General features: G+C 36.3%; 1 protein-coding gene and 1 non-coding gene across 5 annotated transcripts; both read left to right on the top strand.

Annotated features, from left to right (window-relative positions):
- Nucleotides 1-43,291: 43,291 nt before the first annotated feature.
- LOC141669400 (small nucleolar RNA R71) lies at nucleotides 43,292-43,398 on the top strand. The gene has a single exon (XR_012553686.1). It is a non-coding gene; the product is annotated as a small nucleolar RNA R71 (small nucleolar RNA).
- A 4,338-nt stretch (nucleotides 43,399-47,736) lies between these two features.
- On the top strand, nucleotides 47,737-56,431 carry LOC141667271 (nuclear matrix constituent protein 1-like). 4 transcript variants are annotated; one of them, XM_074473692.1, is made up of 9 exons: nucleotides 47,737-48,249; nucleotides 48,367-48,576; nucleotides 49,108-49,361; nucleotides 49,442-49,712; nucleotides 49,808-49,891; nucleotides 50,585-52,647; nucleotides 54,107-54,323; nucleotides 54,450-54,651; nucleotides 55,207-56,431. In XM_074473692.1, exons 1-9 carry the CDS (start codon nucleotides 47,956-47,958, stop codon nucleotides 55,239-55,241), a joined length of 3,630 nt encoding a protein of 1,209 aa, XP_074329793.1. In that variant the 5' UTR covers nucleotides 47,737-47,955; the 3' UTR covers nucleotides 55,242-56,431. The 4 variants fall into 4 exon arrangements, with proteins under 4 accessions (XP_074329793.1, XP_074329791.1, XP_074329792.1 ...); XM_074473690.1 differs by lacking the exon at nucleotides 55,207-56,431 and adding an exon at nucleotides 54,861-55,203; XM_074473691.1 differs by lacking the exon at nucleotides 55,207-56,431 and having other exon boundaries at nucleotides 54,450-55,203.
- The last annotated feature ends 15,658 nt before the right edge of the window (nucleotides 56,432-72,089 follow it).

The raw sequence follows: 72,089 nt of genomic DNA, 5'->3' as shown, positions 1-72,089 counted from the left end.
TTAAGTAGTGCAAAATGAAAAACAATTATTTTAGTCTAAATGAACGAAAGAATGAGTTTTAATGTTTTATTGTTTGACTATAATTGCTTTTCATTTTGTCATTGTGTTGTCCATATGTCATCGTGTGTTACTGTGTTACTGTATGTCAGACACCGTTTTTTCTTGTATAGAGACTAATGTATTGTTATATTAATTGTTGTCGAGCTATGTTTGTGAATGATTTCTACTGTTTTCATATATTAATTCATTAATATTTATTTATAAAAACAACAAATAAAATATTAGTTTTTGTTAAGTATGTTATGTTTTTAACATTATATGTAATTATTTTCAAAAATCTATATTTATATATAATTTTAAAAATTCATGTTTTTCTAGTTTTTATTGCATCCAGCATTGTTTGTATGTTTTTGAAATTTTGTACATAACATTATGAATTAATTTATATTTTTATAGTAATTTACTACCGTTGCATACCGATTTGTAAACTAAATTATCTTCAGTTTGATTAAAATAGAAAAAATAAATGTTTTATTCAATCTCTCATGTTTATGTTATTAATTATTTATTTATTTATATATGTTGAGATAAATCATATCAAATTACGATACTCATAAATTTATAAGATTAGTTACAAGAATACACAACAAAAGTTTGGATAAACTAAATATTAGTTAATAAGTTATTTTATTATTAAAGTCAGTACTAATTTATAATTAAAATTTTAATATTGAACATAAATGTAATAACCCGAATTTTTGGGACTTTGTAAAATAATCGATGAATAGTAACCCTGACGATCGGGGAAAAACTTTTTAGCCCATACTATGTTATGAACGGTAAATTAAATTTCCGAGTCGATATTGTGATTATACATACCAAATGAGTGTATGTAAAATTCGTTACTTTTCGAAGAAAATCAAATTTGTAAAACGACTTTATCTTACGAACTACCAAGGAATATGAGAATCACGTTACGATCATGAATTTAGAATCCTACAAATAAAACTCAAGTACAAGATTACGAAGTATAAAGGATTTATAAGAAAAAGATTACCCCGCGAATCGCTTACGAAGATTTATCACAATAATGAACGAACGATCAAGTAAATAGATAAGCGAATAAATAAACGTACAAAGCCCATGCAAGCCATGCAAATTAATTAACCTATGAATCAATTAGAGAATGATAATCAAATGGTAATGAAAATAGTAATGTGATGTAGTGAATAGTGAGAAGCATGGAAGTAGTACTTGATCAGGCTAGTAGGTTTTGACAAAGGTCATGCTTGCTTTATTTGTTACAAGATATACATATCAATTATTCACAAAAATAAACCAACACACTTCATCACCCAAGCAAGCAAGACAAAATCTCTTCCCCTACAAGAACAATGTCATTCGACCCTTTAAAAAAAAGATATCAAATTCAAATCATCAACTCCAAACCATGGATAATTGCTCAAATTAATTCCCAAGCTTCCTCATCATCAAACTAAGGTAAGATAAATCTTTTATAACATTTCCTTGAGGTTTACTTGGTTAAATAAAATGGTGAAAGGGGTGATGAATAGTGACAAATAATAACTTTTAATTGTTTTCTTAAAATTCTTGGAAAGATTTAGGCTTCTTAAGCTCACCAAGCATCATCCATCAAGAAGAGAACCTCCTAAGCTACCAAGAAAGGTATAAAATTTCATCCAAACTTTGTTTAAGCTTTAACTTTCAAGAAACTCATAGATCTTTAATATAAGGATAGTTTTAGTGGTTGTTTTGATGATTTAAGAAATGTTAGTATATTGGATGTTAGAGATGTAAAGCATAATACAACATGATATGTAATCGAAGAATTATAACTCAGCTTGAAACAGAAACAGATTAATAATATTTAACTGTGAAGCACAAGAACCTTGAAGATGAAGACTAGATAAATTCTAATAATCAAAAGATGGAATTAATGCTCTAAGTCCATAACCAGGTCATGGGAAGAAGTTCATTAATATGTTCAAGCCTCCATGAAGTATAAGATGTCAAAGGACTTTCAGTGTCAGTGAAATGATTTGATTTGAAGTATTAGAGATCAGGGGTTCAGTGATTGAAGCAATGAATAATCAACAAAGATGTATTAGTTCAGAATTGTCAAAGAAATTGAATTAAATCAGTTCATGTTAGTTGTTTGTGAACCAGACCAGTGCACCAAACATCAGCATATCAGAAAGGGTTTAATTCAGTTATACAGGAGAATCATTGTTGATGCAGTTATTGGAGACAGGAATTTTTCTAAGTCAAAATTTCTTACTATGATTACTGGGTCGCAAGTAACTTGCAAGATGAAAATGTCTAAGGAAAGTCTCCTTAGCTTCTCCTGGCCACAAATAACATTCCAGAAGGAGACATGGTCGGAAGTAATATGCACAAGGAGAGATGGTCGCAAGTAACTTGTAGGAATGAAATTGACTGAGGAAAAATCTACTTTGCTTCACATGGTCGCAAGTAACTTGTTAGGGTGAAATTGGCTAAGATAAAATCGCCTTTGCTTTTCTGGTCGCAAGTAAGTGATTAGAAGAAGGAAAATGTTCTAAGTACCTTGTTTCTACTTATGGTAGCAAGTAAAGTAGATAGCTATCGAATTCCCTATGGTCGCCAGTATATACTTGGTTATTTGTTGTTAATTACTAATGCAACAATTAAAAGAAATAATGTGGATGAAAATGGGCCACCTGTCCAAGATGAATTGAAGACTACAAAAGCAACAAATGAAGTATTTTTTAGTTGGTTATCTTCCTCAGCTACAACAGAAGTGTTTCTACGAGAGCTCCATTAAAGACTCCATTTATTAAGCTTGTAAACACAAAGTTGTGTTGTCGAATTTATTGTAGCTAATCATTTGTTTGATTAGATTGTAGCAACCTCAAGGTTTATATTAATAAAATAATATATTCCTCGAATTGTTTTGTGTCTATTTTGATTCGTATATATAATGAAGAACTTGAAACGAATCGAAAAAGATTGTAGGTATCGTATTCACCCCCCCCCCTTCTATGATACTTTGGGACTAACAATTGGTATCAGAGCTTGTTAATTGACATACAAATCAAGATCCGGAGAAAGAAACAAGTTCTTGAAAATTTTCTTGATTTTTTTTAAATTTTCAAAAATTCTTATTTCTTGAAATTTTTGAATTTTAAATAATTTTAATTCCGCCAAGATGATGAACAACCAAAGAATTGGAAGTATCAAGGTTCCCCCATTCGATAGAGATAATTACAACCGATGGAAGAAAAAGATGATGTTGTTTATGAAAGCTTCGAATCCATTATATGTTGAGATATTACTGAATGACCCTTATGTCCCGATGGAAGTAGTTGTTGAATCCACTACTGCAACTGGTGTAAGAATTCATTCCTCATCCACTCCCAGGGTTTCGTCTAAATTTACGGAGACTAAAAAGGAGTTGATAAATCTGGACACAAGCCTTTAACTCATAATAGTGGAATCGAATGATAAAGATATGACTCATCAACTTCTGGGAAGTAATAGTGCAAAAGATATGTGGGAAACCATTGAGCTGTTGATGGAAGGTACAGAAGAAGTCAAAGAAAATGGGATGGATTTTCTGACGACTCAGTATGAAGCGTTTAAACTTCAACCCGGAGAAACACTGTCTTCACTCTTTGAGAGATATACAAGAATATTAGGCGAACTAAAGCTACAAGGGAAAGCTTATCCGATACGAGAGTCTAACAGAAAGTTTATGCTGACTCTGCAAGTTCACTTGGAACAAAAGAACACATCAATCAGGGAAATAGCTGATTTTATTACCATGTCCTTGGATGTGATTTATGGAAAGCTAAGAACCCATGAATTGGAACAAGAGCAGAGAGCTATTATCTATGGCCCTGGTTCTATTGACAGTAAGAGTACGACACTTGCAAAAACCACTGCACTTGTAGTTCGTGAACCTGAAACTCAAGAAGTCAAGGTTGCACCCTCCTCGATAATCAAGAAAATTGTTGTAGCTGAAATTGCTCATGGTGAGCCAGCGAATGAAAGTGAGTTTTACAATCAATAACTTGAGCAGTTGGAGGATAAATCTGTGGCATACATGGATGCAAGATTTAGTCATGTTAGATTCAGAAGAAAACAAAACTACAAATCAAGGGGTTCATCTGAGAGATTTCAGAAGGGAAGCTACTCATCAGGGTCAAGCTCCAGAGGAGGCTACAAGTCAAACTGGGTAGACAAGAGCGAAACAAGATGTTATAACTGCAATGAGTTGGGGCACTTTGCATATGATTGCAGAAAGCCCAAGAAAACAAAAGGAAAAGATTCCTATGAAAAGAAGGAAACTTATGAAGATCTGAAGAGGCAGAATTAGAAGCTGAAACAGAAGCTGAATGCTTATGTGGTTAAGGAAAAGGGAAGAACGTACATTTATGAAGGAAAAAACTGGGATGATACTGATTCAGATGAATAGGAAGAGTATGTGAATCTAGCTCTTATGGCAGACTCTGCAGAGGAATCACCACAATCATCTCAGGTTCCTGAACTTACCACTATTGATATGTCTGTATCTGAATACAACTGTGCATGAACTTACTTTAGAATTGTATAATGTTCATACAAGCATGCTTGCATATAAACTTGAAAATGATAAGTTAGTTCTTAAAAAGGAGAGTTTGACCTCTAGAAATGAAGAACTAAATTTGCTTGTAGTTGGCTTAAAAGACCTTAAGAAAAAGAATGAATACTTAGAGATTAAGGTTAAGTGCAACGCAGACATAGAAGCCATTCTTAGAACCCAAATTGCTGATTTAGAAAAGAAGTTACAGGAGTTTAAGAATACAGCTTTGACTCAGAATGAGATAATAGATAGTCAAAGATTTAAATTTCAGATTTCAATAGGACTTGACTATTCTAAGCTGACCAGTAAGAAACATAGTGGTGCATCAGAGATAAACATGTTTGTCTCATAATAGGTACTATATGTTATTAATGATGATGTATCTCCGTTGTTCACTGAGTTTATTTCAGAACCTTTGGATGAAGTAATTTTGCTAATCAATGAGGAATTGATTGTTGAGGAGAGAGAGAGAGAGAGGGGGTAGAGGAATCCCCTAAGAGTCCTAAGGCTCCAGCTAGTAAAGCTAAACCCAAAGTTGGCCTAGGTAATATGGTGGATAAGAAAGAACCTGACACACTTAAGAAACCAGACACCATAGATGAACCTAAGACTGGTGAGAGTGTTGAGGTTAAGGCTAAGAAGAACAAGAATGGTAAGGTAGATGTAAATAAGAAATCTGATTTTGCATCTTCCTCATCCGCATCTAGAAAGTTATGTAATAATTGCAATTCTGCTGCACACCTTACATATGCATGCACAAAAGCTAAAGTTGAATCTGTTACAACTTCTAGTGTGCCTGCCATGCCTAACATGCCTAATTTTCATGAGACTTATGGCGTAGTTGGTTGTATGCCATGTGCATTTATTACCATGTCTGAATATTTTAAAGCTTTTTATGCAACTGCTAGCACTTGCACTGACACTAAGACAAGCATGAGTAATGAGCCCATACAAGAAAAAACTGTAGTACCTCATGTCTCTAAGTCTGACAACTATGTTGAGACTAGCACTGAGAAGGAGTCAGTCAAGGTGAAAGCTAAGCATGTTAAGGTTTCATTTGTTGATCCTGTTTCTACCCCTAAACCTTCAGGACCCAAGAAAACTTGGGTACCAAACTCTTCTTAATCAATTTGTGTTTGCAGGATAAGGTTCGAAAGGAAAAGATCATGTGGATTCTGGACATTGGGTGTTCTAGGCACATGACAGGAGAAAGGTCCCTGCTCAAAGGCGTGGTTGAGAAAGCTGGCCCTATAGTTACCTTTGGAGATGACAGCAAAGGATTTACTAAGGGATATGACAATTTGGAAATTGGGAATGTCATCATTGAAAACATCTCTCTTGTGGAAGGATTAAAGCATAATCTTCTGAGCGTCAGTCAGTTTTGTGACAAAGGATACAATATTGACTTTAGACCAGAAAGGTGTTTGATCACTCACTAGAAAGATGAGAAGCTTGCTTTACAGGGAGTTAGAAAAGGTAATCTATTTGTAGCTGACTTGAAGTCTACATGTGATGAAGTAATGAGGTGTTTCTACAGCAAAGCCTCATCAGAACAAAGTTGGCTATGGCACAAGAAGCTCTCGCACTTGAACTTCAAGACAATAAACTTCTTGGTTAAGAGGGAATTGGCGAGAGGACTACCACAGATGGAATTTTTTCAAGAAGGACTCTGTGAAGCATGTGAAAAAGGGAAGTCAAAGAAAGCATCACACAGAAGCAAGGAAATGACAAGCATAACTGAACCTCTTCAGTTAATTCACATGGATTTATTTGGTCCAGTGAATGTGTTGTCACTATCAAGGAAAATATATGCTTTAGTGATAGTCGATGATTACTCCAAGTACACATGGGTGTTGTTCTTACAATCAAAGGATGAAGCACCACAGATGATAGTTGATCATATAAAGAAGATTGAGATAGAGAGAAACTACCTGTCTGAAAGATCAGATCAGAAAATGGAACAGAGTTCAAGAATGCATTTCTAAATAAATTCTGTACAGAAAAAGGTATTTCGAGACAGTACTCAGCCCCAAGAACTCCATAACAAAATGAAGTAGTAGAAAGGAAGAATCGAACCTTGGTTGAAGCAGCAAGGACTATGCTAAGTGAATCAAGACTTCCTACCTACTTCTGGGCTGAAGCTGTCAACACAGCGTGTTACACTCAAAATTGTACCCTGATTAATAAAGATCATGACAAGACTCCTTATGAGATTATGGCTGACAAGAAACCAACACTGAAATACTTTCATGTGTTTGGGGCTAAATACTTTGTGCTGAAGGAAGGAAATGAGCATCTGGGAAAGTCTAATGTTAAGGCAGAAGAAGGCATATTTCTTGGCTACTCTCTAAAATCTAAAGCTTACAGGGTTTATATGATTGCTGATCAGAAGGTGATTGAAAGCCTTAATGTAACGTTCGACGACACCAAGTTAGCAAGCCTGCAAAGAGAAAAGGATTCGGAATCTTTGGAATTTGAAAATATTTCAGATGATCCTTTGTATGAAGAAGAACTGAGATTGCTCGTGCTATACCTACAGTACATGGCAATGCTAATCCTGAATCAAGCGGTGGTAATGGTGGAAATGGTTATTATGATAATCATACAGGAACCCCTTCAAGAACTACTACTCAAAGATCATAATCATTAAGTCATGGTGGCAGCAACTCAGGGAAACAGGAAGAGGATCTACAGTTCACACTCAACATCATGTTGTACAAGAGGAAATATCAAGATATTATCTGCCTCGACAAAGAGTTTGGAACAGAGACCATCCCTTTGAACTGATCATTGGTGATCCTGACACAGGAGTGAGAACTAGACATGCCACATAGAATGAATGTCACTTTTCAGGGTTTCTCTTAGAAATGGAACATAAGAAAGTGGATGAGCCACTTGAAGATCCATATCAGGTTTTTGCTATGCAAGAAGAACTCAATCAGTTTGAGAGGCAGAAGGTGTGGACGCTGATACCCTGACCAAAAGACAAGTCAGTAATTGGCACCAAGTTGGTATTCATAAAGAAGTTAGATGAAGATGGCATTGTAACGAGAAACAAGGCCAGACTGGTAGCTAAAGGTTACTCTCAAGAAGTTGGTATAGATTATGATGTAACGTACACACCAGTAGCCAGGCTTGAGGCAATTAGGATGTTTCTGGCATTTGCAGCACATTCAGAATTCAAAGTTTATCAACTGGATGTGAAGAGTACATTCCTGAATGGGGAGTTAGAAGAAGAAGTGTATAGGGAACAACCTCCAGGTTTTGAAGATCCAAATCTGGCAGACTTTGTATACTTTCTATTCAAAGCCCTCTATGGACTCAATCAAGCTCCAAGGATATGGTATGACACTCGCTCAGAATTTCTACTTGAAGATGTTTTTACTAGAGGTGTTGTAGATAAAACTCTGTTTCATAAAATACATAAACCTGATATGATATTAGTTCAAGTATATGTTGACGACATTATATTTGGCTCTACTAATGATGATCTTTGCAAGAGATATCCCGAGCTAATGCAGAGTAAGTATGAAATGAGCATGATGAGAGAGCTAAACTACTTTCTTGGATTATAAGTGAGTCAAAGGAAAGATGGAATATTTTAATTTGTCAATCTAAGTACATCAGAGAACTTTTCAAAAAGTACAATCTGGAAGATTCAACTCCGACAAAAACTCCAATGCCAACATCCTCTAAGCTTGATCAGGACAAAACTGGTAAGAAAATTGACATCACAAGCTACAGAGGTATGATAGGCTCATTACTATATCTTACAGCAAGTAGGCCAGATATCATGTTTGCAACATGCTTATGTGTTAGATTTAAAACTGACCCTAAAGAGTCTCATCTTATAGTTGTTCAAAGGATTTTTAGGTATCTTAAGGGGACTCCAAATCTTGATATTTGGTATCCAAAAGGTACAGGTTTTAACCTAGTTGGCTATACAGATTCAGATTTTGCAGGTTGTAAGATTGATCGGAAAAATACTTCAGAAAGCTGTCAGTTTCTTGGAAGAAGGTTGGTATCCTGGCATAGCAAGAAGCAGCACTCAGTATCAATATCAATTATTGAGGCTGAATACATAGCTACGGGAAGCTGTTGTGCTCAAATCTTGTGGATGATGAACCAACTCCGGGATTATGGTATGTTGATGTCAAAGATTCTAATATTCTGCAACAATACTAATGCCATAGCAATCTCCAACAACCCAGTTTAGCAATAAAGAATAAAGCATATTAATATCAGGTATCACTTTATCAGAGAACATGTCACCAATGACACTGTGGAATTACACTTTGTACCCACAAAACATCAAATTGCAGACATCTTCACAAAACCACTTGATGAAAACACTTTCTCTAAGTTGGTCAGTGAACTTGGGATCTTAAATCTTTCTAATTAATAAATTAGAAGTCAGTAACTGTAATTTGCCTCGAATAAATTCACTTGTTATTTAATTTCAATATTTTAAGCAAATGTGATTTATTTGCTATTATTTATTTCTCATATTTCAAATATTTGTGTGCTTGCATCTAGTTGATAAATATTTTAGCACACTTATATTGATAAATTGTTTGAAAATAATTTAATCACAAATGTTTAAGTTATGAGTAAAATAAAGAAGCATAATTTTGATTCAGTAGATTGAGTATCTATCAATTCAATGATGAAAATTTCAATTTTAATAATCAAAGTTGTGATTTATTAATTGTAGTGGACTTTAAATTATTTAATATTTAAAGGGGTTCATTAAATTTAATGTGTAGATTGCAGCATAATTCTATTTCATGAAAAATATGATATTATCAAATTGATGATAATAATTATATAATTATGAATACAATTGTGAATTACCAATTTAATAGATTTTAAATAAATCAATATTTAAAGAATTCATTCAATTGATATTTTTGTAGCACATTATTTATTTTAGATTTATTTTGTGAAACAATTCAAATTTTTACAAGTACCAGAGTTACTTGCGGCCTAGACTTTACTGTGGTCGCAAGTAAGTACTTGTATTTTTTTTTGTTCAACAAGGGAATACTGGTCGCAGTTAAGTACTTGGATTTATTTTATATCTTAAGTTACGTGCGACCTACAAAGCCCTGTAGTTGCAAGTAAGTACATGGAAAATTTTCTATCTTAGTTACTTGCGACCTGGCTTACCCTGTAGAAGCTAGTTAGGACTTGGATTTATTTTCTATTTGAGTTACTTGTGACCTAGTCTTCACTGTGCTCGCAAGTAAGTACTTAACATCTTATTCAAGTCAGTAATTAGCTTACTTACGACTTGTTACTCCTAGTAGTCGCAAGTAAAAGGAGTTATAATTTTTTTATTATGTGTGTATATATATAGTCACAACTAAGATTCATTTTCACATATATATACAATACACAGCATCGAATAAAAGAGAGACCCCAATTTTTTAATCAATTAAATCAGTACCAAAATTCTCTCAAATTTACTAAAAATTACAGATCTGTGAAGCCCAGGACCTTTTCTTTCATTTGACTGTAAAATCCTGTAATTTCACCGATTAATTTTGGAGATCTCAATCTGTGTTTTTCTTGGACTTAAGGCACTGTTTGGCTAAGGTTTAATTGGTTATTTTGCTTATTTGCTCTTTAGGGTTTTTTTAGTTGCAAATTTGTTCCGCTTAAATTTGTGTGTATCGCATTTAGTTTTGAGTTGCAATTTAAGTGCACGATTAATTTGTTTTACGATCAAAATTTTATTCTCATTTTTTAATTAAAATGGAGGATAATATTAAGATACTAAAAACAAATAATGTCTCGGTTATAAATCGTAATCCAACTCAAATAGGTTATTTTGAAAAATGGATTCGTTTTTTAAACGAGCACTCGATTGTGCACTATGCTTTAGTTACTAATGTCCAATTTAATGTTGAGCTCCTCAGATAAATACACAGTACAATTGAAGACACGTCAGATGACGAGCAGCTAGGTTTCTCTTTCTTCATTGGTGATGAAATAACTCAAATCACTTAGGATGATTTCAGTTAATATCTTCATTTTCCTCGGGATAATTTTGATAAATTACCAAAGAAATGGGAACTGTATAGCTTCTTCAAAGCCATCAATTATACCATGCCCAATGACACGATTCTAAAGCACTTCAACAAAAGTCATATACCCAAACCTTGGAACTTGTTCTTTAACATTCTATCATATTGTCTGGCTCCCAAGGCCGGTGGATTTCATAGACTAACACAGTTCAATCAAGAAGTTGGAGTGACTATTGCTAATAATCTTCGTATCAACTTTGGACGTCTGTTCATGGCAGAGATCTTTGAGAACCAAGCTCAGAAATAAGATTACATCTTGTATGTCAGGTTTCTCTAGATTGTTCTTAATGGTAAGCTCACAGAAGATTGGAAAGCCCTGGTTCATAGTGAAAATTTGGAAAATTCACAATTTTTATCCTAAAAAATAGTGGGTAAACTGTTCAGACAGACTCCTTATGCCAACAACAACCCCATTCATGTGACGGACTTCATGCAAGAGTACTTTGATTCCATTGTTCCAGAACCTGTCTTTGAGTCTGAAGATGATCAAGAACATGATGCTGGAAATAAAAATACTACAGAAGATGAAGCTGAACATGAAGTTGATCCACAGCCTAACCCTGAGGCTCAACCTATGGATTTTGACCAAGAACCTGTTATTGTTGAACTGCCAGAAGAGGTTCCTCAACCTGAAGCTGTTGAACATCAAGAAGAAGCTGAGCCCACACAATCAGAGACAAATATTTATATACCAAACTTCACATGTATGAATGAATCTTCTATGAGTACTACTTATGAAGATTTAGTTGATATTGATTCATTTCACCTTGGTGACTTTCACATACAACTTGCCCAAGAGCAAATAGTTAAAGGAGGCAGTGAGTTTGTTTTCCCGCAAATTCATAACCACCCTTTAGAGCCAATTAACTCAACTCAAACTCTCTTAGCCCAATCCCTGGAGTATAAGGATCCTATGAGTATAGAGGGAGAAATTGCACTCGATGCAGCAAATAAGGAAGATACTTTGAGTGAACCCACAGCTCTGTCTCCAACGAAGAAAAGCAGTACCTCCACTGAGACAACTGTAACCTCTCATGTATCTTCCCAAAAGGATACAGTGGCTGAAAAGGCACATAAACAGTTACTGGATCCATCTTCTCAACAAGGTAGGTCTATTGAAATTCGTCCGTCGGCCACGGCATCCTGTATTGAGTCAAACACACTCTCCAATATTCAAGCTCTTGAAGCTTCAAATGAGTCGATTAGAAGAGAGTTATTTGGTGAGGATGAATTGACGGTAACAGGGCATTCAACCATATCACGGCTAGAATATCTTGTTCAAGGTCCTTCAATGGATCAACTGCCTTCACAGGTTTTAAGAGAGAGTGTTGTAATTGCTGCCACATCTAGCACAACACTTACCTCCCCATGACTAATAAACCTGGATGCATCTGCAGATAGGGATCGGGAATCACGAACTCCCACTGCACAACTGCTGACCTCCTTAAGGATGGCTCCAGTGTTTCTTGCAGGTACATCTTCTGGATCTCGAAATTATGAGCGGAGTGTATCCGTGAGGATGAGTGAAACACCAATCCCTAAACTGAATGACAGAGTGTTGAGTGAAACACTGCGAGAAGCCCGTGAGACACCTACCTCCCAAACATTACATGTAGACATGTCATAGTACGTAACAAAATCTTATCTTGAAGAGCATTTGGAATTCAAAGACAGTTATCTCAAAGAACAACTGGCTCTAAATGATCAATATATTAAGAATAAATTATCTATCAGGGATCAGCAAAATGTACGTCTTTCCGAGCAGCTTGAACTTCAACGAGCATCATTTGCAAGCTTGCGGGAATTCGTGGAGCAATCTCTCTCACAACCAGGGAAGGGAAAGGCAATTGCCAGTATTGAGCCAAAGATCTCAGTTAGCAAACAAGCGCCAATCCCTGTCTCCTCTGTAATAGCTCTTGCCAGTACTGGGCCAAAGACCTCAGTTAGTAAGCAAGTGTCTGTTTCAAAACCATATATTCTAGAGATCCCTGCCTTGATCTTGCCTGCTCAATCAACCCCATCTATGAAGGATAATGCAACTGATGGGGAGAAAAGGGTGGAGCAAGAAAAAGTAGTTGTTGTTGTGGATTTAATTCAAGATGCTTTTCAAGCAGCTGGCTCTGGATATGATGAGTTTGGAGATGAGCTACAAGAAAAAAAGGAAGAAGTGGAGAGGATTGATGAAAGGGTGTTACTTAGATGAAGAACTGCTGAGAAGAGTTCTACTAGTCAGGGGGAGCAATTAACATCGAAACAAGATCATATGAGCCAAGTCATTAAAGCTCAGAGAAATCTTCTATCGGAGATATATGCTCCAAAGCCCCTATTCTCAGAGTATGAGCTGGAGGAAGGAGAGATAGATGAGATCGAGATTCCTGAGGGATGTGAACCTAGATTTGTAAAAGTGGTGACGAAAGAGAGAAAGATTATCTCTGAGAATGAGGAATATGAAGATGAAGATGCCTTCTTGGATGACTATTTATTTTATGAATTGCTGGAGAAATTCAACCGATCTTATGAAGAAATTCAAGAAGAGATAGAAAGATCAAGATCAAGAGTACAAAGAGCTATTCGGAGAAGGGAAGCCAGAGAAGCAAGAGAATCATATCTTCGGGAAAATAAGAAAGGAAGTGAATGGGATGAGATAAAAAGGAAAATGGACAAACCTGAAGACTATCATAAGTTAGACCCTGGCAACATGAATCTTCTAAATACAGTGGAGAAGTACATAAAGGATTATTTCAATATTCATGAGTTCTATGATCAGTTCAATATAATAATCACTGGCACCACTCTGAATATTCTAAAAAATGGATGGAAAATCACTGTTAATCACACTGATGGACTATAAATGAAGATCTCCAGAAATATCCTGAAGAAGCTAAACATTGTTGGACTATTTGTCCTAGCATCAAAGATTCCATGGTTGAAATAGAATGAGAATGAATACTTTAGAGATAAGCTTCGGAAGATAATGATGGATGTATCTCCTCAAGCATTCATTTATCCATTAGTGATCAAAGTATTTGCAGATGGCAGGATGCAGAACATCACCATGTGTGATCAACACATAAGATCCATTCGTTTTCTACAACTCACTTTTCTAGAAAGTCAACTCAGGAGCAAAAGAGCAAAACTGGAGGCACCAGAAGTCAAGAGATTAGAAGCAGACTTTAAAGCTGCCGAAGTTCTATATGCTTACAGGCTCAATGACAAGATGATCAAGGAATCAGATAGGGGCATGAAGAAGGTTAACAGAGCTTATCATGAGATGGTTTTCATATATAGAGAGGTAGAAATTAATCTTCTAAAAGATAGTGAACCTATCATCAATACTGAAAATGAAGGGGATCTAGTATTTTAGATTAAAAAAATAAAGATTAAGATCAAAGATTTCAGAACAAGCAAATCAGAAGCAATATAACAAGCCTTGATGGATGTCAACTTTCCACATGTTAAGCAGACAATGTTGCTTTGATTCCTATCATACAGATACTTGATGAGGTAGTGGAAGAAGAATCGATCAACATCACTAAGAGAGTACGAGGACATCCTAAAAGGATAAAAGTCTTTATAATGGCAAAAAGATCTACTATGTTGTTTGAACTTATTCCTAAGTGCTTCAAAATCAGATATCTCCAGCTAATGCTTAATGAACTGAATAATCCACCTCCCATTAATGCACTTGAAATAGAAGGCCGTGATTTGGTCCAAGCTAGACTGAATGACCTTCTGAATAGAAGCAAAAGATCATCTCTTCCAGAATCAACAGATCCCAGAAAGAAAGCTATCAAGAGAAAGTCTGTTCAGACTCAATCCACTCAAGAAGGAGAATGTAGTCAAGGCAAGAAACTGAAGAAGACAAAAATAAAGAAGACATAGATTATCTGTTCAGGCTAGAGGAACACTTCTTTGTAATTTATAATTTAAGAAATCTGGAATTATATTATATAATCCAGAATGCATTTAATATCATTATTTGTTTTGAGGTTGTACTTTTTCTTATTGTTAGTTGAGTTATCCTTAGGTATTTGTTTGTCAAACTCTAACAATCAAATATGGGAGATTGTAAAGTATAATGTAACGAGATATGTAATCGAGGAATTATAACTCAACATGAAATAAAAACAGATAAATAATATTAAATTGTGAAGCACAGGAACCCTGAAGATGAAGACTGGATAAATTCTAAGAATCAAAAGATGGAATTAATGTTCTAAGTCCATAACCAGATCATGGGAAGAAGTTCATTAATATCTTCAAGCCTCCATGAAGTATAAGATGTCAAAGGACTTCCAGTGTCAGTGAAATGATTTGATTTGAAGTATTAGAGATCAGGGGTTTAGTGATTGAAGCAATGAATAATCAACAAAGAAGTATCAGTTCGAAATTGTCAAAGAACTTGAATTAAATCAGTTCATGTTAGTTGTTTGTGAACCAGACCAGTGCATCAAGCATCAACATATCAGAAAGGGTTTAATTCAGTTATACAGGAGAATCATTGTTGATACAATTATTGGAGACATGAATTTTTCTAAGTCAAGATTTCTTACTATGACTACTGGGTCGCAAGTAACTTGCAAGATGAAAATGTCTAAGACAAGTCTCATTAGCTTCTCTTGGTCGCAGGTAACATGCCACAAGGAGACATGGTAGCAAGTAACATGCACAAAGAGAGATGGCCGCAAGTAACTTGTAGGAATGAAATTGACTAAGGAAAAATCTACTTTGCTTCACCTGGTCGCAAGTAACTTGCTAGGGTGAAATTGGCCAAGACAAAATCACCTTTGCTTTTCTGGTCGCAAGTAAGTGATTAGAAGAAGGAAAATGTTCTAAGTACCTTATTTCTACTTGTGGTCGCAAGTAAAGTAGAAAGCTATAGAATTCCCTGTGGTCGCCAGTATCTACTTGGTTATTTGTTGTTAATTACTAATGCAACAATTCAAAGGAATAATGTGGATGAAAATGTGCCACCTGTCCAAGATGAATTGAAGACTACAAAAGTAGCAAATGAATTATTTTTCATTTGGTTATCTTCCTCAACTACAATAGAAGTGTTTCTACGACAGCTCCATTAAACACTCCATTTATTAAGCTTGTAAACACAAAGTTGTGTTGTCGAATTTATTGTAGCTAATCATTTGTTTGATTAGATTGTAGTAACCTCAAGGTTTATATTAATAAAATAATATATTCCTCGAATTATTTTGTGTCTATTTTGATTTCGTATATATAACGAAGAACTTGAAACGAATCGAAAAAGATTGTAGATATCGTATTCAAGCTCCCTTCTACGATACTTTGGGACTAACAAGAGATGATGTTGTGGCCTCAAGAACTTGATGTTATTGAGTTTATTAAGTAGTTAAGATGTTGTATTAATGATTGTTGATTGATGATTAGTAATTTAGAGTTGAAACGAAACAGGGATAATTAACGTAATGTTGTTATAACGCCCTAACTGCGTCACAAAGTTTTCTACAAAGTTACAAAATGTATAAACTGTGTTTTATAATAAGACTTTATAATGATAGAGTTTGTTGTAAGGATTAAGGGAGAGCATGGGTCGGTTCGGATCGGTTTCCGGATAAAACCAGAAACACAACCATATATCTTTGGTTTTTAAATTTTAAAACCGCAACCGCCGGTTCAGATTCAGTTTCAGTTTCGGTTGAAAAATCCCAGGTTCGGTTATAATCGGTTCAGTTTCGGTTACAAAACCGGATGAAATTAAAATATAAAATGAAAATATAATTATAAATAAAAAATATACCTAATTCAAAATTTATTTCAACATTTTAAGTTTTACACAATGTACCAAATTTACACATACTCGGTTGAGAGATGAGAAACATGAACTCGGAATATATTAGCAACTGTAGTATTAATAATAACACTCCAGCACAATAGAATTTTTTTACAAAAAAGGTGACAAACAAGGCCTATAAATTGATACTTTAATGAAAATTGATAGAAGCAAGATACACTATATTGATACACTTATACTTGGTTAACAGTGAAAACTAATAAATTCAGGTAAACAAAACAAAGTTCTACTTTTAGATGTTAGGCCAAATGAATTAATTTTGGTTCGAATGATAAAATCTTAGATATTTAAAATTGTTTAAAAATTCATAAATTATATATTTATTTAATTATTTAAATATTCGGTTCGGTTCAGTTTTTTCGGTTCGATTTTAACCAATAACTAGAACCAGCCCATGAAATCGGTTCGGTTTTCAATTTTTCGGTTTCGGATTCGGCTCATTTTTTTCCGGATCGGTTTTTACCGGTTTTTAGCGGTTTTGATTTTATTTCGGTTTTTTGCTCAGCCCTAGTAAGGATCGTTTAGGCGCTTGAATCGCTTGATTTCAATTTACGGTTCAAAAGTTAGGTTCATTTTAATGAAAACGATTTAAGCGACAAAAACTGCTACGAAATAATGAATTTTGGAAGTATAAACGATCGACTTAAAATTATTCTAAAATAATGTAAATTTTAAATAGAGTAAGAAATTGAGTATACAAAGTGCCATAAAAATTTCAAGTAAAAATATTAATTTTTCAATTTTATAAAAATGTCGGAGCCGAGGTCGCGCGTGTATAATTCCTTAAGAATCGCGAGAGGAGCCGAGTGGTAAAAACAAATGAGAATAAGGGACAAAAAGGATTGTGAAATGAAAACGAAGTTAAGAACTACTAGTACTTTATTAAAATAACGAGAGTAGAGCGAGTCGTGTTATGCGATTATAAATAGTGTGTATTTAATGAACAACGATAAATATGATTAAAGACAAACAAAACAATAATGTTCTTGATTTTAGATTATCGGAGAAACTTGCGAGCGCCCTCCACCTCAAACACCTCGGAAAGTTTACAAACCCTACTCCATATACTGTTGTGTTGTGAAGATTTGATTTACTGTATTTTATGTAAAGGCCGTATTTGTCATGATAGCAAATTACGAGTTTTTACGTATCGATATTGATTGAAATTACAATGCATATATCATATAATATATTAACGCTGGCGAGTAGCGTGATGCAGAATTTATAGACCGAGAGTCGATCATCTTGTATTAATTAAAAACCCCGAAATCATTCCGGAGATGTTTTGGACGATTAAAATTCGTGATTGTTTTATTTCAAGAGACTCGATGTCCTCTTGCGAACTATTAAATAACTCAAATTTATTTAAAAAATTTCTAAAGATCGTATTCTCTCAAATATATTTAATTACCCGAGCAATGAATATTATTTCATATATTCATTTAAAAAGGAGAAGTATTCTCCGACGATCATTTTATTTTAAATTCAATTATTTAATATTTATTAAAGATTAATTTAATTTCTTAAACATAAATTAGTTGAGGAATATTATTCCAAATATTATTTTTAAATCAAATTATTCAAGGTTTAATTATTTATTAATTATTATTTAATTATTAAATATTTATTAAATGATTTATATAATTTAAAAATCATAAAACCTAATTTAAAATATTTTCTGAGTTTCTAGAAAATCATTCTAATACTTCTAGATCGTCGAAAAATATTATCTCGACGCATTAAATATTTTGACTATAGTATCAAAAGAAACTCCCCCACCTAATTATTTATCTGTTGACAACAGTAAACACACATTATCATAATACTTCCTCTGAAAATTCTTGGAAGTATATATATATATATATATATATATATATATATATCAGTGTGTACCTATCAACAAACAATACGCTTGGGGAACAATATAAGTTCCAGATATATGATAAGATTCTTAAAGGACAAGGAGGGGTAAACTCCAGTACTTTGTGTTCTGAGGAGACTACTATTTACTACCGCATGAGAAGGTACTATAAGTACCGATGAACATGTGGAGTATGCGTACCTGAGAGGGATGGACGCAAAACCGTGTCCCGAGAGGGATGAACACGAAGTGTGTACCTGAGATGGATGGACACAGAAAAGGTCCGAATGCGGCCAGGGTGATAACCGATAACAAAGAGAATCATCCTTCTACATGTAGAAAACATTGATAATATTCTGTTATGCGACTGATCAATATATAGTAGGGGCTCCGGTGAATGTCCTATTATTCCAATTGGAATTGAGATGCAATACCGTAACCCAAGCTTAGGTGATGGGTTTACCATTAAGGTATTTGCAGACTAATTAGTCAATCAAAAGTATTGTCATGAAAAGAGGTGTGTATCACCAAGAAAACTACTTTAACTAAACATATATCCATATACGGATCAATATAAGTTCTTGTACAGTCTTTTCATACTGTCAATTATTATGATGGGCAATATAGCTCACACTTGTTTTCTTAAAATGACACAACACAACAGTGAACCAAGATGTCGGTCAAAAAGCTAACAGCCCGGAAGCGAGTAGGAAATGGCCAGGTTTTTCATAGATCGTTTGGAGCACTGTCACACGTAGACCGTATGACATAATTAATGTTGGTCTGTAATAACTATCACCTTATGGATTTAGTAACTCTTGTAATGTATTGTTCGTTTCCAAGACAATAACCTCTGTGTGTGTGTATTAATAAATATGGGATTGTAGATGCGTGAGTATTTATAATGTTGTACAAAGATAAGTGTTTAAACAGGATTCAAGATGGCGTGGCCTCCTAAATCCCTAACCCTGGATTTGGGGGCCTCGCAATAAAACTTAGATATTTGTTAATTAAAGTTGACTTTTAACGACATACTGTTAGTTTTTTAAAAATGTCATAAATTTCATGTCATTGTCAATGTCATAATTTATCAATTAAAATTATTTGATCCACCTTATTTTTATCCGATTCAAAAATTTTTGGATTCGTTTCATAATTCAGTTTCATTACATTAAAAATGTTTGTTGCTCTACGTTAATATATCAGTTATTTATAATACAACATTTTTATCAAATTTTTTATTATTAACTATTGATAAATTAATATATTTACACACACACACACACACATATATATATATATGACAAAACTTTTAGTTACTTGATATGTACGAGTAAACAAAATCAATTAGCTCGGTTTGTTATCACACAACATCAATATATCCATTGGTGATTTCAACTTTATTAAACATATCATCTTAATGTAATGTGTGACATCCCTTTCAGTTTCATATTGTGAATGATATTAATAGACCAATAAAAAGTTTAGTGCAGTTTTATCCTATTTAAAAAACGCATTATAGATAGTGATATTAATAAGATGCATAAATCAATGGTTGCAGTCACTAAATTTTATTTTGTTCATGTGACATAACATGTGTATGACTAAGTATACATATATCAAAGTGACAATAATCATACTACAGTGTACAAACTGAATAGCTAAATTTTCTAACATATTACACATAAGGGAAAATTTATCAGTATATGTGAATAAAATGTCTATCCAATTAAAATCCAATGTTGTGCTATTAATAATATAATAACATAATAGCACATGAAAGGCACATACCACCTTCTAACACTCATCAAAATAACTATCATTTTGGATGTGAGATGTTAAATCAATTTTTTTTTATTTTGTAATAAAAAAATTTATGTTCTTAATCATGCAAGTTGAATGTGGAAGCCAAGTAGTATGAAACTGGAAACTTATAGTTGCACGTATCGATGGTATACAATTACACTTATAAATATTCTAACAAACAGGGAAACGAGTTATAAAATGCAAATTTCTAAATTATGAACGTTAAATACATAATTTCATTTTATATTAAAAGTAATTACATTTTTGTAAATGATTCAAGATCTTTCTGTTTTTTCAACTTCGTCCTAGAATCATTATTGTCCTCAACTTTTGTAAGTGGTAAGCACTACAAAACACATGTGACAGTGTATTTCTCATAGCCTTGGATAACGAATTATATTTATGACTTTAACTTAGAATGCACATCGTTTCAGAATGATACTCTTAATAGAACATTATGTATTTTTAAAACATTTTCAAAAAGTTCAATGTTAAACTGGTAACTGAAAATTGAAATGGAGATCGTATATCATTTTGTTCTACGATCCCAACGGGTTGTCATTTCAATCACTCATACTGGTCTAATTATCAATTTTTCAGCATAAAACTTTAAAAAATGTGTAAATATTTTTAAAAATTATAAAAATAAGAAAAATAGTTGGCCAATAAAATTATATATAAAGTTTTGTTCATAGGTTTTATAAAAAAAAGATAAAATATTTACTATTAAATTTTTAAAACTTGATTGACATCACACGGGTCATAAATTTTTTTTAAAAAATAAAGAATTGTATTAGACCATTAGGAAAATTATACAATGGTCGGATAAAACCCGTACAAACCTACTAAATAAACCCCTGTGATAAACCACAGTCTCTATCGACTGCTATAAAGAAATTTAGGGTATGTTCATGAACTTGCGCATATACAATTCAAACACATACTGTTGACTTAAAGTAAAATCACATTTATTATGGTAATCAGATATAAGTTTCATCATCCACGACATATTTCCGAAACACTTCTTTCATAAACTCATAATCCACATGCTCGAGTGGATTGTCCCTTGTGAACACACGACACTCATGATACATCAACCCAACATGAAAGAAATCTTTTACCCTCCTATTCCTGCAGCACGTTAGTATTGAGGACCATATCAAGATTCATGACTTATAGGGTGTTGTGCAAGATATGCATGTACAATAACAAGACTAAGACATATTGACAGCCATAAGATTAAGTTATTTGATAACCAATATTTGTATTATATAATTGTATTCCTTGAGTTTATAAAAATATTTAGTAGATTAGACCGGGGATTTTTCTATGAACAGTTTCAATCTAAGGAATAAACTTTGGAAGAAGATCAAGTCCTGATCATGCCTCCGAGAAAAGATGTAGCAGCTTGGAGTTGAATAATGTTTTTCTAGGAAAAATGTTCTAAGTCAAGATATCGATAAGTCACATATCAAGGGATATTGAGAAGTCAGTCGAGAAGTCTAAAATGACTTGTAGAGAAGTCCAAAATGACTTGTAGAGAAGTCTCAGAGATATCGACAAGTCAAATAAAGATGTAGAGAACCGGAGATACTGACAAGTCATTTCTCCATGTAGAGATCTCAGAGATATCGAAAAGATAAATGAAGATTTAGAGAACTGGAGATATCGACAAGTCAATTTCACATGTAGAGATCTCAGAGATATCGACAAGTCAAAATGTGTATGTAGAGATCTCAGAGATATCGACAAGTTATTTCTGCATGTAGAAATCTAAGAGATAGCGACGAGTCATTTCACATATAGAGAACTGGAGACCTTGACAAGTCAATATACCTAAGGAACTCAAGATATCGATAAGTCTTTATACTTATCGATATGTCACTTCTCTATAGAGAAAATAAAGATCTCGACATACTATTAGGGCTGAAAACGATTGCGAGTAATCTGGGTTCGAATCCGGATTCGACTTGTTAATAACAAATATAATTCGTATTTGTATAAAAAAATGAACGAATTTGAATACTACTTTAAAATTTGAACGAATATCGAGTCGAATTTCACCATTCTGATATTTGGTCATATTTATATAGAGTAGTTCGAATAATTTCAGAGTACTTAAATATGTTGTATTAAAGATATTCGATTTGATTTCGATAATTATGTTCATAATATATATTACATGTCATGCATATATATTAAATTTATATTCTATAAAAGGATCATATTTTAGTTTTGTACTTATTTATTTGAGTATTGTTAATTTTTTAGTATTATTTTAGACGAATTCGAATCCGAATATATAAAAATGAGTAATTCGGTGCATAATCGAGTCAAACCGAATCATCTACGAGTATTTGTATTCGAGTCGAATATGAGCAAGGATTAAAATTTTTAATTCAAATCCGGACCGACTCCGAACAAGTATTATAATTCGAGCCGAATTTGACATTATTATTGTTCATACCTATTCGACTCGTTTTCACCCCTACATACTATCTCAAATTCAGAATACAGACAAGTTCAAGATTCAAGATTATCAGTCAATAAACAATTCATTCACTGAATTGAAAAGTCTACAAAAACAGCTTAAAGAATACAAGATAAAGGGCCAAGATTCACTGGACAAAGGATGGTCACAGACCTGCAAGATTCTGCACAAATTTGCTAACAACAGAAAAGGAAATAGACAAGTTTGCTTTAGAAATTGGTTTAGTACATTTTAGTGCAAGTTTTTTAAACCGTGTTGCTAGTCTATAAAGCATGCACATGTCTTTAGTTTAGAAGTAACAAAACAAATCTAGAAAATCTTGTATTCTCTCAAGATAGAAGCCGAGTTCTTATTTTTTTCAAGAATATAGATTTGTAGCAAGACAAACTTAATTAATACAATTAAGTGAGTTTTTGATATTGTGTCTTGTGTATTTTACTGTCAAGCATTTTATCTCTACAATCTTAAACTACTTTGTTCATCAATAATCCAAATCAGTTTTAAAATCCAAATATAATCCAAGAAACACATTCACCCCCCCCCCCGTGTTACATTTCTTTGAATTCAATATCTAACAACTAAAAAGTGGTATTAGAGCAAAATATGAAAGAAAACATATAAAGATCGTGGAAGAATGAGTGCTCAAAAATTAAGCAGTATCAAGATACCTGCCTTTGACAAGATCAACTACACATTATGGAAAAAGAAGATGATGTTGTTCATAAGGATGGTCAACCCTATGTATATTTAGATTCTTAAGAATGGATCTTTCATCCCTATGAAAATAGTTTCTGAATCTACAGATGGAGACATGGTCATACTAGAACATTTTGCTTTCTAAGATCCTGCAACCTATACAGGCCGGAAAAAGAAAAAATTTCACTGGATAGCAGTTTACAACTCATATTTGATTGAGTCTCTTGATAATGTAATGTACAACAACATTATCAATTGTGATACTACTAAACAGATCTGGGAGAAAATTGAAGTACTGTGTGGGGGAACATAAGAAGTTATATCTAATCAAAGAAGGATCTTGGTGTCATAGTATGAGGGTTTTATGGCTAAACCTAAGAAAAGTATAACTGATGTTTTTGAGAGGTTCAATAAGCTAATAAATGACTTGCATCTTCATGACAAATACTATGAAGCTGAAGAGGTCAGCCTGAAATTCTTGCTCACTCTTCCTGACAACTTGGAACAAAAAAATTATGCTATTATAGAAGGAAGAGATTTAAGCAGAATGACACTAAAAGTCTTGTATGGGATCTTGAATACTTATGAGCTGGAAATGTCATAAAGGAAGTCATTGAGAGCTGGTCAAGGACATGTTGTTAATGGAACTAGTGCATTGGTGGCCAATGACGGTAAGTCATCTGATGATGAACTAGAAGCTCAAACTCCAGTTGTTCAAACTGTTGAGCTGAAAATTAAGGAGCCACAGAAGCAAGTCATGCTGGAATTAGAAGAGGATGAATTCTACACCCTTGATGAACTGGATGAGATGGACCAGTCTATGGCTTACCTTGCAAGAAAATTCTCTAACATAAGGGTCAAGAAACCAAAGTTTTTCAAGAGCAAGGGTTAGACATCCAACAACAACAACAATTGGAAAGAAAAAATACAGTTCAACTCAGTTGGAAAAAGCGGCTACAAAACAAGATATGTTGGCAGATCAAAAATAAGATGTTACAATTGTGATGAGTTAGGTCACTTTGTTACTGAGTGTAGAAAGTCAAAAAAGGTGAAGAAAGACAAAGCTTATTTGGAATTGGAAGAAAAGTATGAAGCGCTCTTGAGAAAGCAACAGGGAAAGGCTTACAGTGCAGAAGGAAAGAGTTGGGATGATACAGATGAATAGTATGATAATGAAGAATTTGGAAATTATGCTCTCATGGCTCTAGAGCAAGGAGAATCATTTGCATCCAAATCAGAGGTACCAACTCTAACCATAATTGATTTTAATACAAGCCAATATAAAGAAATTGTTGAGGAAATGAGTTTAGAGATGTTTCATATCCACACAAGCATGATGACAGCTAGTGAGGAAGTGAGTAGACTGTCAAAAATAAATGAGAAGCTTGAGATAGAAAAACAAGAGCTAGAATTGCAGCTTGGTGCTCTTGAGACAATTAGACAAGAAAATGAGTACCTCAAGAACAAACTAAAGTGTGCTAGTGAAATTGAAGCAGTGTTGAGAGAAAAGTTGGAGAAGAATGATTTAAAACTCAAATCATACAAGAATGCATCTCAGTTGGTTGGACAATATCACGAGCAAAATAAACCATGTGCTAACATAACTATTGGTTTGGACTATGAGGCACTGAATTCTCACAAGAAATGTGAAGCTTATAGAGGAAAAGAAACAGTGAACCATGATGTTCCTGTGATGCTAAAGAAAGTTAATGCACCTCTAATCAAAGCTTGTGAAGTTAATTTCAGTAAAGTTAAGTTGGTCATCAAGCAAGAGATTGCAGATGAAGATAATGAGAAGAACAATACATAAATCATTCCTATTGCTGAAAATGAAAAGAAGCCCATAGTGAACCAAACTACAAAGACATCAACCAAGGAAGTCAAGACCGAAAATGCTGGGAAAAAGAAAAAGAACAAAAATTGAAAAATAGGTCTAAACAAGAGCAACAACTATACCTATACTGCAGATGCTCCAAGGAAGCAATGTCAGAAATGTGGATCAACAAATCATCTAACTTACCTTTGTAGAAAGGCTATTAGTGAGCCAAAGATTGGAGCATAGAAGTACAATGAGTCATTGGCTGAAGATCCCTATTCCTTCTGTGATAAGTTTGATTGCATTTCCTACAATATGAAGGTTATGACAAGCTGTCATAAATTGAGAAAAGATCTCAAGGAATTAAATCTTGGATATATTGTTAAAAAGGATAATGCTAATCAAACAGTGAATGATGTTATTTTTGAAAGTTCAAACTCTACTTCTGCAACTTCTGTGAAAAAGAAGAAAGTACCCAACACTGCTTGGGTAGCTAAACACACTTAATCCTCATTGTGTGCAGGGAAAGAAGAATAAAGTCATATGGATTATTGACAATAGATGTTTCAGGCATATGACAGGTGATAAAGCCCTGATATTATAATTTTAGGAGATGGTTGACCCATTGGTGATTTTTGGAGACAACAACAAAGGTAACACAATGGGAAATGACAAGTTAATTTTTGGAAATGTTGTCATTGAAGATGTAGCACTAGTTGTTGGTCTTGAAGTAAATCTTCTAAGTGTCAGTCAGTTTACAGATAAAGGGTTCAAGGTAATATTTGACAAAGAAAACTGCTCAATCACTAGCAAGAAAACTGGTGAAGTTGCTCTGAAAGGAGCAAGGAAAGGAAGCATGTTTGTTGCAGACCTAAATTCAACAAACATGGATGGAATATGTTGCTTCTACACCAATGCATCCATTGAGCAAAGCAAGTTGTGGCACAAGAAACTCTCTCACCTGAATTATAAAGCAATTAATATCTTGGTGAAAAAGAAATTAGTGAGAGACATGCCAAATATTGAATTTGCTCAAAATGAAGTTTGTGAGGCTTGTTAGAAAGGTAAAATGAAGAGGTCCAGTCACAAGAGTAAGACTGTAAATTTAATAAGTGCACCATTGCAGCTTATTCACATGGACCTGTTTGGACCAGTTAATGTCTTGTCTATTTCAAAAAAGAAATATGCATTGGTGATGGTGGATGACTACTTAAGATACACCTGGGGGAATTTATGCATTCAAAAGATGAAACTCTACACATCATTATTGAACACATAAAGAATGCTGAGAAGTAGGTTGAGGATCAAAATTGTGTTAGAAGATTAAGAAGTGATAATGGCACATAATTCAGGAATGCAACCTTAAGTGAATTCTGCAAAGACAGGGGCATTGTTCAAGAGTTCTCAGCTGCAAGAACACCCCATCAAAATGGTGTGGTTAAAAGGAAAAATAGAACTCTAGTTGAAGTTGTAAGAAAAATGCTGCAAGATGTCAATTTGCCAACAAGATTTTAGGAAGAAGCTGTTAATACTGCATGTTATACTCAAAATAGATATTTAATCAACCAAAACCTTGGCAAATCACCTTACTCAATTTTGTCAGAAAGAAAGCCTATTGTGAAGCATCTGCATGTGTTTGAAAGCAAATGTTTTGTGCTCAAAGACAACTCTGAATATGTTAGAAAATTTGACTCTAAAGTTTTTGAAGCTATTTTTCTGGGATATTCATTGGAAAGAACCGCCTACAGAGTTTATGTGCTTGAGCAAAAGAAAATTATGGAAAGCACTGATGTGACCTTTGATGATGACAAGTATCCAGGCTTGGAATGCCTTGATGAAAATGAAGCCCTAAAATTTGAAAATCTGAACATTGACAGTGATTCTGAAGATGAAGCTAAGATCAACACAGTCAACAGAATAGAGGAAGAAACAAATGAACCAGTGAACCATGTAAATGAGGATTCTTTTCAAAGAAGAAGCTCACCTGAATTTGATGGCACAAACTCAGGGGAAGAAAGAGATGACAATTCTGCAAGTCATGCCAACATGAAGAAAATGCAAATAATTCTAGTCAACAAGATCACACCAGGAAATGGGATAGAAGGTACACAAAAGATGTAATAATTGGTGATCCAAATGGTGGAGTGAGGACTAGAAGTGCAACTGCAATTGAATGCATGCATGCATGTTTTCTTTCATAAATTGAGCATAAGAAAAATGAGGAAGCTCTACCTGATCCTGACTGGATATCTTCCATGCAAGAAGAGCTAAATCAATATGAGAGAAATAAAGTTTGGGAATTGGTTCATGCACCAAAGAACAGAAGTATCATTGGAACAAAGTGGGTGTACATGAACAAAATGGATAAAAATGGAATTGTGACTAGAATCAAAGCAAGACTGGTTTCCAAAGGCTACTCACAAGAAGAAGGAATTGATTATGATGAAACTTTTTCTCCAGTTTCAAGACTTGAAGCAATAAGAATTTTTCTTGTATTTGCTGCACATTCAAATTTCAAGGTGTATCAAATGGATGTAAAGAGTGCATTCCTTAATGGTGAATTTGAAGAAGAAGTCTATGCGCAACAACCACCTGGCTTTGAAGATCCAGAATTTCCAGACTTTGTTTATAAACTGTTAAAGGGATTTTATGTATTGAAGCAAGCACCTAGAGAATGGTATGACACACTGTCAGAATTTTTACTCAAACATGGATTCACAAGAGGCACAATTGATAAGACTCTATTCTACAAGCAGCATGGTGGTGACATTATCCTAGTTCAAATCTATGTGGATGATATCATTTTTGGTTCTACAAATGAAAAGCTATGTCAAAGATTTTCAAGACCCATGCAGAGTGAATATAAGATGAGCATGATGGGAGAATTAAGTTACTTCTTTGGTCTTCAAGTTAGCCAAAGTAGTGATGGAATCTTTATCAGTCAAACCAAGTATCTCAAAGATTTACTGAAATTTTTTGGAAGGGTTGACTGCTCACCTGCATCAACATTTATATCTATAGCTACTAAGTTGGATGAAGATAAGAAAGGAAAAAGTGTAGACATTTTAGGTTATAGAGGAATGATTGGATCTTTGCTGTACTTAACTGCTACTAGACCAGAAATCATGTTTGTAACATGTCTGTGTGCTAGATTTCAAGCAAATCCTAAAGAATCACATTTGATGGTTGTCAAGAGGATTTTCAGATATTTGAAGGGGACACCAAACTTGGGATTATGGTATCTTAAGGGAACTGGTTTTGAAACTGTTGGATACACGGATGCAGATTTTGCTGGATGCATGGTAGACATGAAGAGTACAAGTGGAAGCTGTCAATTCCTTGGTCAAAGACTTGTATCTTGGTATAGTAAGAAACAACAACCCGTGTCAACTTCCACAGCTGAGGCTGAATACATAGCTGCTGGAAGTTGTTGTGCTCGAGTGATTTAGATTAGAAATCAATTAATGGACTATGGCCTAGTGTTACACAAAATTCCTATCATGTGTGACAATACTAGTGCCATATCTATTGTTGCTAATCCAGTTAATCATTCAAGAACTAAGCACATTGATGTAAGGTACCATTTTATTAGAGAACATGTTGCAAATAGTACCATTGAACTTATTTTTTTCCAACAAAAAAATAATTAGTTGACATATTTACTAAACCTTTGGATGAAGCAACTTTCACTAGACTTGTTAGTGAAATTGGTATGCTTCTCAAGGAAAAAATTCAGCTAATGTGTTGCAGTTGATTAATCTCCGATAAATCATAATTAATTTGATTTAATTAGAAATTAACTGGAATATGATTTATAAATATTTCAAAATTCTATGTATAATTATTTTTCATATTAATTCTAATTTAACTTGGAATTTTTCAAATTCTGAGAAAAAATAACTAATGGTTAATTCACATTTTTAAGTGTGAAACTAATATAAGACGGAACTGAAAAGAACAAAAGTATGAAGAGAAGTGAGTTCTCGATAAGTCTAAATGACTTTTCGACAAGTCATTTTGAGACTTCTCGATAGAGTTCTTGATATGTCTTTTTCATGAATTCTCGAAGGACTTCTCGACAAGCCTCATTTTGACTTTTCGATAAGTGTTGTAGAGATCCCAACATATGTTTATATATGAGGTTCTCTACAAGTTTAAATTTTAGACTTCTCGATAACTTAGAACTGAAATAATTTAATTCAATAAATTATTTTAGTAAAATACTTTTGATACAAAAATTTTCTAATTTTATATTGGTTTATTTATTGTAAGTTGGAATAATTCAGTCCAATTAGGACAAACTGGGTATTTATTCTACATCTCGATAAGTCACTATTTAGTTCTCGATAAGATTCAGGAAAGTGACATGTCGACATGAGTTTCTAATTCATGTGACTTCTCGATAAGCAAATATCAACCGTTTATTCCTACTTTTTAACAAGTCACATCTCTAGCCTATAAATACCCAGACATCTCGACATAACCCCTCTTTACGCTTTCGAGATCTCAATTGACTAGCTTTTGCAAATATTCACCGTTCTCTCTCATTTCAAACTCTTTCTTTCTCAAATCTTACCCATTCAAACTCAAACAATATCAATTGCTACCAACAACATTAGAGCTGTTATCCCAAAGGATGGTACCAACTACTTGGCATTTAGAGATGTCAATCAAGCTCCTGACAGTTTCAAATATTTTGTCAAGTTTTTGTCTGAATATTATCTTGCAAGAACGCTAACTGCTAACACTGTTCTCTACTTGGATGTGCTCAATGAGTTTTGGAACTCAGCCGTGGTGAATACTGTTGTGCATGAGAACCAGGCAGTTTCCTTGGTTGTTAATTTCTCAATTCAGGGAACACAGGTGGAGTTTGATGTCAATGATGTTAATAAGGCTTTGGGCATTCCTACAGATGGCATGGTGGATGTACCAATAACACAAGAGCTGGCTGAGTTTATGGATTTCATAAAATACAATGAGAAGATCAACCTTGCCAGCCTCAACAAGAAGCATCTAAGGAGGGAATGGTCCTTTCTTTTTAATTCCATTGTGAGAGCCTTTACATGCAGGAAGACTGGGTCTGACAACATATCCAGTATTGTACAGAAGCCGGTGTTCTCTATGGCATACAACAGGCACATCAATGTTGGCCTATTGATCCTGGAAGAGCTCAGTACCAGGCTCATAATGCCATTGGTAAGTAGAGGTAAGGAAATTTTCTTCCCTAAATTTATAATGTCTACTTCAAATTATAAAGTTGTGGACATTCAGTTGATTGCAGGTATTGATAAAAACAAAATAGGCAACTATAAACAAATGTCCAAAATTTTATTTAGGTCACTCATTACAAAGAATCATGTGAGGGTAGCTTTAAATATCACTAACTTTATGTTGGAGATATTTAAGACCTACCCTTATCCTATGCTTGACATGAGGTCTAGTGCTGTTTCTAGTTCAGTAATGGCTCATGCACCTCTAGTAGTACAAAAATAGGATAACCAACATGACCCTTCCCAAACTGAGACCATTTCTTCAAAACCACTAGAAGCTAAGGAACCTGATTCACCCTCTCAATAGGGTGGAGTTAGTAAAAAGAAGAGAAAGCAGACACTAATGGTTACTATTTCTTAGAGTGGTGATGACAAAACAATTATTGAGTCAAACCTGGTCAGAAAGCCAGAGAATTCTAGGAAGATTGAGTTGACCACTCAAATAGCCACCTCTGCATCTTCTAAAAAAGACGCAGTTGTAACAAAGGGGTATGAACAGACTCTAGGGGCACCTTCTCAACAAGGTGTCACTATTGAACAAAACAGTCTCCCCACTGCATCCTGTAAAGAGTCTGCACCACCTCTTGAGCACTCTCAAGAGGTTGAAAGAAGCAATTTGGATGACACACACCATGAGAGCACATCTCTTGAAACTCCCTCATCCATTCAGGGGGAGTTGCCAAAAATCAACTCTGAAATTTCCAATCTTATTTCTCAAATTTCTTCTTCTTTTAATGAAAGGCTTAAATCTACTTCTCAAGCTTTGCCAAAATCAAGTGACACAGTTCAAGCAACTGTGATCACCACTCAGAAAGAACATTTTGATTTCGGGAGGCTACATGCTGAGGTAGAACTTGATGACATCATCACAAATATAGGGGTTTCATCAGTTTTTACTGAAGACCATGTGCATGTTACTCTAGCACCTTCATGTTCGCCACAATCTTCACAGACTGTTAGGTTTGAGGGTAGTCCTCTTGAGGGGGAGCTACTCAAATTCTCTGCAAGTTCATTGGAGGTTTCTCAAGTAGGAACAACCCCTCTCACAACCCTGGCTGAAATTGCTTTGTCAATTGAGGCTAGGAATATAATTTCCAATAATCCAGTCATTAAGGAAGCAAGCGTAGCACATTCAAGTGCCAGTTTCTTGAAAGAGGAACAAGGGTTTGAATCCATGGTACATGATAGTAACCTGGTCAAATCCCCTCCAATTCAAATGGAGGTTTTCACTAGTGGTGAACAACACACTATCACAATCACATCTCAAGCTGTGAGTTCAACTGTGACTCATGTCACAGGTACAGTTACTACCCCATCCCAAACACCTCAAACACAACAGACCAACCTTCAACCTCAAATACTACTCATCAACCCTCACATCTCATATCTCAATGGCTACAAGATGTTCAGTCCCAACCTATAACAGTCAATGATCTTTTGGTTGAGCAACTTGCAGGCCTAGCCAATATCACCCAACAACTCCTCACTACAGATATGTCAAGCCAAAACTATCAAGCTATTCTACTTTTATACAAGGAGGATGTTGAAGAGTAACATGAGAAGATTGTAGACGAAGCAGATGGTAATGTGGATGCATGACTTTCCAAAGACTTCATAACCATAATGGAGAAGGCCTTAGCAAAGTTTAGAGAAGAACATGTGACCATTTTGGGAAGCAATGCTAAGGTCCTCACTCCTCAAAAGGTCTATGATGCCGTGACAGAGGTGTAAAAAGCACAATTATAGATATCAAATCTAAGTTCAACAAGTTTTCTGACAAACTTCAAGCTCTGTCTCTCTCACACCAGTAGAAGAAAATGTATTCGAGTTAAGAGAGTCTTTCATAGCCTTGCACGAGGTGATCCATAAGCTGGTAACTCAAAATAATGACTCAAAGGTCAAGCTGGATCAGTTGTACAAGGTTAGGTTTGAACCTTCATCTTTGGTCATGGAGGAGATCAAGACTGTTGTGCATAATTCTTTTGGAACCTTAACTGCATCCAGTTCACAACCTATGTCTACATCCACCAACCTTCAAATCCAAAACTTACAAACTCAAATCTCCACTTTCCAACCTTCAAATGAATTTCTTTCAGATCAAGTCTCTCAGTTGACCTCATTGGTGCAAAGTCAACAACAAGACATAAATCCCTAGTAGACTCCCACAAACATCTATAAATGCAGAATTCAGTATCCTTGGGGGCTATTATGGAAGCTTTAAACATACCTCTTCCAGAATCACCACAAATAGTAAGAACTACACTCCCTCTACCTACAATCTCTATGCCTTCTACCAAGACTAAGGGGGAGTAGGAGTCATAGCTACAACTACAATCATCAAGCCAAACCACAACTCAAATTTAAAAGAAGGATGATGTTGGAATGGACAGACTCTTGAAAGCAGCTGAAGGACCTTATCTTGACAAGGAATTTGATGAACTTCTTAAAGCTCTCAAAATCTCTTTTAACAAAAATCACTTCACCTACAAAAAGTCTTTGGACAGAAATATAATTTTTCTAAGGGCGGTGATGATGATCAATTGTAATTTCAGGGAAAAGAGGATTGTTGCAAATATCAATGACTCGGGTGTGGACATGTGTATGCATATATATCTTTCTTATCTCCAATATAGAAGAGCATCTAAGCTGAACATCCTAATCAACAAAGTCAGTAGGGTGATTTCAGAGGATACTCTCTTGCTCAATGAACTCAAGAAAGGTCAAGTGGCTGCATTTTCAGAAGCTTACATTCATCCTAGCAAGAGAGTGGTCTACATCTGCCCATCTACCAAAAGGTGCAAACACTTCATGATCATTGAGCACTGTGTCATGGGAAACCTGAGATTGATCATGACTTTGGAAACTGACTTGAAAACCAAGAAGAGCAAGAGCATTAAAGATGAAGAGATGATCAAGATTCTGGGTAGATTCTTGAAGAATACTGAAACCATGTTGCCTAGAACTCAAATCAATACTAAAGATGACTTGGATGATGATGGGCAGAGTAAAGATGAGCATACATCTTATGGTTCAAATCCAAGTCAATCTAGCAAAGCAACCGGTAGCAAGGGTGATGACAAGAAAAAGGAGAAAGAAGAAAAGAAGGGGATGGATGATGGTAAGAGAAGAAGGAAGGATGGAGAAAATGTAATAAAATGTCCAAGAAACTGAAAAATCACAAACTCACCAAAATCAAACCCCTAAACCTAGCCAAACAGACACTCAATCAATCCAACCTCAAAAACCCAAGTACCTATACAAGCCAACTGCAAACTCCAAACTCAAGATACCTATCACTGCCATCCAGGTCTCCTTGAAGAAAATATCAAAGCCACCTTCATTCAAACCTCCAACCAAGACTCACTTTAAAACTGTAGGAAGAAAACCAAAGAAAATTCAAGTTATTTCGGTGCTATCTGAAATTGTTTCAATCAGAATGATTTTCTACCAGTTTCAAGGAGCATAACAGATGATGATGATCACCAACAACTAGCTGAGGAGATAGTCAAAGTTTGGGTTATTTCTCTGAGAGAAGTCAGGATCTACTACATGGATAGCTCCTTCATTTTGCTGAATAAAGAAGTAATAGATACATTTTACACTGTAAAATTGAAGATGGTGATCAGCTTGATGAAGGCTAATGATTCTAGTACAATAATGTGGAAGGCTCTGTTGGCTGAAAGGTTGAGAGAAAGGGATATCAGGCTTGCAAAGAAAAAGGTTGAGAGGGAGGAAAAAGAAAGAAAATATGCTGAAGAAATTGAGGTGTTTGAAAGGAGATCAAATGAATTAAAGGCAAGGGGTTGAGCAGAGTTTCAAAGGATGGATATTTTCTAAACATCAAAGTTGGCAGATGTTAGGGCGAAAACACGCGCTAATATTCACGCAAGTATACGCGTTCGCAAGTAATATAGAATATTTTCTAGTTCGTTCCCTCAGAGACTCAGACTAAATTATTGTCTAATTAAACTCACTCACCAATGTATGATTACTTCTCAATGTTAAGATAATAACACTTAAAATTGTTGATTAACTATTAACTATAATTAACTACTTAATTAACCACTTAACTAACACTTCAATTTATCAATAATAAAACACTCATGAGATCACAACTTCATTATTACTTCCTTCTATAGCCATTGTTATTACCTTTAGCATGTGACAGTGATGATATTAATCGAATAACACGAAACTGATAAAAGCCAACTTTCATTGTACTAATACCATTCCACCAAGCATCCACAATTAAGATAGAAGTTGAATAGTCATCAATTATGTTGAGTTCCTATATGTCTACAGAAATTGACAACACAACGATTTAAGCACAAGTTATTTCTTTTTTGATTACATAGGGCAAATAAAACTGTTAGAGTTACCCACTAATCATGCACAACGTACATGAACCTATGCTAGCATGGCAAGTTCTAAATCTCAAGATCCACCGTCGCTTCACAAGAGATTAACACCCTATCTTATATGTTCGCGACGCACATAAGACGAATACGCACAACCAATACTAGATATCAAGCAATCATCACACACTAAAGTATTAAACAATTAACTAAAGAATTCCATAATAAATCCGTTACAACCCCATGATCACGATTAGCCCATAATAGAACTTATCGCCATCATGGGTTCATATGAAATCATGATAAACAAACACAAGAAAATAATAACTAAACTAATTATATTAAAACAGAGTACGTCACAAGAGTAAATAAGTCAAAGTAAGAAAACTAGCATCCAACGTTACAACGAAACAAGAATCACAAGAAAATATGCTTCCTCTTCGTTGCAGTGTGCTAAATCGGTCTTCTTCCTTATCTCCTTCGCTTCTTGCGTAAAACACAATCTAAAACATAATCCCCTTAATACTCTCTGTGAAAACGTCTCAAATCTACCTATATAATAGTCCCATAAAACTCAGATTACATAGAAGTTGGAAGCCAAACAGAAGTAGAAGTCTAAAATAATTTATATTTTTCCCCGACCCTGCGCGGCCGCTCAGCATAGCTGCGCGGGCGTGCAGGTTGCTGCGCGGCCGCTCAGCATTGCTGCGCGGGCGCGCAGGCCTCTACTGGAAAAAATCCAGGTTTGCTCCGTTTCTTCGCCGTAATCTGCCCATTCCTTTCCTCTCGCAATGGTGAACACATGCCAAGGCTTATTCTTGATGATTCCTCCCCCGAAATGCAACTAATACCCTGAAATGCATAAACACTAGAAAAACGCATCAAATACACAAAATACTTGATTTCAAGACACCAATTTAAGCCATTTTAAGACGTTCTAAGTGGTATAAAATGCCACTTATCACACCCCCAAACTTAAATCGATGCTTGTCCTCAAGCGTCACAGACTCAAAAACAAATAAAAATATGCATGAATGCAATCTATATGAAAATGCAACGATCCCCCTTACTACAATTAACCAACCAAATTGTCACATCTCAACGAATGCAGTTAGACAACTAAAGATCAATAAACTCATGCAAACGGACATACAGCCAGAAACGTGGTGTGTGCAAATGCTTAACAGATATGCTTCGAAACTAGACCAATTACTATGACTAGACTATCCTCAAGGCAATCCTATGATTATACAAAGAATAAAAAAAAATCTAGGCACGAAGTGATATACAACACTACAAGAACTCTGGAGCTTATTACGGAATCGTGCTTTTTATTTACAACTCAAATGCTTATTTGACCGTGCAATGAGTGAGGTCCACAAAAGACTTATACAATGGTATCCATGTAACGAGCGTTAGGTTAGCGGATCCCAGACTCTAAAAGCCTTAGGTCACTAGGCACAAAGTCCCCTAAGAACTTAATAACTCGAATACCAAAGAGCCCACTCTTGATCAATTATGCAATTTTTTTTTCTAATTTCTGAGCAAGTGCGTTTCGCTCCATCTTGCTCAACCCTAGACTACTCGCAACATACGCGAGCCGGCTACTAGCCATTTGACGCCTAGCCACAACTAACAACAACTTCCATATTTTTTTCTCCAAAATTTTTCTTTTTCATGTCTTTATCACTAAGAACCTATAATCGAATTCTAAGCATAATAAGTAGATTGACCTTGAAAACAACCAAATCATAACAACAATCTAGCCCTTACACATTCTTTAAGACTTAGTGGACTTACAATTGTTTCTAGCATGCATATCAACCTACACAACTTAATATCACTTTAATGCTATCACTACACTCGCATCAATATCACAATTCAGTCGATAACTTATTGCAAAAGGGATCATGGTAAATGCATGAGCTACATGACATTCATAAAAAAAAACTAAATGGCATAAATTATGCAACTATATGAACTAAACTATCATGAATATGCAACTAAATGACACACACACAATATTCCTTAACTACCACCCCCAAACTAAAAATCTTCACTGTCCTCAGTGAAAGTAGTAGAAAGGAACACATGGTATACCTACTCGGAGTCATCATCATCATCACCCTCAGTGGGTGGAGTATCAGGCGGTGGGTATGCAGAGTCCTCACCAAAAACTGGCCACTGGATATCAGCTCCAAGGCCTCGAAAAACAGTCCCCAACGCAAGGGTGAGCTCCTGAGCAAACCTGCTCTGCGTCTCATACATGGCATCCATCCGCCGTGAAAGCCTCCTATACTGGGCATCACCCATCCCAGCACCCTCCTGAGCTCTCGAAGAACCAGCCTCACCACGCCCTGGCCTAGCCATAGTAGCACCTCGTGCTGGACGCCCTCCTGGAAGACGATAACCCAGCCCATGCTCCTCAGGCTCACCACCGGTCCACTCCTGCATCCCATTCAGAGTGCCAGAATCAATCGGAGCTGCTGGCAACTGCAACTGCTCATGAGCCGGCCAGTTCACTCCCACTGCTCGGCATAGCTTTGTAACCGTGGATGCATAAGGGATGTTCATATGCTTTGCTCCCCTCAAAAACTTCAGAATTCCTTGGTAGATAAACTCACCAAGGTCCACATAGTTCTCATCATGCAGAATTCCCCACAACAACTGTGCTCTCTCAACTGTGACCTCGTGTGCATGTGAAGAAGGCAAAATATTAGCACATATAAATGCATTCCATGCACGGGCATACCTGTTCATGGCGATCGCCGGAAAGTGACGATACTCATTATTGCCTGGACTGCGGGTCCAAACTGTGCCCGGTCGACAGAGAGTCGCACAAATCAAATTCAAGTCAAAATCCTCAGCAGTCTTTTCATTCCAGTTCTCCTCCTCGGGCTTCCTCTCTCGCTGTCCAATCACACGGCGAATCGCCGCAGGATGATAATCAACCGTCAGCCCACGGACTACAGAAAACCCATTCTTTTCAGCCTTCGCGTTCGCGTAGAACTCGCGAACAACGCTCATCGGTACTGCTTCGGGTGACCCACAAAAAGCTATCCACCCCTTCTCTGCAATCATGGGCAACAACTCACCATCCCTCCCTGATGGTAAAAACCCCCTCTCCTTCAGAATCGGCTTCCCCAACAGCCTAGTGTACTCCTCCTCCGCAGCTCTGTCAGTTAACCGAGGCCTTGCAGCAGTACCCCTCGATGAATCAGCAGTAAGAACTGTGCTGCTGCTGTCAATAGTGCGTGCTCTCTTGGGTGCCATTGATTCGTGAATAAAAGTGTGTAAGAACTGATTTTTGATGTTTGTGAGAGGGTTTAAGTGTAGGAAGTTTTGTGGGAGATATGTAGGATAGGTGTATGTATATATAGGGTGTGGATTAGATTAGGGTTTGGAAATTAAGGGATAAAATGATGGGGTAGTGGGAACAATTCGTGGGTTTATGGGCTAAAACTGTTTTTGTGTTTTTGTTTGTTTTTTTTTTCTAAACTGTAAAAAATTTTCTGGAACTCGACCCCTGCGCGGCCGCTCAGCATAGCTGCGCGGGCGCGCAGAGGGTCTCTGGAAAATTTTTTTTTCAGCCCCTGTTTTCTGATTTTTTTGTGTTTTTGGATAGGTTATTAACTTCTAAGGGTTCCTGTAACAACAATTCATGGGTTGCCTCCCACGCAGCGCTTCTTTTTCGTCATTAGCTTGACGTTCCGTACCTTTCTCAAGTAGTCAACAAAATGGCACTAACCACCTCTCGGTTTGCCATGTCCCCATAGTAGTGCTTTAACCGCTGACCGTTAACCTTGAATGCTTGGTCCGAATCATTCTCAAAAATTTCCACCGCTCCATGTGGAAACACAGTTTTGACAATAAAAGGTCCAGACCACCTTGATTTCAACTTCCCAGGAAAAAGTCAGAGCCGAGAGTTGAATAAAAGAACTTGTTGCCCTGGCACAAATAACTTAGGATGTAGCTTCCTATCGTGCCACCTCTTCACCTTTTCCTTATACATTTTGTTATTCTCGTACGCTTGAAGTCGAAATTCATCAAGTTCATTAAGTTGAAGCATTCTTTTCTTACCAGCTGCATCTAAATCCAGGTTCAATTTCTTCAATGCCCAGTAGGCCTTATGCTCAAGCTCCACCGGTAGATGACATCCCTTACCGTACACCAACTGAAATGGTGACATCCCAAGTGGAGTTTTGTATGCTGTTCTGTAAGCCCAAACAGCTTCATCGAGCTTTAAAGACCAATCCTTCCTTGACGGACAAACAACCTTCTCTAGAATACGCTTTATCTCTCTGTTAGACACTTCCGCTTGACCATTTGTTTGCGGATGATAGGCAGTAGCTACTCGATGATTCACATTATAACGCTGCATCATAGAAGTGAACTTACGGTTGCAAAAATGCGATCCTTCATCACTTATGATTACCCGAGGTGTTCCAAACCTTGTGAAAATTTGCTTATGAAGAAAATTTAGCACTGCCTTTGCATCATTTGTCGGTAAAGCTTTAACTTCGACCCATTTTGAGACATAATCGACTGCCAGCAAGATGTACTGATTATTGCAAGACGCGATAAAAGGCCCCATGAAATCGATTCCCCACACATCAAAGACCTCGACTTCAAGCATCACATTTAATGGCATCTCATCCTTCCTTGACAAATTTCCCACTATTTGGCAACGATCACACCTTAAAACAAACTGATGAGCATCCTTGAACAAAGTAGGCCAGAAAAAACCTGCTTGCAGAATACGAGCTGCCGTCTTCTCACCTCCATAGTGTCCACCATAAACCGTGGAATGGCAGTCTCGTAATATCCCCTCCGTCTTACAGAACGGGATACATCTCCTGATGATCTGGTCAGCTCCCTGTCTAAACAAATATGGTTCATCCCACATATACCACTTCACCTCATGCAGAAACTTCTTCTTTTGGGCGGATGTTAAATTAGGAGGCATTATGTTACTGACGAGATAGTTTACAATATCTGCAAACCATGGTTCTTCCTCCTGAATTGCAAACAACTGCTCATCCGGAAAAGATTCATTGATTAACGTCCTATCTTGTGAAGTAGAATCGGGATTCTCCAACCTAGAGAGATGGTCAGCTACTTGATTCTCAGTACCTTTTCTATCTTTGATCTCTAACTCAAATTCCTGAAGTAAAAGCACCCAACGAATGAGTCTCGGCTTCGAATCCTTCTTGGAAACTAGATAGCGAATAGCTGCATGATCAGTGAATACTATTACTTTCGTACCAAGTAGATACGATCGAAATTTCTCAAAACCAAAGACTATAGCCAAAAGCTCCTTCTCAGTAGTGGTGTAGTTCAATTGGGCACCATTTAAAGTCTTACTCGCATAGTAGACCACATGGAAGAGATTTTTCTTGCGCTGTCCCAGAACTGCACCTACCGCATAATCACTCGCATCACACATCATCTCAAACGGTTCTGTCCAATCTGGTGCTGTAATAACCGGTGCAGTGATCAAACTCTTCTTGAGAGTCTCGAATGCTGCCAAACATTCATCATCAAATTTGAACGGCACATCTTTCTCAAGCAAATTGCACAACGGCTTAGATATCTTTGAAAAGTCCTTGATGAATCGCCGATAAAAACCCGCATGACCAAGAAAACTACGGATTCCTTTCACAAAATTAGGTGGGGGAAGATTTTCAATGACTCCCACCTTGGCCTTGTCCACCTCCAGACCCTTGCTAGAGACCTTATGCCCAAGGATAATGTCTTCACGCACCATAAAGTGACATTTCTCCCAATTAAGCACCAAATTAGTTTCCACGCATCTTTTGAGTACGGCACGCAGATTATTCAAACATTCATCATATGAGTGTCCAAAGACGGAGAAGTCATCCATGAACACTTCGACGTTATTTCCAATCATGTCAGAGAATATAGCCATCATACATCTCTGAAAGGTGGCCGGTGCGCCACATAACCCAAACGAAACTCTGCGAAAAGCAAATGTGCCAAATGGACAAGTGAAGGTAGTCTTTTCCTGATCCTCTGGTGCAATACAAATCTGATTATACCCGGAATAACCATCCAGAAGACAAAAATACTCATGACCCGCCAATCTGTCAAGCATCTGATCAATAAATGGAAGGGGGAAGTGATCCTTCCTTGTGGCTTTGTTCAATTTTCTATAATCCATGCATACTCTCCATCCTGTAACTGTTCGAGTAGGGATGAGCTCATTCTTTTCATTTGCGACCACAATGATACCTCCCTTCTTAGGTACACATTGTACGGGGCTCACCCACGAGCTGTCAGAAATAGGATAAATGATGCCTGCATCTAGCCATTTCAGAATTTCTTTCTTCACCACCTCCTTCATGATGGGATTCAGTCTTCGCTGCTGTTCCACAGTTGGCTTACTACCTTCCTCTAGCAGAATTTTATGCATACAATATGAAGGACTTATCCCCTTGATGTCTGCTATGGTCCATCCTATAGCCGATTTGAATTCTCTCAAAATCCTTAAGAGCTTGTCTTCCTCACTACCTGAAAGGTCAGATGAAATAATAACAGGTAACGTAGATGAATCACCTAAAAAAGCATACCTCAAGTGTTCAGGTAATGGCTTGAGCTCCAAGGTAGGTGCTTCCTCTATTGATGGTTTGAGCTTCCCTTCAACATTCTTGAGGTCAGAAGTACCAAGAGATTCAAATGGTATGTCCAGCTTTCGCTTCCAGGGAGAAGCGTTCAGATATTGTAATTGCTCGTTGCTATCTTCATCATCGCTGTCAAAATCCCCCACTAAGGCCTTTTCCAAGGCATCAGACATTAGCATGTGATCGAGTTCCGAAGTAACCACAGAATCAATCACATCCACTTTTAAGCACTCCTCATCTTCTGTAGGGAATTTCATTGCCTTGAATACGTTGAAGGTCACATCCTGATCTTGGACCCGCATAGTAAGTTCCCCTTTTTGCATATCTATCAAGGTACGGCCAGTAGCCAAGAAAGGCCTCCCCAAGATTATGGGAATCTTCTTATCTTCCTCAAAATCCAGAATAACAAAATCTGCTGGAAAGAAGAGCTTATCCACTTTGACGAGCACATCCTCAACTATGCCCCTTGGGTAAGTAATGGAACGGTCAGCCAATTGTAGTGACATGTACGTGGGTTTTGGATCAGGCAGATCCAGTTTTTTAAAGATCGACAACGGCATCAGATTAATGCTTGCTCCCAAATCACAAAGGCACTTGTCAAACGTCAGATTGCCAATTATGCAAGGAATGGTGAAGCTCCCTGGATCTTTCAGTTTTGGTGGTAACTTTTGTTGCAGAACAGCGCTGCATTCTTCCGTGAGAGCAACGGTTTCAAGGTCATCCAGTTTCACCTTCCTTGAAAGAATAGTCTTCATAAACTTCGCATAACTAGGCATTTGTTCCAGAGCCTCAGCGAAAGGTATATTGATGTGAAGTTTCTTGAACACCTCCAGAAACTTCCCGAACTGTCTATCCAACTTTTGTTGCTGCAATCTCTTAGGAAAAGGTGGTGGAGGATAGAGCTGTTTCTCCCCTGTATTAGCCTCAGGCAGAGTGTGTTCAACAGTAGTCTTCCTTGGTTCCGCCGCTTTCTCCTTTTGCTTAGATTCTTCACCTCTAATTTCAGCTTCTACTTCTTTTGCCTTTTCAGCATCAGCTACTTTTCCAGACCTTAAGGTAATAGCCTTGACTTGCTCTTTAGCTTCCTTCCTGCCTGGTACTTCCGTGTCACTGGGAAGAGTGCCAGGTTGATGATTGAGCACTGCATTGGCTAATTGACCGATTTGATTTTCCAAGGTCTTGATAGAAACCGCCTGACTCTTGCACAACAGCTTAAGTTCCTCAAAATCAGCACTAGTAGGTGCAGCTGTACTTCCCTGTTGAGGATATGATTGCCTTATAGCATACTGCTGTGGTTTCTGGAATCCAGGTGGGTTAAACTGTTTACTCACTCCTTGCTGATATGGTGGCTGAATAGCATTCTGATTATTCCCCCAGCTGAAATTTGGATGATTTCTGTTGTTAGGATGATAGGTCGCTGGCACAGGATGCTGTTGTCGCTGATAATTATTCACATACTGAACAGATTCGTTTACAAGAGAACACTGATCCGTAGCATGAGAACCTGCACAAAGCTTACAAACCATAGCTATTTGATTAACTCCATACGTAGCCAAAGAATCAACCTTCATTGATAGCGCTTGGAGCTGGGCTGCAATAGCGGTGGCTGCATCAACTTCTAGAATACCTGCTACCTTGCCTGACGTCATCCTCTGAGTTGGGTTTTGATGCTCATTTGCAGCCATCGTCTCGATAAGATTATACGCCTCAGTATAGCTTTTAGCCCATAAGGCGCCTCCAGCTGCTGCATCGAGCATGGGCCGAGATTGGGCCCCCAAACCATTATAGAAACCAGTTATCACCATCCAATCCGGCATTCCATGATGTGGACATTTTCTCAACATTTCCTTGTAGCGTTCCCAAGCCTCGCACATAGATTCTGTAGGTTGCTGCGCAAACTGAGTAAGAGCACTCCTCATAGCAGCAGTCTTTGCCATCGGATAAAACTTCACCAGAAACTTTTGCGCAAGATCTTGCCACGTAGTGATGGACCCAGCTGGTTCAGAATGTAACCAGTCTTTAGCCTTGTCCCTTAGTGAGAATGGGAAAAGCCTCAACTTGATAGCCTCATCAGTCACGCCATTATACTTAAAAGTGCTGCAGATCTCGACAAAATTCCTTATGTGCATGTTGGGGTCTTCAGTTGCCGCTCCTCCAAAAGAAACAGAATTCTGCACCATCTGAATAGTGCCCGGCTTTATTTCAAAGGTGTTAGCTTGAATAGCCGGATGAAGGATGCTTGACTGAATGTCATCAATTTTAGGCCGAGAAAAATCCATGAGAGCTGGATCAGCTTGAACAATACGATCTCCCATGTTTACTGGTTCTTTCTGCTCAGTTCTTGAATCTGAATCCTCAAAATCTAACTTCTCCGGAATATCAAGAACTTCGTCTGTCTCCTCAGCTGTATCTAAAGTCCTCTTGCGAGCACGAGAACGAGTTTGCATAAACGCTTGCTAAAGTACCTGAAACACAACCGGAAAAAATAAGTAACTACTACGTCCTAATCACTGAGTCCTAATGACCAATGATGGTAAGTACATAAACTAAACAAATACGCCGAGTCCCCGGCAGCGGCGCCAAAAACTTGTTAGGGCGAAAACACGCGCTAATATTCACGCAAGTATACGCGTTCGCAAGTAATATAGAATATTTTCTAGTTCGTTCCCTCAGAGACTCAGACTAAATTATTGTCTAATTAAACTCACTCACCAATGTATGATTACTTCTCAATGTTAAGATAATAACACTTAAAATTGTTGATTAACTATTAACTATAATTAACTACTTAATTAACCACTTAACTAACACTTCAATTTATCAATAATAAAACACTCATGAGATCACAACTTCATTATTACTTCCTTCTATAGCCATTGTTATTACCTTTAGCATGTGACAGTGATGATATTAATCGAATAACACGAAACTGATAAAAGCCAACTTTCATTGTACTAATATCATTCCACCAAGCATCCACAATTAAGATAGAAGTTGAATAGTCATCAATTATGTTGAGTTCCTATATGTCTACAGAAATTGACAACACAACGATTTAAGCACAAGTTATTCCTTTTTTGATTACATAGGGCAAATAAAGCTGTTAGAGTTACCCACTAATCATGCACAACGTACATGAACCTATGCTAGCATGGCAAGTTCTAAATCTCAAGATCCACCGTCGCTTCACAAGAGATTAACACCCTATCTTATATGTTCGCGACGCACATAAGACGAATACGCACAACCAATACTAGATATCAAGCAATCATCACACACTAAAGTATTAAACAATTAACTAAAGAATTTCATAATAAATCCGTTGCAACCCCATGATCACGATTAGCCCATAATAGAACTTATCGCCATCATGGGTTCATATGAAATCATGATAAACAAACACAAGAAAATAATAACTAAACTAATTATATTAAAACAGAGTACGTCACAAGAGTAAATAAGTCAAAGTAAGAAAACTAGCATCCAACGTTACAACGAAACAAGAATCACAAGAAAATATGCTTCCTCTTCGTTGCGGTGTGCTAAATCGGTCTTCTTCCTTATCTCCTTCGCTTCTTGCGTAAAACACAATCTAAAACATAATCCCCTTAATACTCTCTGTGAAAACGTCTCAAATCTACCTATATAATAGTCCCATAAAACTCAGATTACATAGAAGTTGGAAGCCAAACAGAAGTAGAAGTCTAAAATAATTTATATTTTTCCCCGACCCTGCGCGGCCGCTCAGCATAGCTGCGCGGGCGCGCAGGTTGCTGCGCGGCCGCTCAGCATTGCTGCGCGGGCGCGCAGGCCTCTACTGGAAAAAATCCAGGTTTACTCCGTTTCTTCGCCGTAATCTGCCCATTCCTTTCCTCTCGCAATGGTGAACACATGCCAAGGCTTATTCTTGATGATTCCTCCCCCGAAATGCAACTAATACCCTGAAATGCATAAACACTAGAAAAACGCATCAAATACACAAAATACTTGATTTCAAGACACCAATTTAAGCCATTTTAAGACGTTCTAAGTAGTATAAAATGCCACTTATCAGCAGATTCTCAAGATTCAGAATTCGTCTTCTCAATAATTAATCATTGAAATAATGGCTCAAGCTAGTGGAAGCTCTAAGAGGAATTAAAATCATTGAAGAACTTGAAGTGCTAGTCAAAATCAAGGACCTCATTAGAAAAAAACCTGGCTATGAGAAATTCTCCTAATATTTGTAATTTGTGAACTGATATAAATTTTTAATGTATAAATAGTATATTTGTCAATTTGTCAATTTTATTGTATTTAATTTTAGCTTGGGCTTAGTCTTGTTATCATGAATGAATTTTTGATAAGCAATCTTCTCACAAGGTTGCTTTAGAAATTGGTTTAGTACATTTTATTGCAAGTTTTATAAACCGTGTTGCTAGTCTATAAAGCATGCACGTATCTTCGTTTAGAAGTAACAAAACCAATATGGAAAACTTTGTATTCTCTCAAGATAGAAGCTAAGTTCTTATTTTTTCAAGAACACAGATTTGTAGTAAGATAAACTTAATTAATACAATTAAGTGAGTTTTTGATATTGTGTCTTCTGTGTTTTACTGTCAAGCATTTTATCTTTACAATCTTAAACTGCTTTGTTCACCAATAATCCAAATCAGTTTTAAAAGCCAAATATAATCCATGAAACACATTCACCCCCTGTCTTACATTTCTTTGCATTCAATATCTAACATAGGGCACCGACTTGACCCAACACCGAGTCTTCAAATTTTAAATCCTAATCTTAATCAAATTTTAATCCCTTTTTTTCAATATCCTATTATTATTCTAAAAATTACGAGATATTACAGTCTGGTATGCATTCGGTTGTGGGCTTGGATGTTATAATATCACTGAAGTATACGGCCTTTTCGTGAGGAACATGTATAACTGATTTGTCAAAACTTGTTCAGACAACTGACCATAATTGTAATTTTATACAACCCATATCAATGAAATAATATTATATACATTCCTACATCTATACGATCCCATATATAAAATAAATTGTCTCTCGTATGGAGAGAGAATAAACCTAATACATGGGTAACAAAGCCGGGGGTAACTAAACGAGGATAAAACTTTTAGGATTATTAGGGGAGGGGGAGAAGAGAGGCGGCTTCCGTTAGTGTTTATAAAATATTTTTAAATATTAAAATTAAATTTAAAAGAGATAACATTTAACTGATCACGAGTCTATTGTTTTATAGTTTTTAATTTAAAAATAAAATGCAAACAAAATTTACAAAAATTCTAATTAAAATAATAATAATATTTTCATTATAACATCCTGAACACTATATAATCCAAAAACATATCATACCAAAACGTTTTTTTTAAATAACGTATCCAATATATTACACTAAACATAACGTATTATATATATTACACTTAACGCATGATCTGAGTATGGTAAGATGTACACGACCTTACCATCATTCGGAAGAATGATAATGATGAGGAGATTCTATTTTCAGAAAGACCCGTCTTATTTGTAAATATGTGTACGATGTTTAAAAAGTGAAAAATAACAATACATGAAATATTGAATAAGAACGAAGTGACAATTTCCATCAAATTGAAATTTATTAACATAATTTAGAAAGTGATCGAAATAGTAAAATACTTACATAAATATTTATTTTAGTTTAATTCTATAATAATTTAAATCCCTAAACTAACTAAATTACAATTTTCGAAATCAGTTAAATAAATAATTCATATTTAGCCCTCACAATTCCATTATATATATATATAATATTATATTAAATTAAATTCACATATAAAATTATTAGAGAAATTATCAAAAATACTAAAATTTTAAGTTTTATTTATAATTTTATTATCTTCTGATTTTTTTTTACAAAAATATGGTGAAACCAAAATAAACAAATATGCAAGTAGTTGTATTGAATTTGAGGTTACATGGGGTTGGAGCAACTCGCATAGTTGAGTTGCAAAAAATCGTAAATTTACAATTTTTTTATAATAAATATTTTTTGTAATATATATATATATATATATATATATATATATTTATTTAAAAAGTGAAGTATTTTTACAAAATAAAATGATATTTTCTATTTTTTCTGAAAAAAAATAATTTTGTTGAAATTTTTTTTTTGGACTTGATATTTTTCAAAAAGCCATTATGGTGAATTCAAATTTCCATATAAAATTATTTATTATTCAAATCCAACCCATAATTGTTAGCAACAACTCGTTTAAACGGTCACCGCCTCCCATGCCATCTGCAAAACAACGCAAGTTTACACTTCTCTCACTTTCTTCATCCCCACAACAATCCTTCTTTATATTCACATCATACATAAACCAATTAATACAATACAATCCATACAAATTCAATTCGTTAGTTTTTACCGTCTATTAATTAGGTTCTATTAATTATTCCAATTGATAAACCCTAAAATTAGGGTTCCATCATGTTCACACCACCGAGAAAGAATTGGGCCGGTTCCACCACCACTCCTCGCTCCGGCCCAAACCCTAGGTCTTCCAATAAGGGCAAATCTGTCTCCTTTCTTGATGGCCCACCACCGCCACGCACACTCTTGACGGAGAATCATTCGACTACTGTCGCGGTTTCGTCTCGTGCCGATACCGGAGATGTTGATGATTGGAGACGCTTTACGGAGGCTGGGTTGCTAGATGAGGCCTCTATGGAAAGGAAAGATCAGATAGCCTTACTCGAAAAAATCGAAAAAATAAAAAAAGAGGTAATTGAAATTGATCTCTTGTGCAAATTTAAAATTTATACTTATTGATGCTTATTTGATTATGTTAATGTATTTATAATTGTGTTTTTAATTGGGTGTTTTTAATGTTGGTTGCAGCTTTTTGATTATCAATATAATATGGGGCTTCTGCTGATTGAAAAGAAGGAATGGACTTCTAATTACGAGCAATTGAGGGAAGCGTTGGCGGATACGCAGGAGTTGCTTAAACGGGAGCAGACTGCTCATCTTATTTCGTTGTCTCAAGTTGAGAAGCGAGAGGACAATTTAATGAAGGCTTTGGAAGCCGAAAAGAGATGTGTTATTGATGTAAGAATATTTTTGCGATGCAACTTTGCGTTTTCTTGTACGTGCTTAAGAATGTTTGTGATATTTACTTTTCGACCACTTTGTTAGATATTATTACTTTTAAGGGTTCAAATTTTGCGTAATTGGGATTTGTTATATATGGATTATGATATGTATGATGTACTGTGTGTATGAATTAATTTGTTTCTTCTACGTGGTTTAGGTGCAACACGTGAAAGTATTGTAATAAAGTGAAGTAGCTCGTTGTTATACTCTGGATCCTTAAAAAGTTTCACATAAACGTTTAAGAGTGATTAGAATGGTTTCCATTAGTTCGGTGTTATGAATTTATCTAGTTAATTGATTTTGTTATTTCTGCAACTTTGGTAAATGATCATATGTAGTATAGAGGTTTGTAGTAATTGCTCTTCCTTTTGAGGCATTATTGTTGTTTCCTATTATATTTGTAGTTGTAATGTTTTGTAATAAGAGTCTTTGGTTTGCTATTTCATTTTTATATAAATGTTTAACTTCCATAGCTTTTTATCACAGCTAGAGAAGGCTTTACAAGAGGTTCGTGCAGAAAATGAACAAATGAAGCAATCATTTGAGGCCAAAATGGTCGATACAGATGCTTTGCAGTGTGGGCTAAAGGAAAAATCTTTGGATGTTGACAAAAAGTTGCATGTTGCAGATGCAAAGTTTGCTGAGGTAAATAGAAAGAGCTTGGAGTTGGAGAGAAAACTGCAAGAAGTTGAGGCCCGTGATAGTGCGCTTCGGAGGGAGCGAATATCCCTTATTGCAGAGTATGATATATTTGAAACATCATCACAGCTTGTACTTATCTGGAATTAGAGTTAATATCAATAACCTTTTTGATTCGCAGGCGGGAGGCACATGAAGCCACCAATGCTAAACATAAAAAGGATCTGCAAGATTGGGAGAGAAAATTACAAGAAGGGGAAGAAATATTATGCGAGCGTCGGAGAATTTGTATTGAGAGGGAGGAAAAGGTAAATGAAATTGAGAGGAATTTCAATCTGAAAGAGAAGGATATTAAAAAAGCACAGGAGGACATTGATTTGAGAAACTTAGCTTTGAAGAAGGACGAGGATGACATAAAACATAGACTAGAAAAGTTAACAGCCGAAGAGCAGGTAAGTTCTTATTCTTAAATAATGATTCTGCTGGTGTTGTTTGTCAAACATAAGAATTTTCTTCTTTTTTTTTACATTTTTCTAATTCGTTACAGATAGTTGGGGCTCTTAGGAGTGGCTTGGTGCAGAAGGAGGAGGAGTTACTGGCTCGAACAGAAAAGCTGACTGCTAGAGAAAGAGTGAGTCTCCATACTTAAGCTTTTGCCTGTGATTATTATCATTATAAGTTAAAATTAGCAGTTTCATTGATATATATATATATATATCAATATCTATCTATATCTATACTATTATAAGCAGAACACCCTCTATTTGGTTGTTGATCAGTTGTTTGGTACGGTAGATAACAGCCGTTAGATCATACTCACATAAATGAGAACCGTTAGATGTAATAATAAATAATATTATTATACTAATATCTAAACTTCTATCATAGGGTTCAGGATTCAAATCCCCCTCAACAGCATATTATATTTAAGCTTTAATATTCTTCATTTGTATATTCCCTATCTTCTGGACAATTTCTACAGGGTTCGAGTCCATGAACAATATCTTATATTATATTATTTATTTTCAGTCATAGTCATGACATGTTATATTATATTATATTCAGACATATATTATTATAAACAATTATATTCTTCAATTTTTTCCAACTATTGAAAAAATATATTACAATACATATTTAAAATAAAATATATTATTAAAGATCATTCGAGTATTAGAAGCAATCCGTGCATCACACGAGTTATAGACTAGTGTGTGTATATATATATATATATATATAGCCCCCTTTCAAATAGACAAAATCTTACATGTCTGGTCAAGCACAACTTTTAACAATTAAAATGTTTTCTATGTATTTCTTGCAGGTTGAGATTCAGAAGCTTCTTGATGAACACCGGGCGGTTCTTGATGTGAGAATGAAGGAGTTTGAGGCAGAAATGGATGGGAAAAGGAAGTCACTGTATGAGGAGATGAGAGGCAAGATGGATGCCCTGCATGACAAAGAAGTTGAGATCACCCACAGAGAAGAAAAACTGAACAAGCTTGAGCAGTCTTTGCTATACAATTCTGAGAGACTTAACAAAAGAGAGAGAGACATAGAAGCAAAGATAAAAATTTTGAACGAGAAAGAGGAAGTACTCAAGTCAGATGAGAAAAGGCTCGATATGGAAAAAAAACAAATTTGTGTTGATAAGGATTCTTTACAAACTCTTAAAGAAGAAATTGAGAAGGCAAGGGTTGCCATTAGTCAGAGGGAGATTCAGATTCAAGAAGAAATCCAGAAACTTAAAATTTCTGAAGAAGAGAGGGAAGAACATCTTCATTTGCAGTTGAAATTGCAAGAAGAGATTGAGAAGTGCAGACACGAAAGGGATTTGCTTATTATGGAAAGTGAGAATCTAAAGGAGGACAAAAAGAAATTTGAGGAGAAATGGGAAGCTCTTGATGAAAGAACTACTGCTTTAGATAAGGAATTTCGTGAACTTGGCGAAGAAAAAGATAAGTTTAAGAAAATGTTACTTTCTGAGGAGGATCGATTTAAAAAAGAAAGGCTTGCAATGGAAGAACGGGTAAAGGTGGAGTCAGAATCTCTTAGAACAGAGAAAGAGAACTTTGCTACTGCAATGAAGCATGAGCAGGCCCATCTATCTGAAAAATATGAAGCTAAGCATAATCAAATTCTTCTTGACTTCGAGTTGAGGAAAAAGAATCTCGAGGACGACATACAGAAAAGACGAGATGAATTGGAAACACGTCTACATGATAGGGAGAGTGCATTCGAGGGGGAGAAAGAGAAAGAATATAGCGATATTAATTTCTTGAAGGAAGTTGTACGAAAGGATATGGAAGAAGTAAGGTCTGAAAAGCTTGGAATAGAAAAGGTTAAACAAGAGATTGCCTTGAATAAGAAGCAGCTGGAAGAGCACCAACTTGAAATGCAAAAGGATATTGATGATCTTGATGCACTTAACAAGAAGGTCAAGCCTCAGCGAGAACAGCTTATGAAGGAAAGAGACCGCTTACTTGCATTTGTTGACAGGCTGAAGAGTTGCAACCATTGTGGCGAATTCACCCGGGAGTATGAACTCTCTGATCTCCAAAGGCTTGAAACAGAGTACGAGATCCCTCCTCTATCGCGGTCGGGATATGGTCGTTTGTACAAGTTCCAGGATGGAACTGATTTCAGATCGTCAAATTCCGCAGGTCACGTATCTTGGATAAAAAAATGCACCTCTAGCCTTTTTAAATATTCTCCTAATAAAACTGCTCAATATTTGAAATCTCACTCCGTAATGCTGCCTAATGTGGATGAAAAGGATGAGGGACCTAGTGCTTCTAACGTGGAATCCCGGGGGCTAAGTAATGCTGAACATGAAGCAGAAGCATCCTTTGGTATTGTAAATGTTTCTCGTGATGTACATTTGGTCACTTCAATTAACAATAGAGAGGTTGATCAGGGAAATGATGTCTGCACTGACGAGTTTAGCAATATAAACACTACGACACCAGAAGCTCCTGAAGATTTCCAGCAATCGGAGCTTAAAAGCGGTCGTCCCAGGTCTGGAAGGAAGCCCAAAGTTGGAATTCATAGGACACGTTCTGTGAAAGCTGTGGTTGAAGATGCTGCAGTAATTCTTGGGAGAACATCAGCAGGAAAACTAGGTGACAGTGATCTACAGGAGCCTGATGGTGTTAATGAGGCAAGTCCTGGAGACTCCAGCCGTGGTGAAAAAGCAGTTGGTACTACTCCAAGGAAGCGACAGCGTGCTCAAACTTCAAAAGTTACAGTGAGTCAAGGGGCGGGTGATTACAGTGAAGAAGGTTCAGAAAGTGTTTCAGAAGCTGGACGCAGGAAAAGACGACAAATGGTAGGTTCATCTGTTCAAACTCCAGGCGAAAGGCGATATAATCTTAGGCGAAACAAGAAGTAAGTTCCTAGATAATTTGTGTGAATGATGATATAGGCAGATGCCGTTGCTCTTGGTGTTTTGAGCTTATGGAATTAGTATCAGTAGGAATTTATGACTTGGAAGTAGTTTATGGAACTTGGTAGGTATTTTGATGTTATTGTTAGATTTGATTAAGTAATTTTTAATCTTTTTGGACTTGTCTTCTAAATTTTAAATGTGTTCTTTGAAATTTGTCCCTGCTTTGAAGTCGGTTCGGTTCTTACACTTTTCCACATATTTATTTGATATTTTGTAAATTAGTTTGTTTTTTGGCTGCAACAATCTACATATAAATTTTCCTCATGTCATCTGATAATGTCAAGCCAGTGCATCGTTACCTTATGGAAATTGTAGTTACTTGAGAAGTCGGCCCAAAGTGTACTAGAAGTGAGTGTAAATTAACTTTTGACAATATTAAGTTAGCATTATGCCAGTAACCCCTAAATATCAAGTGGCAGCCTTTAATAAAATGTCTTAAACAATAACCATAACTAGTGATACTTTTTATTATTCGACTTCAATTGATATGTATTCAATCTGACCGGTCTTGCTTCATGGGCTTGCATTATAGATGTTAACGATATTCGATAGTGGTGTTACCTTTTTGGAACAAGTTTGTGCCTTTTGGGAGCCAAGTGCCAGATTTAGAGACTTCATTACTTAGTGTGCCATAGATAGTTATGCTAGCATCAGATATAAAATAAGAAAACAAAAGAGCTAAGCTGATATTACATAATTTAATCGTCATTTGAAGGTTCAAAAGCCATAACATAATATAAGTTCGAAGTAGAAATTGTATATATAATTTGTAGATGGAATCCTTAAGTTAAAAATATGTTACATAAATGTACCTTCCTGTGCAATATTCAGAATCATCTTTAAACTAATTTCCGCCAAAGTTGATGCTGTAATTTAATAATATAACCTGGACTTGTGACTGGGAATATTATGAGAAAATTTCCTCCTATTCTTAGTTTGTAGTTATCTTAAGCTGAAAAATTTGTCCTTCATTTGTCTTCTTTTATCTGGGATGAATCGTCTGTCCGTAGATGATGGAGAATTTCAATTAAGATGTTGAACAATGTTGGATTTGTTAACTGGTCTTGGGTATGAGGCAATACAACCTTTTTTTTGTATCGTTTTTTTTAAGAAGTTATGTCAAATTCTCATGAGTATGTATTGCTTATAACTTAAAAGGAATAAAGGGGGATTTCTTTTAGTGTTGAGAAGGAAGCTCAGATCTGTCCTAACTCCTAATATGAGGAGATGTAGAATCATTTAGGTTAATTGCTAAATATAAATAAATCGTGGAATAAGAGGGACTATATACGGCCCTCGCCTATTTAGGAGAGATTTATATAATCGGAGTTAGTCATGGTCACATGGTGAGTTTTCAATAATTTGTCTTCTAAAAACATTTGTCAATTGTTTGGTCAGCGTGGGGGCAGCTGCCTCGGAGCGAGTTTCTGTTGATACTGAGAAAATGCAAAGCAAAGTTAATGTTGACAAGGCGGAAGCAGTGGAAAATCTTAAAGATGCTCCCACCCCATCACCGGTAATTGCTTCTGATAAAAGCAATCAAACACCACTTGTAAAAGTTACAGCTAATAAAAGTCTTCAAGTTCCAGATATCTCGACAGAAAGGGGTGTTGAGGTATTTTTTTTTTGATGTTTGTAGAAAATTTTGACTTTCACAAGTATAATTTGTCGTATGCAAGTCTAAGATATTTCTCTTTAATGGAAGATGTGTGTTCATAAATATTTTTGCCTTAATGCACAGCAAAAAACAGTCAAAACTCCTGATAAGAGCATTGAGACAGCAATAGCTGAAAATATAGAGTTCAGTGAGGAGGTAATTGGCATGTCTTCTGAATGTCGTTATGTTGGTGCCGAAAGGGGAAGCACGTTACATGAAGATGGAGATAATGCATCAGAAGATCTTAACAATGTCGAGGATGTGGATGATGAATCAGAGCATCCTGGTAAGGTGTCAATCCATAAGAAGCTCTGGACTTTCTTCACTACATGATTTTCGCTAGTGGTTTTTCTGGGGTCTCTTTCTATTCTGGTCGAGAGTAACCTGCCATGATTATTATCTCAAATACATTGTCGCGTTGGACAACAATTTTGGTTTTGGAAGTAGTCATATTTTTTTTTCATTTTTTTACAATGGCGGTAGTGATTTTTGCAGCAAGAGAAGCAATAAAGCTGAAGGCTATGCATTATGTCAGCTGCCAAAATTGGAATACAATAAATTTGTGTATGATTTTTTTCTTGCTTTTCATGGCTGTTCTAATATAAGTTGGCAAGCAATGTGAGATTTGAAATTTACATTGTTATGTTGTTTTGAAATGTCTTTTTCTTTGCTGTGTTGCCTTTTGCCAACATGAATTTGCAACACGTGTAATGTCTGTGTATGTATTGAGTACTCCTTAAAGCTCGATTATGATTGTAGTTGAACTTCGGCCAGGTTTACTGGTGCTGATAATATGTTTAAGCGAGATACAGGACTATAGTATAATATTAATGTTTTACAGGAAGAAGTAAATGGACCTGTAGCAGCAGTTCTTGAATAAACTGTTTTGGCATACTTGCTACCTGGTTATCTGTAAGTCTCTGTGTGGCTAGTTTGCTGTTGAGAAAAGTGCGTACTTTCTATTTTCCCCCATATATACGAGCATGTGTTTCAATTTATTTTTTACCTTGCATTCAGAACTGCATACAAATTTCATTTGTCTTTTGGGGCTCAAGGAACATAATTATTATCATGAGTTCTTGATAGATGTCCCTTTAGCAATAAGTTTTTTGACCACATTTCAATCATTTTTATTTGATTAATTGATTTGGTCGTACAAATATCGAAAAACTGATTACTGAATAGTTCTCTAAAATTTATTCTTTGCACCTCAAGTCATATATAAGAGCTGACAATATCTTTTGCCGTCTTTAATTGTTTTTTGGGTTAGTTTGCTGTCTTCATTTGTTTTCTTCATTTTTCAAAGCTTTTTACCGTTGTACCAGTAGACTAGACTTGAAGACTTCCCATTCTATACAGAAATGGAACTCAATAGGCTTGTTGATGCGAAAGAGTAGGGTGATTGGCCAGTTTTGTATTAGTGTACAATCCGTTCGGGACAATTTTCGTCACCCACAGGCACAATTTCTCTGAAGCTATCTGATAAGTGGCATTTTATACCACTTACTCATAACGGCTTGAATTGGTGTCTTGAAGTTAAGTATTATTTTGTGTATTTTACGCGTTTTTGTAGTGTTTTTGCATTTCAGGGTATAACTTGCTTAGATAGGTGGTTTTTATCAAATAAAGCTTAAGGAAGTGCTTGGAATCAGTCTAGAGGTGATGAGTGAAGAAATCAGCAAAAACAGAAGCAAATTAAATTATTTTCGGTCGCCTGCTCCCAACAGGCGCCCGCGTGGAGGATGCAGGCGGCCGCCTGTGTGCGGAAATTCAGATTCTGGATTTTATTAATTCGAGTCCAATTGGGCTTCTGTTAGCGCTGGTTTTCTTGGGCTAATATATAAACCTTATGGGAAGATGTTTTGTTCATAGAAAAGATAATCAAGAGCGAATGCAAGAAGATTGAGAAGACCGTTTTAACACGCAACAACGAAGAAGAGGAAGCATACGTTTATCTTGTGATTCTTTTAATTCGTTGTAACTGTGGATGCTAGTTTTCTTTATGCTTTGAACCTTAATACTCTTGTGACGTACTTCATTATTTATTAAGTATTTTTATTAGTTTATATCGTTGTGTTATTATCATATGAACCCATGGTGACGATGAGTTCTATCATGCGTTAATCGTGATCATGGGATCCTAGCGGATTTACTATGGATTTCTTTGGTTAATTGTTTAATACCTTGATATGTGGTGATTGTATGATATCTAGCATAGGTTGTGCTTATTCGTCTTATGTGCGTCGCGAACATGTAAGATAGCCTGTTAATCTCTTGTGAAGCGACAGTAAATTTTGAGATTTAGAACTTGCCATGCTAGCATATGTTCATGTATTGTATGCATGATTAGTGGGTAACTCTAACTGTTTTACTTTCCTGTGTAATCATAATGAATAACTTGCGCTTAAATCGTTATGTTGTCAAATTCTATAGACATATAGGGTCTCAACATAATTGATGCGTATTCAACTTCTATCTTAATTGTGGATGCTTGATAGAATGGTATTCGTACAACGAAAGTTGGCGTTTATCAGTTTCGTGTTGTTCGATTAATATCATCACCATTACATGCTAAGTGTAATAACAATAACTATTGGATGAAGTAGTAATGAAGTTAGGATCTCATGTTTAATTTTCGTAGTTTATATTAGTTAATCAACCTTAATTGTTATTGTCTTGACATTGAAGATTAATCATACATTGGTGAGTAATTGTTAATTAAATATAATTGATCAGAGTCTCTGTGGGAACGAACTAGAAATCATTCTATATTACTTGCGAACGCGTATACTTGCGTGAATTATTTAGCGCATGCTTTGTGCCTAACAAGTTTTTGGTGCCGCTGCCGGGGACTCGGTGTTAATTTGTTTAGTTTATGTACTTGCCATCAATGGTCATTAGGATTCATTGATTAAGACTTGTTACTTACTGCTTCCGGTTGTGTTTCAGGTACTCTAGCGAGCGTTTATGCAAACACGTTCTCACACTTGCAAGAGAATTCTGGACAAAGTTAAGGAGACAGATACATCTCTTGACTTTCCGGAGAAGATATTTTTTGAAAATTCGGATAAAGAGAGTGAAAAGAAACAACCTGAAACAATGGGTGATTGTGTAGTTCAAGCTGATCCAGCTCTTATGTACTTTTCTCGGCCTAAAATTGATGACATTCAGTCAAGCATCATTCATCCGGCGATTCAGGCCAATACTTTTGAAATCAAGCCGGGCACTATTCAGATGGTGCAGAATTATGTTTCTTTTGAAGGTGCTGCGACTGAAGATCCCAACATGCATATCAGGAATTTTGTCGAGATCTGTAGTACTTTCAAAACTGCAGCTATGATGAGTGCTCTTACTCAGTTTGCGCAGCAACAAGGAGAATCTATGTGCGAAGATTGGGAGCGCTACAAGGAGATGTTGAGAAAGTGTCCACATCATGGTATGCCTGAGTGGATGGTGATCATTGGTTTCTACAATGGTTTGGGGGCCCAATCTCGGCCCATGCTCGATGCAGCTTCTGGAGGCTCCTTATGGGCCAAAAGCTATACTGAGGCCTATAACCTCATTGAAACTATGGCTGCAAACGAGTATCATAACCCTACTCAAAGGATGATGCCTGGGAAGGTAGCAGGTATTCTGGAAGTCGATGCAGCTACAGCTATTGCAGCGCAGCTTCAGGCGCTATCTATGAAGGTTGATTCTTTATCCAACTATGGAGTAAATCAAATAGCTAGTGCCTGTGAGCTTTGTGTAGGCTCTCAAGCTACGGATCAGTGTTCTCTTGTTAATGAATCTGTTCAGTATGTGAACAATTTTCAGAGACTGCAGCAGCCTGTGCCCACTACTTATTATCCTAATAACAGAAATCATCCCAATTTCAGCTGGAGCAATAATCAGAATGCTGTTCAGCAACCATATCAGCAAGCTGAAAGTAAACAGTTTAATCAACCTGGATTTCAGCAACCTCAGCAATTTGCTCAAAGGCAATCATATCCTCAACAGGGAGGTGCTGCTTCACCTTCTAGTACTGATTTCGAAAAGTTAAAGTTGATGTGCAAAAGTCAGGCTGTTTCTATCAAGACCTTGGAAAATCAAATTGGACAAATAGCCAATGCCTTGCTCAATCATCAACCTGGCACACTTCCTAGCGATACTGAAGTGCTAGGCAGGAAGGAAGCTAAAGAGCAAGTCAAAGTTGTCACCTTAAGGTCTGGAAAAGTTGCTAATGCTGAAAAAGCAAAAGATGTAGAAGATGCAGCTGTAAATGAAGAAGGAATGCAAAAGGAGAAAGAGGGGGAATTAAGGAAGACTACTGTTGAACACACTCTGCCTGAGGGTAATACAGGGGAGAAACAACTCTATCCTCCACCACCTTTTCCTAAGGAATTGCAAAAACAAAAGCTGGACAAGCAATTTAGTAAGTTTCTGGAGGTGTTCAAGAAACTTCACATCAACATACCTTTCGCTGAGGCTCTAGAGCAAATGCCTAGTTATGCGACATTCATGAAAGATATTCTTTCAAGGAAGGTGAAACTGGATGATCTTGATACCGTTGCTTTGACGGAAGAGTGCAGTGCCGTGCTGCAACAAAAGTTACCTCCAAAGCTTAAGGATCCAGGTAGCTTCACCATTCCTTGCACCATTGGCAAATTATCATTTGACAAGTGCCTTTGTGATTTGGGAGTAAGCATCAATCTGATGCCGTTGTCTATCTTCAAAAAGCTGAATTTTCCTGATCCGAAGCCCACCTACACGTCTCTACAATTGGTTGATCGTTCAATTACATACCCACGAGGCATCGTGGAGGACGTGCTAGTAAAGGTGGATAAGCTCATCTTTCCTGCAGATTTTGTCATTCTGGATTTCGAGGAAGATAAGAAGATTCCCATAATCTTGGGAAGACCTTTCTTGGCTACAACCCGTACCTTGATAGATGTGCAAAAAGGTGAACTCACTATGAGGGTGCAAGATCAATATGTGACATTCAATGTATTCAATGCGATGAAATTTCCTACGGAAGATGAGGAGTGCTTTAAGGTGGATTTGGTCGATTCTACAGTTATTCCAGAATTTGATAATGTGTTAAGGTCTGATGCCTTAGAAAAAGCCTTATTGGGGGATTTTGATAGTGAAGATGACGAAGGCAATGAGCAGCTACAATATCTAAATGCTTCTCCTTGGAAACGAAAGCTTGACATGCCATTTGAATCTCTGGAAAATACTGATCTCAAGAATGCTGAGGGAAAGCTTAAACCATCTATTGAGGAAACACCTACTTTGGAGCTTAAACCATTTCCTGAACACTTGACGTATGCTTTTTTAGGTGATGCATCTACTATGCCTGTTATTATTGCATCTGACCTTTCAGGTTGTGATGAGGACAAGCTCTTGAGGATTTTGAGAGAATTCAAATCAACCATCGGATGGACTATAGCAGATATAAAAGGGATCAACCCTTCGTCCTGTATGCATAAAATTCTGCTAGAGGAAGGTAGCAAGCCGACTGTTGAGCAACAACGAAGGCTTAATCCTATAATGAAAGAAGTGGTGACGAAAGAAATTCTAAAGTGGCTGGATGCAGGAATTATATATCATATTTCTGACAGTTCTTGGGTGAGCCCCGTTTAATGTGTACCTAAGAAATGAGGTAATACTGTGGTAGCAAATAAGAAGAACGAGCTCATCCCCACTCGAACAGTCACAGGATGGAGGGTGTGCATGAACTACATGAAGTTGAATAAAGCCACGAGGAAAGATCACTTCCCTCTTCCATTTATTGATCAGATGTTTGGCATGTTGGCTAGTCATGAGTATTATTGTCTTCTGGATGGCTATTCGGGATACAATCAGATTTGCATTGCACCGGAAGATCAAGAGAAGACTACTTTCACTTCTCCATTTGGCACGTTTGCTTTTCGCAGAGTTTCTTTTGGCTTATGTGGTGCACCTGCCACTTTTCAGAGATGCATGATGGCTATATTCTCCTATATGATTGGAAATAATGTTGAAGTGTTCATGGAAGACTTCTCTGTCTTTGGACATTCGTATGATGAATGCTTGAATAATCTCCGTTTGGTACTCAAAAGGTGTGTGGAAACCAATCTGGTGCTCAATTGGGAAAAATGTCACTTCATGGTGCAACAAGGCATCATTCTTGGGGATAAGGTCTCCAGTAAATGTCTTGAGGTGGATAAAGCCAAGGTGGGCGTCATTGAAAATCTTCCGCCACCTATTTCTGTGAAAAGAATCCGTAGCTTTCTTGGTCATGCGGGTTTTTATCGGCGTTTCATCAAGGACTTCTCTAAGATATCTAAGCCGTTGTGCAACTTGCTCGAGAAAGATGTGCCTTTCAAATTTGATGATGAATGCTTGGCAGCATTCGAGACTCTCAAGAAAAGTTTAATCACCGCACCAGTTATTACGACACCTGATTGGAGAGAACCTTTTGAGATGATGTGTGATGCAAGTGATTATGCAGTGGGAGCAGTTCTTGGGCAACGAAAGACTAATACCTTTCATGTGGTCTACTATGCTAGTAAGACGCTAAATGGAACCCAAATGAACTATACCACTACTGAGAAGGAGCTCTTGGCTATAGTTTTTGGTTTTAAAAATTTTTGATCTTATCTACTTGGGATAAAGGTGACAGTGTTCACTGATCATGCTGCCATCCGCTATATGGTCTCAAAGAAGGATTCGAAGTCTAGACTTATTCGTTGGGTTCGAGTTAGAGATCAAGGATCGAAAAGGTACTGACAATCAAGTAGCTGACCATCTCTCTAGATTGGAGAATCCCGATTCTACTTCACATGATAAGACATTGATCAACAAATCTTTTTCGGATGAGCAATTGTTCGCAATTCAAGAGGAAGAGCCATGGTTCGCAGACATTGTGAACTATCTTGTTAGCAATATAATGCCTCCTAATATGAATGCGGCTCAAAAGAAGAAGTTTATGTATGAGGTGAAGTGGTACATGTGGGATGAACCATATTTGTTTAGATAAGGAGCTGACCAGATCATCAGGAGATGTATCCCATTCTGTGAGACAGAGGGGATATTACGAGACTGTCATTCCACAGTTTACGGTGGTCATTATTGTGGTGAAAAGACAGCAGCTCGTATTTTTCAAGCAGGTTTTTTCTGGTCTACGTTGTTTAAAGATGCACATCAGTTCATTTTAAGGTGTGATCGTTGCCAAAGAGTTGAGAATCGTACCAGAAAGGATGGGATGCCTTTAAATGTGATGCTTGAAGTTGAGGTCTTCGATATTTGGGGAATCGATTTCATGGGACCATTTATCTCGTCCTGCAATAATCAGTACATCTTGCTGGCAGTCGATTATGTCTCGAAATGGGTAGAAGTCAAGGCTCTACCGACTAATGACGCAAAGGTAGTGTTGAGTTTTCTTCATAAGCAGATATTCACAAGGTTTGGAACGCCACGAGTTATCATAAGTGATGAAGGGTCGCATTTCTGCAATCGTAAGTTCACTTCAATGATGCAATGCTATAATGTGAATTATCGCATTGCTACTGCCTATCATCCGCAAACTAATGGTCAAGCTGAAGTGTCTAATAGAGAGATCAAGTGCATTCTAGAGAAGGTCATTTTTCCGTCAAGGAAAGATTGGTCTTTGAAGCTCGATGAAGCTGTTTGGGCTTATAGAACAGCATACAAGACTCCACTTGGGATGTCCCCGTTTCAACTTGTCTATGGTAAGGGATGTCATTTACCTGCGGAGCTTGAGCATAAGGCTTATTGGGCATTGAAAAAGTTAAACCTTGATCTAGATGCAGCTGGGAAGAAGCGAATGCTTCAGTTAAATGAACTTGACGAATTTCGACTTCAAGCGTACGAAAACAATAAAATGTACAAGGAAAAGGTAAAAAGGTGGCATGACAGGAAGCTATCGCCTAAGTCATTCGTGCCGGGGCAACAAGTTCTTCTATTCTACTCTCGTCTCCGACTTTTTCCTGGAAAGTTGAAATCAAGGTGGTCTGGACCATTTATCGTCAAAACTGTGTTTCCACATGGAGCGATGGAGATTTTTGAGAACGATCCGGGCCAAGCATTCAAAGTAAAAGGTCAGAGATTGAAGCAATATTATGGGGATACGGCAAACCGTGAAGTGGTTAGTACCGTTTTATTGACAACTTGATCGCATTACTCTACGTCAAGCTAATGACGTAAAAGAAGCGCTTCTTGTGAGGCAACCCAAGATATGAGACTGTAGGACACCTTAGAATTTAGTACTTTATCCAAAAACCCAAAAAAATCCGAAAAAAGTTGGCAGATTTTTTTCCCAAAAGCCTTGCAGGCGCCCGCCTGCTAGGATCAGGCGGCCGCGTGCTAGCAGGCGCCCGCCTGTTGGTGCCAGGCGACCGCCTGCGACCCTCAATTTTGAAAAATCGTTTTTCAACCTATAAAAAAAACAACAAAAAACAAAATTTACAGAACCCATATCACCCATTAAATCACGAATTCTCCCCATACTTAGCCACAATCCCTACTCCTAATCAATTTCTAATCCTAATTTTGCCCTATAGATACATACAACCTCTACATACACATCCCACACACTTTCAACTTTACAAAATCTCTCCTGCACATCAAACACAAATTCTCCAACTCCTATTCTCAGTTTTCATGGCCCCAACGAGATCACGAACTGTGGGTAGCAGCAGTACCAATCCGACTATTACTGATTCTTCGAGAAATACTGCTGCGAGGCCCCGTTTGTTGGATAGGGCTGCTGAAGAAGAGTTCTCCAAGCTTCTGACTAAGCCGATTATGAAGGAGAGGGGGTTCTTGCCATCAGGGAGGGATGGTGAGTTGCTATCGATGATTGCTGAGAAGGGATGTATTACATTTTGTGAGTCACCTGAAGCGGTACCGATGGGTGTTATTCGCGAGTTCTATGCGAACGCCAAGGCCGACAAGAATGGATTTTCTGTTGTTTGTGGGCTTACTGTTGATTATCAGCCCGAGGCGATTCACCGTGTTATTGGGCAGCGACAAAAGAAATCACAGGAGGAGAATTGGAATGCAAAGGCCCCTGAGAATTTTGATTCGGACTTGATTATTGCTACTTTCTATCAGTCGGGCACAGTGTGGAAGTTTATAAGGGGAACCAATGATTATCGTTCTTTCCCTGCTGTCGCAATGAACAGGTATGCTCATGCTTGGAATGCATTTATATGTGCTAATATTCTTCCTTCTTCGCATTCACATGAGGTTACAGTGGAAAGGGCGAGATTGTTATGGGGGATTCTGAATGATGAATATTATGTGGACCTTGATGAGTTCATCTACCAAGGGATTTTAAAGTTTTTGAGGGGGAAATCACAGTACTCTATCCCGTATGCCTCTATTGTCACGAAGCTTTGCAAGGCATGTGGAGTCCAGTGGCCATCTTATGAGCAGCTGCAGATGCCGGCCGCTCCTATTGATTCATCGACTTTAAATGCGATGTAGGAGTGGACGGGTGGAGAGGCCGAGTCACATGGTTTGGGATATCACCTTCCAGGAGGAGTTCCAGCAGCTGGTGCTACCATGGCTAGGTCTAGTCAGGCTCAAGGAGAGGCATGTTCTTCGAGAGCCCAGGGAGGAGATGGTTCGGGATTGGCTGATGTCCAGTACAATAGTCTTTCCAGGAGGATGGATGCGATGTATGAGTCACAGAGTCGGTTTGCGCAGGAGCTCACCCAAGCACTTGGGACTGCATTTAGGGGCCTTGGAGCTAACATCCAGTGGCCCGTTTTTGGTAAGGATTCTGCTTATCCACCTCCCGACACACCACCCTCTGAGGGTGATGATAATGATGATGATGATTCGTCTGAGTAGGTACCCTGTGTTCCTTTCTATTACCTTCACTGGGGACAGTTAAGATTTTAAGTTTGGGGTGGTAGTTAAGGAACATATTTGTGTGTGTCATGTAGTTGCATATTCATGATAGTTTAGTCATATAGTTGTATATTTTTGCCATATAGTTTTTTTTTTATATAATTTTTCTTTATTTTATAGCTTTAATTATCATGTCATATAACTCATGCATATACCATGATCCCTTTGTGTTGCTTTATCGATTAATATGTGATATTGATGTGAGTGTAGTGATAGCGTTAGAGTGATGTTGAATCTTGTTAGGTTGACATGCATGCTAGAAACACTTGTAATTTCACTAAGTCTCAGAGTATGCTTAAGGACTAGATTGTTGTCATGGTTTGATGGTTTTTGAGGTTAATCTATTGCTTATGCTTAGAATGCATGATAGGCTCTTAATGATAAAAGACATGAAAAGGTAAAAATTGGAGATAAAAATTGGAATTCATTGCTAGTTGTGGCTAGGTGCAAATGGCTAGTAGCCGGCTCGTATTGTATACGAGTAGTCTAGGGTTGAGCAAGATGGAGCGAAACGCACTTGCTCAGAAATAAAAAAAAAGAAAAAGAAAAAGAAAGAAAAAAGAAAAGAAAAAAAATGATTTAATGCACAATTGATCACGAGTGAGCTCTTTGGTATTCTAGTTATTAAGTTCTTAGGGGACTTTGTGCCTAGAGACCTAAGGCTTTTATAATCTGGGATTCGCTAACCTAAGGCTCGCTAAATGGGTACCATTGCATAAGTCTTTTGTGGAACTCACTCATTGCATGATCAAATAAGCATTTGTTATATGTGTTGAATAAAAGCATGATTCCGTAATAAACTCCAATAATCTTGAAGTGTTATAAGTCATTTTGTGTCTAGAATATATCCTTCGTATAAGCTTGTGATTGCCTTGAGGATAATTAAGTTATGGTGATTGATCTAGTTTTGAAGCATATCTGTTAAGCATTCGCACACATCACGTTTCTAGTTGTATGTTAGCTTGTGTGATTTGATTGATCTTTAGTCGCCTAATTGCATTTGTTGATATGTCATGTGTTGGTTGGTTTAGTCATCACGATGGGGATCGCTGCATTCATATAGTTTGCATTCATGCATGTTTTATTCTGAGTTTGAGCCTGTGCTGCTTGAGGACAAGCATCGATTTAAGTTTGGGGGTGTGATAAGTGACATTTTATACCACATAGAGCGTCTCATAACGGCTTGAATTGATGTCTTGAACTCAAGTATTTTGTGTGTTTGACGCGTTTTTCTAGTGTTTTTACATTTCAGGGTATAACTTGCTTAGATACGTGGTTTTCATCATATAAAGCTTAAGGAAGTGCTTGGAATCAGTCTAGGGGTGATGAGCGAAGAAATCAGCAAAAACAGAAGCAAATTAAATTATTTTCCAGAAAGGTTGCAGGCGTGCCCGCCTGTTGGGAGCAGGAGCAGGCGACCGCCTGCTAGCAGGCGCCTGCGTGAAGGATGTAGGCGGCCGCCTGTGTGCGGAAATTCAGATTCTGGATTTTATTAATTCGAGTCCAATTGGGCTTCCGTTAGCTCTGGTTCTCTTGGGCTAATATATAAACCTTATGGGAAGACGTTTTCTTCATAGAAGAGATAATTAAGAGCGAATGCAAGAAGATTGAGAAGACCGTTTTAGCACACAACAACGAAGAAGAGGAAGCATACGTTTATCTTGTGATTCTTTTAATTCGTTGTAACTGTGGATGCAAGTTTTCTTTATGCTTTGAACCTTAATACTCTTGTGACGTACTTCATTATTTATTAAGTATTTTTATTAGTTTATATCGTTGTGTTATTATCATGTTTTCATATGAACCCCTGGTGACGATGAGTTCTATTATGGGCTAATCGTGATAATGGGATCCTAGAGGATTTACTATGGATTTCTTTGGTTAATTGTTTAATACCTTGATATGTGGTGATTGTATGATATCTAACATAGGTTGTGCTTATTCGTCTTATGTGCGTCGCGAACATGTAAGATAGCCTGTTAATCTCTTGTAAAGCGACAATAAATCTTGAGATTTAGAACTTGCCGTGCTAGCATAAGTTCATGTATTGTATGCATGATTAGTGGGTAACTCTAACCGTTTTACTTGCCTTGTGTAATTATAATGAACAACTTGCGCTTAAATCGTTATGTTGTCAAATTATGTAGACATATAGGGTCTCAACATAATTGATGCGTATTCAACTTTTATCTTAATTGTGGATGCTTGGTAGAATGGTATTCGTATAACGAAAGTTGGCGTTTATCAGTTTCGTGTTATTCGATTAATATCATCACCATTACATGCCAAGTGTAATAACTATAATTATTGAATGAAGTAGTAATGAAGTTAGGATCTCATGTGTGTTTAATATTATTAATTCAAGTGTTTAATTCTCGTAGTTAATATTAGTTAATCAACCTTAATTGTTATTGTCTTGACATTGAAGAGTAATAATACATGGTGAGTAAGTATTAATTAAATATAATTAATCAGAGTCTCTGTGAGAAAGAACTAGAAATCATTCTATATTACTTGCGAATGCGTATCCTTGCATGAATTATTTAGCGCATGCTTTGTGCCTAACAGTGTCCACCATACCATTTGTATTTGAAGTCCGGATCACATGTAGTCTTTGGTGGAATGTTGATGTACTCTTTTACTTTAGGTGATGCGTGTTCGTTTGTGTTACTGTAACTTTACCAACCTTAACTAGTTTCAACCATATCTAATTTGAGAAAATGTATCAGTTAAAATGCACAATGTATTTAGATGATTAATAGTGAAAAGTGCTCTATAAAGTTACAATTCTCGTCTTCTTGATATACTTCTTGAGATCCCCCAAGGCAAGAACATGTATATTTATTTCAAAATTGATTGCCCTCTTGAGAGACTTCGAAACTGCTACATTGATTCTCTAATATTTTTTTATCCTCCATCTGTTGATAGTTCACATAGCTTTACATGGATTGAAAGAACAAAGATAAATTAATGAAGGTTACATTACTGAATCCCTTCCAATCATATCTTCTAGACTCGCTTAGATAAATAATTAAGATTCGATCTTGGATATGTTTAGGAAATAGGCTTTCGAAAGATTCTGTGATTATCATATGATCATCATCACCATTCCTTTCGTTGGAATGCGACTACCCTATCTTCTTAAATAGAAGTTAAGCAGATAATTATACGATGAGAATTGACATGATTTGTATTATATATTGAAATCAGGTTTCAATATTGTTTTTATTTCTTATTCATTCTTGGCACATGTATGGGTGTAGCTAGCCTGAATAAAGTGCATATATTTTTAGGCTGACAATGGTGATGCCATTACTTGAAATGTCATTTTCCTCTACAAAATACTGTAATCTAACTAAGGCTAGTTATTTTTTGTTTCTTTATTAGTATAAATTAGAGTGTGAATCAGTAGTTATGGACGGACATGACCTGCCTCTTTTTATACTTGTGCTTGTACAAGTATCGTCTATTAATTTTTTACATTTAATTGTGGTTCTATTTATGTGCACACATCGGTAATTTACCGCGTCCCTAAAAACATTTCCTCTTTTTGTTAGACACGTTTATCATTGCACAATTTTGATTGTTAATATCTTTAATTTCGTATTAGTTTTAAATATTAAAACTTAATTGTATTAAAGTACTCATAAATATAGATCTAACAAAATCACTCATGATCATGTTTGATCTTATAGATTACACGTAAATTAATCAATCGCTTAACATGAACAGTACAAAAAATCAAAATGAGAGAAACATTTTGGGAGGGAGGGAGTAGTAATTTGTAGTTGCTGACTTGCTGTTTATTGGTGTAAATCTAAGGTAACAATGATGAGTGTACTAGATGAAACCTAGAGTCTAGATGTTATGTTAAAAGTCATATCTTGTAGGCTAATCAATCCGATATGCAAGTATGTGAATAACTAAAGAAAGAAAAGGACCATTCAGTTCTATTAGGCCTGTTTAGCTATGAAATAAGCTGGTTTGGCTGAGAAATCTCTCACCATAGCTTCAATGTCCTCTGCTTATGGTGGTCCAATTAGCTAAAAGCTTAATTGCATCAATTTCTATAACTTATGCTCTGTTAATTAGTTCCTCTAGGGGGTAAAGTGAGTCAAGATTCAAGTGTCTACTTCAAGTAAAAGGTAAAATGAGTTTTTTTACTTGCTGATTTTTGAGTGCAACAACAATTATTTTAGCTTGTAATAATTGAGTTAAATGAAGAAAGGGTTGAATATGTATAGTTTACTCCATCTTTTCACTTGATTTACCTCTGTAAAAATATAAGTTATTGAAATGCATGACTGCAATTTTCATTTCCTAGAGCTCTAATGATTTTGAAGACAAGTGTATTAAAATGGTCCAAAGTAGTGATTGAAATGTCTCACTGTGAGATTGGTCCAATTTGCAGCAGAGAATGTAAATGAAATTATGGAGGAGTTACATCATAAGGCCAGATCATCTTGTTAATGAGAGATGGGGTTGGGATCTGATGGAAATTGAACTTGAATACCAGGTACTTCTTTTGAGAAGCCTCATCACCTCCATTGAATATAGTGAAGATTTCCAGTCCTATAGGCAAGTGCAAAAGTACATGCAAGGGTAGATAAATTAGCTGACACCTTAAGTTGTTCTGACTTATGAGGGATTGGTATCAGTTTTAAATTTTAATGTCAAAGGTCTTAAGTTTGATTTTCTGCTGCTTGTTTAGTGCAAGTATTTAAAATTGAACATTTTTGAAGTAGAATAGACTTCTAATACCGCATTTTTCACTTTAAATGATTTTCATAAATCATAATCGAGATCTTGGGAGGATAGGTCCCAAAAGTCATGGTCTCAACCAGCTAAGTTACCCGGGATAGATTTACAAACGCATGTAGCGTATATGTTGAATATTTTATAAAGGGGTAGGTCTCAACTTACTTAACCTTTACTCTAAAATAAGTGAAGAATAATTACAGTATACATATTTAAATATGTTGTAAGTACTTGTTGTTGGACAAACTTAGTATTTTAAACTAAGTTGTGAATCATTTTGAGACTCTATATGAGTGAGACACATTATGTGTTAGTGGTGTATATTTATTGGAACGTATTTTTCTCTTCGAGAGGATTCCAACGCATATTAACACGCTCAAAATGAGTAAAAGGTGAATGAGAACTGATGTTCCAAAGTTTTACCTTTTAATTTGAAAAGTGGTTTTGTACCACATCGAGAGTAGCACAAACCTATTCCTTAGTTTTTCTTATAAATACCATATACCACATCGAAAAGAAAAACAAGTCCTTTCAAACTTCTCTTTATAAATAGAGTCTTAGGGCACCAATTTTATTAAGTCAAGGAAATAAGAGTCATCTCTTTCATTCTTGGTCTCTTTAGTCTTAAATTTTTCAATATTCCGGTGATAGTTCTCGGGCTCAGTTCAAGTTCGCTGAGAGTATATTCGATCTATCAATTATACTAGTATCTCGTTTTATCCTGGGAAGCAGGTCGCTAAACACGGATGGTGCAGGGTGAAACTGCTTTAAGGAGACAGTTTTCTGGACTCGAGATTAAATCCAATCGATGTTTATTTTCTCAAACCTTTCTCCTAATTTAATTGTTAATTCTTATATGCTTATGTGATTTAAGAATTAGCAATGTTCTTATGAATTAGTTATATATTCAATATATATATATATAATGTCTTTATCGTACAAGATTGATAACAATCTTAAAGCAGTTTTCTTCAATTTTCATACTTTCTTGTGAGTAGACGCAAAAGTCAATTTGATTGTTTAAATTGGATTTATTTATAGGTATATGAGTGGCCATTATTTGTCTCATTAATTAAATTAAATTTAGTGCGTTAATTTCTTTGATCACTTGTTGCCATGTGCTTGAAATTAATATAAATTTGATTTTAAGTGGTGCTTTGTTTAAGCATAACAGGTACGAGGCAAAAGTAAGCACAAAGTTGTTGGATAATTGGTTTCTTATAAGGCTATTGATGCTTTAATGGTTATTGATTTATGATCAACTTATATTCAAGTGGACATATTTGGTGACATCTCTCTCGGGTTGATCATTATAAATTGGTAGATTAAACCCAAATTTATAATTCGTCCATGTTTTCGCTATTAATGGATAGCTTAAAATGTTTTGTTAACATGGTGATTGATTTCTTAATTCTGAATTGATTTTGGAATTATTAGTACACTGATACAAAAATCGTATATGCTATAGTTTACATGCGTGTTTGCAAGTTCATAACATGATATTGCTATGCAATTAAATGATATGGCTACATAAATGTGACCCTTCATGATGGAACTTGATTATTTGGTGATTAATTTTTTAATCATTGTTGAGTGATGATAAGGCATCAATTATTATTGTTTAATCTTTAATAATGGAGTTATATCACAAACTTGTAATACTGGATAGAATGCAGTAACATGTTTGTTGTTAAATAATGTGACGAGGTGGGCAGCTGAAGTGAACCAGATTTACAATTGCTCAGGATTCTCCACATTAAAAAACCTAATGGGCCTGGAGTACAGGTTATGGGTCGGCACCTAAATTATATTTTTCTGGTTGGATTTTTCCTCCAGTTAAATAGTAATTTCACGTGTTGGTGTCGGTCTGCTGCGGCAGTGACACACGAGCCTATTATAGTGATCCATATGATACTTAATACGGCGAATATTGATCTCAGTAGTTATGCTGAACTTCGGAGAGAATCCGAAAAGTTGTTAACCCTAACGCATCAGTTGATCAAGGATCACTGAATGTGGGGTTATTGAAGATTTATATTCTTCCTTGGGCCTTTTATGGTTGTACCAGTAGGTGAGCCAGAAATGTAGGTTCGTGTGAACCATGTAAATATTTTAGAGAAATTCGGTAATTGAATTTTTAATGATAAGAACCACGGGAAGTTCTTTAAACATGATATTAAAATCTTATAGGTTTTAATGAATGACGTAAAACCTGCTCAGATGAGAGGTAGTGACACGATACGTGTTTACTGTCTGGTTTGATAGTAAAACATTTATCACTCGTACTCGTAGTCGAGTCAATATTGAAGCTAAATAGAGAGATGTGTGCTCGATAAACTCAAGGGTAAATCCAACTTAATACAGATAATTAAGATGGTAGTGAATAAATTTGATGATGAATAATCACCGGGCAAATTCTGTTTGCAACGTGAATATTCATGAGGTCGTTGCACCTTACTCGCATTAAATAAATGGAGTAGATGCAGGCTTGAGTTGCGCTCTGAGAGAGATGCAAAACGATTGTGATCAGCTCAGACTATCACTGAATTTGAGGATATTAGTTACGAAGGGCTAATCGTTCCTTAAACATGATACCACAAAAGGAAATAATTAAATTTCCTATTAGTTTTGGAATATTTTCTGACATTCTGTAAAATATTAAAATTGTGGGGTATCTAAAATAGAAAATTATTGAATTTTCTATGAATAGTGGAATGTAATGAAACATTCTTGAAAATAATTGAAATGTGGAGGTATCTCGAAACTTGATACCAATACCTCTGTTGGTAGCATGAGATCCAAAATCAATTGAGATATTTTGGATGGATACATAGACAATGGTTGAGTCTAATAATATCCGATATATGAATCTAATTTTTGAGATTCGTAAGAATACTATTACAGAGTTTAGGAATGCTTATGCGATAAGCTAGTAGATCCTAGTAGATCTGTAATTAAAAGTCATCTAAATGAACTTACGAGTTATTGGATGAATGTGAGGATGAACCTGCAGAAAGCAAAAGACTTGGATAATTGCTAGTCCCGAATGTCTTGATAATTTGC

Source organism: Apium graveolens, chromosome 6, assembly GCF_009905375.1.
Source record: "Apium graveolens cultivar Ventura chromosome 6, ASM990537v1, whole genome shotgun sequence".
Taxonomy (NCBI): domain Eukaryota; kingdom Viridiplantae; phylum Streptophyta; class Magnoliopsida; order Apiales; family Apiaceae; genus Apium; species Apium graveolens.
Note: the sequence above shows the minus strand (reverse complement) of the source record. Positions and strands in the feature narration are given on the sequence as shown.

Coding starts and splice junctions, on each gene's coding strand:
- LOC141667271 (XM_074473690.1), top strand. CDS start 47,956: ATGTTCACACCACCGAGAAAGAATTGGGCCGGTTCCACCACCACTCCT. Junction 48,250..48,366: donor TCGAAAAAATAAAAAAAGAG/GTAATTGAAATT, acceptor TGTTGGTTGCAG/CTTTTTGATTATCAATATAA. Junction 49,362..49,441: donor CGAATATCCCTTATTGCAGA/GTATGATATATT, acceptor TTTGATTCGCAG/GCGGGAGGCACATGAAGCCA.